Genomic DNA, 72,089 nt, shown 5'->3' on the forward strand with positions numbered 1-72,089 from the left:
GAAAGAGGTTGTGGGTTGCTGATAAGTGGAAGGGTTTTTTTTTTATTTTTTTGAAGGGTAAAATTGTTTAAAAAGTATTATTTATGAAAAAAAAGACGATTTTATAACATTTTGTAATATTAAGAATGATTTTAATAAGAAAAAAGGGGGGACGATTTTGATTTTGACCCAAAATTTTAAGGACGAAAAAAGTACTTAACCCTAATAAGAATTTTATATGATTTAGGTTAAATAATTAATATTTTATATTTTAATACTTATGTTTTAGAAAATAAAAAAATTAATTATATTATCTCTAATTTTTGGATTTCAACATTTTATTGATAATTTGTAAAATTGATGAATAAATAGTATTTTTTATATATAATTAGTGCCGAATTTAATTTAGATTTTAATTACTATATTATTCTTATTTTATTTAAAATTACTAAATTAACCTTAACCCTAATTTTCACACACTTCCTCACCAAATCCTAACCTAGCCGCCACCCCAAATCAGTTCACACACACGCAGCTTTCACACACACACATGCAGCTTCAGTGAAAGAAAAAAGAAAAGGTAAAAGAAAGGGAAAGTACAAAGAAGGGGAAAACGGGGAAGAAGGAGAGGGAAGAGAGGAGGAACGGCACTGGCGAGGAGCCCACTGTCGCTGCTGTCGCGTCGTCGAAGGGATCAAAGCCGCGAAGAGAGAGAGAGAGCTAAGGAGAAAGATGAGCGTCACCATCGTCGTCACGATCGCAGGCGTGAAGACTGTCGCTGTCGCCGCCGCCATTGAGGTCAGCATCGTCGCCCTAGCCGCGCCGAAAGTCCGTCGCCATCGTTGGGTTCAAAACGCGAAGGAGCCAGTTGTGGTTCGTGCTACCAGCTGCGCTGTCATCGTTGTGGGAGGATCGTTGTTTTGCGCTGCGAGGCCGCTGCTATAGCCACCGTTCATGCATGCTCTGTTGCCGTGGAGTGCATTGCCGTCAGGAGCCAGAATGCCAGAGAGAAGAGCTGTCCCGTTCTGCCGCCACTGAAGGACCCGTTGCCACCGGATCCGCCGCTGCTGGAGCCTCTGGCCTCCGGACATGCCCCTATTGCCGGTGAACGAAGTTGTCGTCGTCAATAGCCACTCCGGTAAGGGTTTTAAGTTGCTTTCCCTTTTTCGTTGAGTTTTCGGGAACTTCATTGTCGCTGCATGTTGTTCAAGTCGCGGCTGCCGCTTGGGGTGGCTGCCGGGGCTGCCGCCAGATCAGGTCAGAAACCGCCACTGCTGTTTTCTTTTACAGTAAGTATTTATGTTCCGATAACCATCGCGTTAGTGTCCTGTTATGTGTATTAAAGTCTTTGCGATATTAATGTGTTAGGAATTAATAATCAAGCTTATTTGTGGCGTTTGAGGCTATTTTTGTTATTGAGAAAGCAAGCGGAGCTGAGGTTTTGGTTGTCGTCAATTCGGGTTGAGGCGAAAGGAACTTTGAGGCATTTGGGTTGTGGTTTCAACGTGTCGAGGTAGGGGCCTTTTTCAGAAAACTAAACTTTATATTTCTGAGTTACTATATATAGATATTTATGTGAGAAATGTATTTCAGTGATTGTACAAGTCCTATGCGTGCATGCTTGTTTGATTGGATTATTGTTTGGTTTTGTAAAATGGAATGCTTTTGAAGTGTTTCTTTAAAGTTATTTATTCTAAAGTTTTGAAATCAAGTTTAATTCGTTGAAGGTTGATTTGAGCTTGAGTTGATTTCTTGAAATATGAAAATGGTATGTACTTTTGGATTCAACTTGATTTGGAAACTGATTTGGTTTTGAACCTGTTTGAAAGAGCTGTGGAATGTTTTGGTTGGGACCCAGAAAGGGTGACAAAGTCCAAGTTTTAGGAGAGGTGCGGCTGATGAGTCCATATTTTTCGATATATTTTGGCTTGATTTGAGTGGATTTCATCACATAAACCTACACTTAAGCACCAAAATTGCATACTTTTGTGTTTGATCCCTAAATTGAACTTAAATGTGAAAACATATATTTTTGCGCTTAAATTAAGCAAATTAATTCTACTTTTATTCCATTTTCATGATATGTTTGTTGAGTGATTTCAGGTCAAAGAGGCAAGAATGGATATGTAAAAGTGGAAGGAAACATGTACAAAGGGAGAAAACATGAAGAAAACAAGGAGAAAGCACTCATCCATGCGTGCGTGCGCACAAGGATGCATGCGTACGCACAAAAAGGAAATCAACATCTGTGTGTGCGCACAAGTGGAAATTCAGCGAAGTGTGTGTACGCACAGATCAGCGCATGCCTCCATTAAAAAGTCACGTGGACTCACGTTTTGGAGATCTTTTGGCCCATTTCGAAAGGTTTGGATGCTGAAATCAAGTGCTATATGAAGGGGGCAACATCTCATATGAAGGCATTAGGTTTTATTTGGTTAGAGAGCCATCTTAGAATAGGAAAAAAACACATAGTAGGAGTAGGAGTAGTGTAGATTAGGAAATTCTCTCTTAGGGTTTGTAGAATTTCATAGTTCAAGTTTTGCCTTTAGATTTTGCTATCTCATTGTAAGTATTTCTTTAATCTTTTTTAATTACACTATTTGTTCTACACTTTCATATATTTTACTCTCTTTTGTCCATATTTACATAGTCTTGTAATTTTGAATTCCTAGTTGTTTAATTTGATGTTTGATGCTTATTTTATGTTTGTTTGAGTTGTCTTTATTGATTTTGATCATTTATGGTTCATAGCTTTCATTAGTTTCCAATTTTGCCATGTTTTACGTTTATGCCCACTATGTGTTTGCCAATCTTGATTATGGGGGTAATTTCTACCCCTTAGCTTGGGAAAAATGAGTTTATGGGTTGTTAGAGCCATAATATCCAACATTTAGTGATAATTCTTGGGTTGTTAGTTGTTATTGTTTCCACTAACGCTAGCTTTTTACCAACTAGTTTGTTAAGTTAGTTAGGATTTGTGGATTAACAACAATTATGCTCACTTGACTTACTCTTCAATGTTAAGGGTTGACTTAGTGAGATTAATCCATCATAATTATCATAGTTGTGGTTATGGCAAGGAAAGAATTCCATAGCTCATCTCAAGCCAAGGTTCCATTTATGTTTTGAATCACCTTTTCCATCATTTTGAGTTTTACTTGTTTATATTATATACATAGTTCTTTTATTCCTTTATTAGTTTATTAATTGCAATTTTGGTTTATTCTTTCATTTCTTAATCGTTTGCATTCATCATTGAAAATCCCTTTGTTCTCACAACCAAAATTGTATACACTTGTGATCACTAGTTCCTAGGGAGAATGACCCGGGAGCCTAAATACTCTCGGTTAATTTTGCTTTGATTTGTGACATATTTAGAATTATAATTTGATCATTGGTCAATTGTTGGGTTGGGAGCTATACTAACAACAAAAATCAATTTTGTGAAAATTTCTAACCCGTTCTAGGTCACACATCAGCTGTCGAAATTTCTATAAAATCTGGGGCTTTATTTAAAATGTTATTTAAAAAATTATAAATTTAAGACTTATATTATTTTACTTAAATTATTTAGGAAAGTGACGAATTATGTTTTGAATTGAATCATTGAAAAGAGAATTGTGCTGGAGCTCTGTTTTTTTAAGAAAAGTATTACATTTTGGGTGCAAGTCATTTAGAAAAGAATTATGTTTTGAGGCCATTTTAATTGATCGAGTGACTCCATTCGCGATGTTTTGGGAAACTTAAAGAATTGGTTTTAAGGAATGATATTTGAAGAATGTTTTTGGTTCAAACAGGATGGTTTTTGTTCTAAATAATTTGGTTCTTATTTGGATTTCACTTGATTAATTCAAACCAAGAAAACATGATTTTCAAGAATTTTAATGAACTTAAGGAAAGTGATTTGGTTGTTCTCCCTTAAAGTTTTGAAACTTTGTCGAAATAGTTAATTGATAACTCCAATTTAGAGTAGTTAAACGAATGATTTTAAAGTGAAGGATTTTGAGTCTTTTCAAAGAGAATTCCCGTTTGATATGATATTTGAAAAGTTTTCGGAAGTTTTCGGAAATATTACATAATGTGGCTCCGTTTTAAAAGCGAATTGATTTTTAGGAAAAAGTGGATTATGAACTTGAAATAGCTTGATGGAATGAGGATTTTGAAATTGAGATAAAAATGAGTTTGATTTTGGTTTCAAAGTAAAATGATTTTGAAGAAAAGTGGTATATGGCAGAATGATGAAAATTGAATTTAATTGTGAGATTGGAGAATTATGAATGAATTACAATGATAAGAGATTGAAATTGATTGTGTTATGCCTCTGTGTAAGATGCAGTGGTATCCTCCACTTGCTTCGGGTAGGAGACAAGAAAGTCGGGTAAGATGCAGTGGTGTTATCCACTTGCTCCAGATAAGAGTTCGAGACTCTGGGTAAGATGCAAGAGATGAGTTGTGAAATCGCTTGCTCCGGGTTGAAAACTGTAACACCACCTGGGTAAGAGGCAAGGTGAAGTTGTCCCCTGCTCCGGGTACGCAGGTAAGATGCAAGGGTTGTGGCGTTGTCCCACTTGCTCCGTGTTTGGTGTTCTGTCCGGGGTTAGCTACCAGACATGTCGGGTTTGACTTTATACCCGATAGATGAGACTCATCAGTCATAGGACAGGCATTCATCATATGCATTTATGTGACATTGTTTGGGTGTGCATATTGTACTTGGTTTGCCTTTGTGATTAATTGTGTTTAACTGCTAATTGTTCTACTTGAAGTAACTGCTTGTTTGTGCTTGAACTTTCCTACTTGTGTTTGCGACTGAAACTCTGTTGGATTGGCTGTTGTTTGGATTGTTTGGGACTAGGGCCGTGGTTGATTATGAGATGGGCTGAAGGCCGTGCTTGGTTTGTGTTTTTAGTTAGAGAAGTATGAAAAACTAAACTACTCCAGCATAAACTTAATGAACCTATGCTTGGAACAAGTTGGTCATTCATACTGTTAGGAAAAACCTTTTGAAAGGCTTTTAAATTTTGAATAAATAAACAGTTTCCTCTTTTAGAAAAGAATTCAGATTTTTAATGGCAAATCTTTGGATTTTAAAAGGATGCATGAGACGGTTACTAATCACTATGCTTTAAAAAGAGTTTTATCTTCACGTATCCTATTATAGTAATTCTCAAAAACTCTCTACTGAGAAATCTTTCGAGGACGATGTTCTTACTCCCCTATGATGGTGTTTTTGTGGAAAACGAGATTCCAAACACACAAATTTAACCGGCAAGTGTATCGGATCGCATCAAGTAGTAATAACTCACTTAGAGTGAGGTCGATCCCACAGGGATTGATGGATCAAGAAACTTTAGTAGGTGATTAGTTTAGTCAAGCTAACATTGAAGTGAAATTGAATGAAATATAGCCAACAGAAAGTAAATTGATAAGAATTGTAAATGACAGAATGTAAATAGGCAGAAAACTTAAAGAGTAAGAAATGTAAATTGACAGAATCTTAAATGACAAGAAATATAAATTGCATCAAATGTAAAGGAGGCTGGGTGCTGAAAATTAAAGAAAGCAATGAAGCAAGCAATCAACGAGATCTTGAGAACAAGTGGCAGAAATTTAAAGTATAGGAAAATTAAATTCAGATCACAGTAGCTCAAATATAAAGTGCAGAGGAACAAAAGTGCAGGAAAGTAAATTTGGAGCAATAGGAACAGAAAGTAGAAATTGCAGAGAAGAAAATTGTAGCAGAAAAGTAAACCAGCAAGAAAACTCAATTCAATTGTGAAATCTATAAAGACAAGTGAAGATCTCAGGGGATCAAAGAGACTAGAAAACAAGTCTAGATCTCAATTCCTTCCTTGATCCAATCAGAAAATAATTTGCAGAAGAAAAAGAAGATGAAAGCAATCAAGGAAACTCAGATTCAATGCAGAAGAAGAACAAAGAGATTTCAGATCAAGTGAAACAGAATTCTTTCAATTCTTGATCCAAAATTCAAACTCAAAAAAGAAAAACTAAAGAGAGAGCTCTCTACTCCTACTCCTAATGCTCCTTAGTGGAGCCAGCCTTCCTAATGAAATGAAACTAATGCCTTTATATAGGCTTTTACAAAAATGAAAATGAAAAATGAAATTAAAAATAAATTCACAAAATAAAAATCTTAATCTAGCTTCTCTGTGTGCCTTTGAGTCATGTTGATTGGGCTTTTTAATTTTTTGAAGAATTGAATTAAAATGAATTTTTAGTGAAATTTCAGCCTATGGGTCATACTCCCAGGGCAAAGTTCGGGTGCTTGTGAGAGCTCAGCTTTCAACTTGTGTCCCTGGCCTTTTGATGCAGCACGACAAAGCTCTCTCGAAGAGCTCAAAGCTCTCGACAAGAGCTTCCTCTTTGTCTCTAGTGAAGCCTCCAAGTTCGAACCATGATGGAAGCATTTGGCGAGCGATTTTCCTTGCATTTTCTTGAGGAGACCCACGATAAAGCTCTCAAGGAGAGCTTAGAGCTCTCAAGGAGAGCGCTACTTCCTTGCTTCCCTTGGTCTCCCTCTTCGAATCCTGGTGGAAGCATTGGCTGATTTATTTTTGCTTGTTTTTGGCCCTTAAAGATGTCTTTTACTCGTGCCTCAATTTCATGCTAAATATGGATTGCCATATATCGTTAAAAAGCTCTGAATGTCAGCTTTTCAACGCAACTAAAAACACATCAATCGAACACCCATAGCTTAAGTTATAGTCCTTTGAAGGAGGCATGGTCATGCTGTGAGCGCCCAAGTTTAACTTAGCAAATATTTTTGCTTCCAAGCTAAATTTCTTGTACGGCAAAGCTAGGCTCTTGGTGTGAACCGAGCTTTGAGTGCTGGTTGCCAATCTTCTTTGATTTGGTCATGGGCCACGCTTTTAAAAGCGTGGCCTAAGGCTTCAAAGTGTCCTCCAACTTCAAAGTGTGCCCCAAAGCTCTTTTTTCCTCCTTTTTAGCTTATTTTGTGCTTCTTTGCTTCTTTTTCTTCTTATTTCCTACATGATTTATAAAATTAAAAGATCAAAGAAATATACCAATTAAGCACAAAAGCATTCAATATTTAAGCACAAATTATCAATTTTTTGTATGAAAAAGCATAGAAAAACATGACATGGTGACATATCATCACAACACCAAACTTAAATCTTGCTTGTCCTCAAGCAAGAAAAGAATCATGCAATTAAGATTGACAATCCAAGGTGAGAAGAATAGCAAGTTAATGTTCATGGCAAGCTAGTTTTCTATGCATGCTATAATCACAAAAGAAATATAAATGATTGATGCTTCTATCTAGCTCAATTTGTGAAATCTATTCCTTATACTCTTTCCTTGAAACAAGCTTTTGATTTTCTTATTAGATTCTCCTTTTGGGTGCTTTGCCCCATGAGTTAATAACAAAGTTACGATTTCTAAATGCTTTGTTTTCAAGTATTACCACTTGATACATAAGTACCACAAGCATTTAATTAGAGGACTTCATTAAGCTCATTTGTTTCTTTCCTTGACTCTCTAATCATTGATGCTCAGAACCTTGAGCTTTGAGGGAGTGCTTTTGCACTTGAACCTAGCCTTGACTTCTAAGTATTTTGTTTTCAAGCATTTGGCTTGATACATAAACACCACAAGTACTTAGCAAATATATTGCCATTGGTACTTAGAGCCTTCAGCTTTCTCATTCTTTTCCTTTTTCTTTTCTTGCCCTTTTTTTTGCATTTACTTTTTCAAAGTTTTCATGATTTCAAAAGATTTCACAAAATGTCCTAGATGAAAACTTCAATTAAATAAAATCTAATACAATTGAGCAATGATGAGCGGATAATTTATACGCTTTTTGGCATTGTTTTTAGGTAGTTTTTAGTAAGTTCAAGCTACTTTTAGGGATGCTTTCATTAGTTTTTATGTTAAATTCACATTTCTGGACTTTGCTATGAGTTTGTGTGTTTTTCTGTGATTTCAGGTAAATTCTGACTGAAATTGAGGGATTTGAGCAAAACTCTGAAAAAGGCTGACAAAAGGACTGCTGATGCTGTTGGAATCTGACCTCCCTGCACTCGAAATAGATTTTCTAGAGCTACAGAACTCCAATTGGCGCGCTCTCAACGGCGTTGGAAAGTAGACATCCAGAGCTTTCCAGAAATATATAATAGTCCATACTTTATTCGGAAATTGACGACGTAACTTGGCGTTCATGCTGCTGTCTGGAGTAAAACGCCAGAAAAACGTCATGACCCGGAGTTGAATGCCCAAAACACGTCATAACTCGGAGTTCAACTCCAAGAGAAGCCTCAGCTCGTGGATTGATCAAGCTCAGCCCAAACATACACCAAGTGGGCCCCGGAAGTGGATTTATGCATCAATTACTTACTCATGTAAACCATAGGAGCTAGTTTATTATAAATAGAACATTTAACTATTGTATTAGATGTCTTTTGACCACGTTACATCATTGGTCTCAGTTTTGTTTTATTCTTCATCCTAAGAGGCTATTGATCACGTTTTAGGGGGCTGGCCATTCGGCCATGCCTGAACCTTTTACTTATGTATTTTCAACGGTGGAGTTTCTGCACACCATAGATTAAGGGTGTGGAGCTCTGCTGCACCTCAAGTATTAATGCAATTCTATTTTATTCCATTCAATTTTATCTTATTCTTATTCCAAGATATTCATTCGCACCTAAGAACATGATGAATGTGATGATTAGATAACCCTTATTATCATTCTCACCTATGAACGCGCGTGATTGACAACCACTTCAGTTCTACATGCAACCGAGCTTGAATGTGTATCTCTTAGATTCCCCAACAGAATCTTTGTGGTATAAGCTAGATAGATGGCGGCATTTATGAGGATCCGGAAAGTCTAACCTTGTCTGTGGTATTCCGAGTAGGATTCCGGTAATGAATGACTGTGACGTGCTTCAGACTTGCAAGTGCTGGGCGTGATGACAAACGCAAAAGAATCAATGGATTCTATTCCAGTAGGCGCAGGAACCAACCAGTGATTAGCCGTGCTGTGACAGAGCGCGTGAGCGTAGTTTTCACTGCGAGGATGGGATGTAGCCTTCGGCCAGGTGATGCCTCCAGACGATTAGCCATGCGAGTGACAGCCGCAGAGGACCACTTTCCCGAGAGGATTGAAAGTAGCCATCGTCGAACGGTGAACCCCTATACAAAGCTTGCCATGGAAAGAAGTAAGAAGGATTGAGTAGAAGCAGTAGGAGAGCAGGTGTCCTTGAGCCATACAGTATCTCCATTCACTTGTCTGAAATTCCTACCAATGAGGCTGCATAAGTATCCCTTTTATTATCTCTTTTTATTATTTGATTCTCTAAATTTCATAATTTTATCTGCCTAACTGAGATTTACAAGGTGACCATAGCTTGCTTCATACCAACAATCTCTGTGGGATCGACCCTTACTCACGTAAGGTTTATTACTTGGACGACCCAGTACACTTGCTGGCTAGTTGAACGGAGTTGTGAATTCAACCAGTGCCATAAGAATGCCTTCATCTCAAAATAGTTAGAACATGGATCACAATTTCGTCCACCAAGTTTTTGGCGCCGTTGCCGGGGATTGTTCGAGTATGGACAACTGACGGTTCATCTTGTTGCTCAGATTAGGTAATTTTCTTTTCAAAAACTTTTTCAAAACTTTTTCTTTTTTTTTCGTTTTTCCAAAAATGTTTTTCGAAAAAAATTAATAAAAATCCAAAAAAAAATTAGAAAATCATAAAAATTAAAAATATTTTGTGTTCTTGATTGAGTCTTGAGTCAAATTTTAAGTTTGGTGTCAATTGCATGCTTTTAAAAATTTTTCTTGCATTTTTCGAAAATCCCATGCATTCATAGTGTTCTTCATGATCTTCAAGTTGTTCTTGATAAGTCCTCTTGTTTGATCTTGATGATTTCTTGTTTTGTGTTGTTTGTTGTTTTTCATATGCATTTTTTGTTTGTTAGAGTCCATGCATTAAAGATTTCTAAGTTTGGTGTCTTGCATATTTTCTTTGCATCAAAAATTTTTCAAAATTATGTTCTTGATGTTCATCATGATCTTCAAAGTGTTCTTGGTGTTCATCTTGACATTCATAGCATTCTTGCATGCATTCATTGTTTTGATCTAAAAATTTCATGCATAAAGTATTTTTGTTGTTTTTCTCTCTCATAATTAAAAATTCAAAAATCAAAAAAATATCTTTTCCTTATTTCCCTCCAAATTTTCGAAATTTTAGGTTGACTTGGTCAAAAATTTTCAAAATTAGTTGTTTCTTACAAGTCAAGTCAAAATTTCAATTTTAAAAATCTTATCTTTTTAAAATCTTTTTCAAAAACCATATCTTTTCATTTTTTTTATTATTTTCGAAAATTTCAAAAAAAAAAAAAATCTTTTTTCAAAATATTTTCAAAATCTTTTTCTTATCTTTATATCATATTTTTGAAAATTAGCTAACAATTAATGTGATTGGTTTAAAAATTTGAAGTTTGTTACTTTCTTGTTAAGAAAGGTTCAATCTTTAAAATTCTAGAATCTTATCTTGTAGTTTCTTGTTAGTTAAGTTTTTTTTTAAAAAAAAAAAAATTAAATCTTTTTCAAAATATCTTTTTCTTAAAACTTTTATCTTATCTTTTTATCTTATCCTTCTCAAAATTTTATCTTTTTCAAAATTTGATTTCAAAATATCTTATCTAACTTCTTATCTTCTTATTTTTTTTAAATTTTGATTTCAAATCTTTTTCAATCAACTAACTAACTTCTTGTTTGTTTCTTATCTTTTTCAAAACCACCTAACTACTTCTCCCTCTTCTATTTTCGAAAATATCTCTCTCTTTTTCAAAAATTCTTTTTAATTAATTAATTGTTTCATGTTTTAATTTTAATTACAATTTATCTCCAATTTTTCGAAAATTACTAACCCCTTTTTCAAAATTATTTTCGAAAATTCCCTTCTCTTTTCTTCTTCTATTTAATTATTTAATTACTAACACTTCTCTTCACCTCTCTTCATCCAAAAATCCGAACCTCCTTCTTCATTCTTCTACCCCTTTCTTTTTCTACTAACATAAAGGAATCTCTATACTGTGACATAGAGGATTCCTCTTCTTTTCTTGTTTTCTTCTCTTTCATATGAGCAGGAACAAGGATAAAGGCACTCTTGTTGAAATTGATCCAGAACCTGAAAGGACTCTGAAGAGAAAATTAAGAGAAGCTAAATTACAACAATCCAGAAACAACCTTTCAGAAATTTTCGAACAAGAGAAGGAGATGGCAGCCGAAAATAATAATAATGCAAGGAGAATGCTTGGTGACTTCATAAAGCCAACGTCCAAGTTTGATGGAAGAAGCATCTCCATTCCTGCCATTGGAGCCAATAACTTTGAGCTGAAACCTCAGCTAGTTGCATTAATGCAACAAAACTGCAAGTTTTATGGACTTCCATCTGAAGATCCTTATCAGTTTTTAACCGAGTTCTTGCAGATCTGTGAGACTGTAAAGACGAATGGGGTTGATCCTGAAGTCTACAGACTCATGCTTTTCCCTTTTGTTGTAAGAGACAGAGCTAGAGTATGGTTGGATTCACAACCTAAAGATAGCCTGGACTCCTGGGATAAGCTAGTCACTGCCTTCTTGGATAAATTCTTTCCTCCTCAAAAGCTGAGCAAGCTGAGAGTGGATTGATGGTGTTTTTGTGGAAAAATGAATTTCCAACACACATATCCAACCGGCAAGTGTACTGGGTCGCATCAAGTAGTAATAACTCACTTAGAGTGAGGTCGATCCCACAGGGATTGATGGATCAAGCAATTTTAGTGGGTGATTAGTTTAGTCAAGCTAACATTGAGTGAATTTGGATGAAGTGTAGCCAACAGAATTATAAATGACAGGGAATTTAAAGTTGCAGAAAGTAAAATTGCAGGAAACTTAAATAACAAGAAAGTAAAATAGCTGAAACTTAAATTGCAAGAAATATAAATTGCATCAAATGTAAAGGGGGCTGGGGTGCTAGCAATTAAATAAAAGCAGTAGATCCAAGCTTAGAACAATTGCAAGGAAATTAAATTGCAGGAAAAGTAAATTCAAGGTCACAGTAGCTTAAATGTAAATTGCAGAAGAACACAAGTGCAGGAAATTAAATTGGGAGTAATGAGATGCAACAAAGAGACATAGATCATTTTTCAAGTCTCAAAGTGAAACTAACAATTTCAATGAAACAGTAAAAACAGAAGGAAAGCCAAGAGCTCAATTGCTCACTTGACCAAAACAGAAACAAAATTCAACTCAATTGTGAAACTCAGAAAAGAAATTCAAGATCTCAGGGAATCAATGAGACTAGAGAACAAGTCTAGATCTCAAGCCCTTCCTTGATCAATTCAGAGAACAATTTGCAGAAGAAAGAAGAAAAATGAATTGCAGAATTAAAGAGAAGATGAAGCAGTATGTGAATTTCAATTATGCAGAAAAAGTAAACAAGAGATCTCAAGGTGAGATTGAAACAGAATTTCTTCAATTCTCTACCCAAGATTTAAAGCAAGAATGAAAACTAAGAGAGCTTTTTAATGGAGCCGGCCTCCTTTCAAAGATGGAAATGATGCCTTATATAGGCTTTACAAAATAAAATGAAAATGAAATTAAAACAAATTACAAAAATGAAAATCCTAAATTACTTGATCCATGTGCCTTTGAGTGATGATTTGGGCTTTGCTTGCTTTGGATTTGAGGAGAAATGGGTTTGGTTGGCCTTGATTCAATTTGGAGAGAAATTGAATTTAAATGAAAATTTGGTTGAATTTTGGCCCATGTTGCTCCTAGGAGGCTGCCCTGCCCTTGTGGAGGGCAGGGCAGAAAATTGATGCATGGTGCGGGAGCTTGGCGCGGCATGGTCCGAGTTTGGTGCGCCATTGGTGCAAGTCTGGCGTGGCGTGGTGCGTGAGAGGCTGCCCTGCCCGCGCCAAGGGCAGGGCAGGAAGAGTTTGATGCGCCAGGATTGAGGAGTGCGCGCGCTTGGTGCTGCCAGGGGAGGAAATTGGTGCGCCAAATTTGTTGCTTGGTGCGCCAAGTTCTTGTGCCATTCAAATGCTGCCCTGCCCGCGCCAAGGGCAGGGCAATGTTCCTTCCTTCACGTCCCAAGTTCGAATCACGGAGGAGGCAAACACGCTACATCATTTTCCTTGGCTTCTTTTTGCTTATTTTTGGCCCTTAAAGATGCCTCTCGTTCCTGCCCCAATTGTGCGCCAAATATGGATTTCTATATATCGTTGGAAAGCTCTGAATGTCAGCTTTCCAACGCAACTGGAAGCACATCAATCGGACGTCTGTATCTCAAGTTATAGCCCTTTGAAGTAGGCATGGTCATGCTGTTTGCGCCCAGATTTTACTTTAGCGAAATTCTTGCTTCCAATCCTCAATGTGCATCACGATTCTGCCCTTGGCAAGGGCAGGGCAGTGTGCGTGCTGGCTGCTTCCTTCCTTGATTTGGTCATGGGCCACGCTTTTAAAAGCGTGGCCTAAGGCTCCAAAGTGTACCCCAACTTCAAAGTGTACCCAAAGCTCTTTTTTTCTCCTTTTTTTGTGCTTCTTTGCTTCTTTTTCTTTTTATTTCCTACAAGATTTATAAAATTAAAAGATCAAGGAAATCTATCATTTAAGTACAAAAGCATTCAATATTTAAGCACAAATCATCAATTTATTGTATGAAAAGCATAGAAAAATAGGTATATGATGACTTGTCATCATGGATGTTCAAACCTTCAAACAAAAAGATGGTGAATCCCTCTATGAAGTTTGGGAAAGATACAAGCAGCTGACCAAAAGATGTCCATCTGACATGTTTTCAGAATGGACCATATTAGATATATTCTATTATGGTCTCTCTGAATTTTCGAAAATGTCATTGGACCATTCTGCAGGTGGATCTATTCACCTGAAGAAAACGCCTGAAGAGGCTCAAGAACTCATTGACATGGTTGCAAACAACCAATTCATGTACACTTCTGAGAGAAATTCCGTGAACAATGAGATACCTCAAAAGAAAGGAGTTCTTGAAATTGATACTCTGAATGCCATATTGGCTCAGAACAAAGTGTTGACTCAACAGGTCAACATGATCTCTCAAAATCTGAATGGATTGCAACATGCATCCAACAGTACTAGAGAGGCAGCTTCTGAAGAAGCTTATGATCCTGAGAACCCTGCCATGGCAGAGGTTAATTACATGGGTGAACCTTATGGAAATACCTATAACTCATCATGGAGAAATCATCCAAATTTCTCATGGAAGGATCAACAAAAACCTCAACAAGGTTTTAACAATGGTGGACGCAACAGGCTGGGCAATAGCAAGCCATATCCATCATCTTCTCAGCAACAGACAGAGAATTCTGAACAAAACACTTCTAATTTAGCCAATGTAGTCTCTGATCTGTCAAAGGCCACTTTCAGTTTCATGAATGAAACAAGATCCTCCATTAGAAATTTGGAGGCACAAGTGGGCCAGCTGAGTAAGAAAGTCATTGAAACTCCTCCCAGTATTCTCCCAAGCAATACAGAAGAAAATCCAAAAGGAGAATGCAAGGCCACTGACATAGTCAATATGGCCGAATGCACAAGGGTGGAGGAGGACGAAAATCCTAGTGAGAGAGACCTCCTGGGACGTCCCTCAAGCAAGAAGGAGTTTCCTATTAAGGATCCAAAGGAATCTGAGGCTCATACAGAGACCATAGAGATTCCATTAAATCTCCTTCTGCCATTCATGAGCTCTGAAGACTATTCTTCCTCTGAAGAGGATGAAGACGTGACTGGAGAGCAAGTTGCTCAATATTTAGGAGCTATCATGAAGCTGAATGCCAAGTTATTTGGTAATGAGACTTGGGAAAGTAAACCTCCCTTGCTCATTAATGAACTGGATACTTGGATTCAGAAAATTCTACCTCAAAAGAAACAAGATCCTGGCAAGTTCTTAATACCCTGTATCCTAGGCACCATGATCTTTGAAAAAGCTCTGTGTGATCTGGGGTCAGGGATAAATCTAATGCCACTCTCTGTAATGGAGAAGCTGGGGATCATTGAGGTACAACCTGCCTTGTTCTCATTACAACTGGCAGACAAGTCATTGAGACAAGCTTATGGAATAGTAGAGGACGTGTTAGTAAAGGTTGAAGGCCTTTACATCCCTGCTGATTTCATAATCTTAGACACTAGGAAGGAAGAGGATGATTGCATCATCCTTGGAAGACCTTTCCTAGCCACAGCAGGAGCTGTGATAGATGTCAACAGAGGTGAATTAGTCCTTCAATTGAATGGGGACTACCTTGTGTTTAAGGCACATGACCATCCCTCTGTGACAGAAGAGAGTAAGTGGTGCACGAAATTGCAATAACACTTTTGCAATCCCGCACAACTAACCAGCAAGTGCACTGGGTCGTCCAAGTAATACCTTGCGTGAGCAAGGGTCGATCCCACGGAGATTGTCGGCTTGAAGCAAGCTATGGTTATCTTGTAAATCTTAGTCAGGATATCAGAAATTATCAGGATTGATTGTAAGAAGTAAAAGAACGTGAAATGGTTACTTGTATTGCAGTAATGGAGAATAGGTTGAGGTTTGGAGATGCTCCATCTTCTGAATCTCTGCTTTCCTACTGTCTTCTTCATCAAACACGCAAGTCTCCTTCCATGGCAAGCTCATGTAGGGTTTCACCGTTGTCAATGGCTACCTCCCATCCTCGCAGTGAAAGCTAATGCACGCACTCTGTCACAGTACTGCCAATCACCGGTTTGGTTCCCTCCCCTACCGGAATAGAATCCCTCTTTTGCGTCTGTCACTAACGCCCAGTAGGTTACAGGTTTGAAGCACGTCACAATCATTCAATCATTGAATCCTACTCAGAATACCACAGACAAGGTTTAGACCTTCCGGATTCTCTTGAATGCTGCCATCAGGTCCTGCCTATACCCGAAGATTCCGATTAAAGAACCCCAAGAGATAACTACTCAATCTAAGATAGAACAGAGGTGGTTGTCAGGCACGTGTTCATAGTTGAGAATGATGATGATTGTCACGGATCATCACATTCATCCGGATTAAGAACAAGTGTTATCTTAGAATGGAAGCAAGCATGATTGAATAAGAAACAGTAGTAATTGCATTAATCCATCAAGACACAGCAGAGCTCCTCACCCCCAACCATGGGGTTTAGAGGCTCATACTGTGGAAAGAAACGTGTACAAAATGTTATGAGGTCATAAGGTACGGATACAATGTCAAAAGATCCTATAAGTAGTAAACTAGTGTCCTAAGGTTTACAGAAATGAGTAAATGACAGAAAAATCCACTTCCGGGCCCACTTGGTGTGTGCTTGGGCTGAGCAATGAAGAAATTTCGTGTAGAGACCTTTTCTGGAGTTAAACGCCAGCTTTCATGCCAGTTTGGGCGCTTAACTCCAAATTTTATGCCAGTTCCGGCGTTTAACGCTGGAATTTCTGTAGGTGACTTTGAGCGCCGGTTTGGGCCATCAAATCTTGGGCAAAGTATGGACTATTATATATTGCTGGAAAGCCCAGGATGTCTACTTTCCAATGCCGTTGAGAGCGCGCCAATTGGGCTTCTGTAGCTCCAGAAAATCCACTTCGAGTGCAGGAAGGTCAGAATCCAACAGCATCTGCAGTCCTTTTCAGTCTCTGGATCAGATTTTTGCTCAGGACCCTCAATTTCAGTCAGAAAATACCTGAAATCACAGAAAAGCACACAAACTCATAGTAAAGTCCAGAAAAAAGAATTTTAATTAAAAACTAATAGAAATATACTAAAAACTAACTAAAAGATACTGAAAACATACTAAAAACAATGCCAAAAAGCATACAAATTATCCGCTCATCACAACACCAAACTTAAATTGTTGCTTGTCCCCAAGCAACTGAAAATCAAAATAGGATAAAAAGAAGAGAATATACTATAGACTCCAAAATATCAAAGAAACATAGCTCCAATTAGATGAGCGGGACTAGTTGCTTTTTGCCTCCGAACAGTTTTGGCATCTCACCCTATGCTTTGAAGTTCAGAATGATTGGTATCTATAAGAATTCAGAACTCAGATAGTGTTGATTCTCCTAGTTAAGTAGTATATTGATTCTTGAACATAGCCAGTGTATGAGTCTTGGCTGTGGCCCAAAGCACTCTGTCTTCCAGTATTACCACGGATACATACATGCCACAGACACATAATTGGGTGAACCTTCTTAGATTGTGACTCAGCTTTGCTAAAGTCCCCAATTAGAGGTGTCCAGGGTTCTTAAGCACACTCTTGTTGCCTTGGATCACAACTTATTTCCTTCTCTTTTTTTTCTTTTTCTTTTTCTTTCTTTTTTTTTTCGAAATTTTTTTTTTCACTGCTTTTCTTGCTTCAAGAATCAATTTGGTGATTTTTCAGATCCTCAATAACAGTTCTCTTTCTCCTCATTCTTTCAAGAGCCAACAATTTTAACATTCTTAAAACAACAAATTCAAAAGACATATGCACTGTTCAAGCATTCATTCAGAAAACAAAAAGTATTGTCACCACATCAAACTAATTCAACTAGTTTCAGAGATAAATTTCGAAACCCTGTACTTCTTGTTCTTTTGTGATTAAAGCATTTTTCTTTTAAGAGAGGTGATGGATTCATAGGACATTCATAGCTTTAAGGCATAAACGTTATTAATTTTTATTAATTAAGAACAAGACTCAAATATAGATATAGATGAGACTAAAAAATAATAAATAAAAATAAAAAAAAACGAAAAATAATAGGCTCCTAATGATAGAGGTTTTCACAGAGTTAGAACTCAACAACCTTGATTTTGAGAAGTGGATGCTCCCTCAGCTTGAGAGGAGAGCTTTTGGCGTTTCATCTCTTGAATTTCACGCCCCTGCTTCTCTTGTTCCTTCAGCAATTTGCAGAGCAGCATGCAGTTCTGATTCTGCTGTTCTTCCTTCAGTTGCTCTATAGTCTCTTGCAACTTGTTAATAGATGCTTAGGTTGGACCAGTAGTCAATTCTTGGGAATTCAGGGAGGAATTCCTGCGCCTCCTCTTGATGGAGTTGTCTTGCACTTGTCCTTCCATTGACTTCTTGGTGATTGGGTGTTCAATGGGTATGAACTCATCTACCCCCATCTTCACCCCAGCCTCTTTACAGAGCAAGGAAATCAAGCTTGGATAAGCCAATTTGGCTTCAGTGGAATTCTTATTTGCAATTGTGTAGATCTCACAAGCAATCACATGATGCACCTCCACTTCTTTTCCAAGCATAATGCAATGGATCATCACTGCTCTCTTGATGGTGACCTCAGAACGGTTGCTAGTGGGCAATATGGAACGCCCAATAAAGTCTAGCCAACCTCTTGCAATTGGTTTGAGGTCTCCCCTCTTGAGTTGGTTTGGGACACCCTTAGAATTGGTTATCCACTTAGTTCCAGGGAGGCATATGTCCTCTAGAACTTGATCCACCCCTTATCTACTCTCACCATCCTCCTATTAAGGAATCAGGATCATCTTGCAGTTGAGGCAACTTGAAGATTTCTCTTATTTTGTTCAGATGGAAGTATAACTTTCCCTCTGACCATGGTTCTATAGGTATGGTAAGCAGTTCCAGTCATTCTCTGCTTATCTGTTAGCCACAGATTTGAGTAGAATTCCTGAACCCTGTTCCTTCCAACCTTTGTTTCAGGATTGGTTAGAACTTCCCATCCTCTGTTTCGAATTTGCTCTTGGATCCCCGGATATTCATCTTCTTTCAGATCAAATTTAACTTCCGGGATCACTGACCTCAGACCCATTATTTTAAGATAATGGTCTTCATGTTCTTTGGTTAAGAACTTCTCTTCATTCCAAAGATTCTTTGGATTATTCTCTTTCTTGCCTCTTAAATTGTTTGTTTTCCCTTAGGAGCCATGATATTGATGAATCTTGGCTTAGTGATCACGGAAAAGTACACCAAACTTAGAGGTTTGCTTGTCCTCAGCAAAAGAGAAGAGAGAAGAGAGGGGGAGGAAGAGAAAATTCGAATGGTGTGGTTGGAAGAGTGGAACAACGTGTATTTATAAGGTGGGAGGGGAGTTTTTCGAAAACAAAGAGGAATTTGAAAGGAGATTTGAGAAGATTTGAGAAGAAATTGAGAAAAGGGTGAAATTTTTGAACAATGTTTGTATTGATTTGAAATAATTTGAAAAAAAAGTTTTGATTTTGAAGATTTGAAGTGAATGATGAATGATTGAAGTGTGATTTTGTAGAAAGTATGGGTGAAAAGGAAAGTTTGAAAAAATCTGATTTGAAACAAAATTGTGGTCCCCCCACCAAGCTGGCGTTAAACGCCCAGAATGGCACCCATTCTGGCGTTTAACGCCCATCTGTTGCCCCACTTGGGCGTTTAACGCCCAGGCAGGTACCCTGGCTGGCGTTAAACGCCAGAAATTCTTTCTCACTGGGCGTTTTTCCAAAACGCCCAGGATGCAGCACACCTGGCGTTAAACGCCCAGAATGGTGCCCATTCTGGCGTTTAACGCCCAAAATGGTACCATTACTGGCGTTAAACGCCCAGAATGGTGCCCATTCTGGCGTTTAACGCCCAAAATGCCCCTTACTGGCGTTTTTTCGCCAGTAGCTCATTTTCTCTGCTTTTTGAGCTGAATCCTTCTGTAACTCTGTGAATTCCTCATTTTGATGCTTGCCTGTAAGAACTAATCATACACCTTCCTAATGACTGGGTTGCCTCCCAGCAAGCGCTTCTTTACTGTCTTTAGCTGGACTTTCACTGAGATCACTCAAGTCTCAGTTTTGAGCATTCCTGCTCAAAATTTCCTTCAAGATAGTGCTTGATCCTCTGTCCATTAACAATGAACTTCTTGTCAGAATCAATATCCTGAAGCTCAACATATCCATACGGTGATACTCCTGTAATCACATACGGACCCCTCCACCGGGATTTGAGTTTTCCTGGAAACAATTTGAGCCTGGAGTTGAAGAGCAGAACTTTTTGTCCTGGCTCAAAGACTCTGGTTGACAATCTCTTGTCATGCCACTTCTTTGCCTTTTCCTTATAAATTTTTGCATTTTCAAAGGCATTGAGTCTGAACTCCTCTAGCTCATTTAGCTGGAGCAGTCTTTTCTCACCAGCTAACTGTGCATCCATGTTTAGGAATCTGGTTGCCCAGTAGGCTTTATGTTCCAGTTCCACAGGCAAATGACAGGCCTTCCCATACACTAGTTGGTATGGAGAGGTGCCTATAGGGGTCTTGAATGCTGTTCTGTATGCCCACAGAGCATCATCCAAGCTCTTTGCCCAATCCTTTCTTCGGGCCATCACAGTCCGTTCCAGGATTCTTTTTAGCTCTCTGTTAGAGACTTCAGCTTGCCCATTTGTCTGTGGATGATACGGAGTTGCCACTTTATGGCTGATTCCATATCTAACCATAGCAGAGTATAGCTGTTTATTGCAGAAATGAGTGCCCCCATCACTGATTAGCACTCTGGGGATGCCAAACCTGCTGAAAATGTTTTTCTGGAGGAATTTCAGCACGGTTTTGGTATCATTAGTGGTGTAGCAATTGCTTCTACCCACTTAGATACGTAGTCCACTGCCACCAGAATGTAGGTGTTTGAGTATGATGGTGGGAATGGCCCCATGAAGTCAATTCCCCAACATCAAAAATTCTATCTCTAATATTCCTTGTTGAGGCATGGCATATCCGTGAGGCAGGTTACCAGCTCTTTGGCAACTGTCACAGTTACGCACAAACTCTCGGGAATCTTTATAGAGAGTAGGCCAGTAGAAGCCGCACTGGAGAACTTTAGTGGCTGTTCGCTCACTTCCAAAATGTCCTCCATACTGTGATCCATGGCAGTGCCATAGGATCCTTCGTGCTTCTTCTCTGGGTATACACCTGCGGATCACTCCGTCAGCACATCTCTTAAGAGATATGGTTCATCCCAAAGGTAGTACTTGGCATCTGAAATTAGTTTCTTTCTCTGCACATAACTGTACTCTTTGGGTATGAACCTCACAGCTTTATAGTTTGCAATATCTGCAAACCATGGAGCTTCCTGAATGGCAAAGAGTTGCTCATCTGGGAAAGTCTCAGAGATCTCAGTAGAAGGGAGGGACGCCCCAGCTACTGGTTCTATTCTGGACAGATGATCAGCTACTTGGTTCTCTGTCCCTTTTCTGTCTCTTATTTCTATATCAAACTCTTACAGAAGCAACACCCATCTTATAAGCCTGGGTTTTGAATCCTGCTTTGTGAGTAAGTATTTAAGAGCAGCATGGTCAGTGTACACAATCACCTTTGATCCCACTAAGTAGGATCTAAACTTGTCAATGGCATAGACCACTGCAAGCAACTCTTTTTCTGTGGTTGTGTAATTTTTCTGTGCATCATTTAGAACACGGCTAGCATAATAAATGACATGCAGAAGTTTGTTATGCCTCTGTCCCAACACTGCACCAATGGCATGATCACTGGCATCACACATTAATTCAAATGGTAATGCCCAATCTGGTGCAGAGATGACTGGTGCTGTGACCAGCTTAGCTTTCAGGGTCTCAAATGCCTGCAGACACTGTGTGTCAAACACAAATGGCGTGTCAGCAGCTAGCAGGTTACTTAAAGGTTTTGCAATTTTCGAAAAATCCTTGATAAACCTTCTATAGAATCCTGCATGCCCCAGAAAGCTTCTGATTGCCTTAACATTGGCAGGTGGTGGTAATTTTTCAATTACCTCTACCTTTGCCTTATCCACCTCTATCCCCCTGCTTGAAATTTTGTGCCCAAGGACAATTCCTTCAGTCACCATAAGTGACATTTCTCCCAGTTTAAAACCAGGTTAGTCTCTTGGCATCTCTTCAGGACAAGTGATAGGTGGTTAAGACAGGAGCTGAATGAGTCTCCATACACTGAGAAGTCATCCATGAAGACTTCCAGAAATTTCTCTACCATATCTGAGAAGATAGAGAGCATGCACCTTTGAAAGGTTGCAGGTGCATTGCACAGACCAAAAGGCATCCTCCTGTAGGCAAACACGCCAGAAGGGCATGTGAATGCTGTTTTCTCTTGGTCTTGAGGATCTACTGCAATTTGGTTGTAGCCTGAGTAGCCATCCAAAAAGCAGTAGTAATCATGACCAGCTAGTCTTTCTAGCATTTGGTCTATGAATGGTAAAGGAAAATGATCCTTTCTGGTGGCTGTATTGAGTCTTCTGTAGTCAATACACATGCGCCACCCTGTGACTGTCCTTGTAGGAACCAGTTCATTTTTTTCATTATGAACCACTGTCATGCCTCCCTTTTTGGGAACAACTTGGACAGGGCTCACCCAGGGGCTATCAGAAATAGGATAATAATCCCAGCCTCCAGTAATTTAGTGACCTCCTTCTGCACCACCTCCTTCATGGCAGGATTTAGCCTCCTCTGTGGTTGGACCACTGGTTTGGCATTATCCTCCAATAGGATCTTGTGCATGCATCTAGCTGGGCTAATGCCCTTAAGATCACTTATGGACCACCCAAGAGCTGTCTTGTGTGTCCTCAGCACTTTAATCAGTGCTTCCTCTTCCTGTGGATTTAAAGCAGAGCTTATAATCACTGGAAAAGTGTCACCCTCTCCCAGAAATGCATATTTCAGGGATGGTGGTAGTGGTTTGAGTTCAGGCTTAGGAAGCTTATCCTCCTCCTGAGGAATTTTCGAAAATTCCTTTGCCTCCTCTGGCTCTTCCTGATCAGTTTGAGCATCTTTGAAGATGTCCTCAAGCTCTGATTCTAGGCTTTCAGCCATATTGATCTCTTCTACCAGAGAGTCAATAATGTCAGCGTCCATACAGTCCTCTGGTGTGTCTGGATGCTGCATAGCTTTTACAGCATTCAACTTGAACTCATCCTCATTGACTCTCAAGGTTACTTCCCCCTTTTGTACATCAATGAGAGTTCGTCCAGTTGCTAGGAAAGGTCTTCCTAGAATGAGAGTTGCACTTTTGTGCTCCTCCATTTCAGCACCACAAAGTCAGTTGGAAAGGCAAATGGCCCAACCTTGACAATCATGTCCTCTATTATGCCTGATGGGTGTTTAATGGAGCCATCAGCAAGTTGGAGGCATATCCTGGTTGGTTGACTTCTCCAATCAACCCAAGTTTTCTGATAGTGGATGCAGGTATTAAATTGATACTTGCTCCAGATCACATAAGGCTATCTTGGTGTAAGTGCCTTCCAATGTGCATGGTATCAGAAAGCTTCCAAGATCTTGAAGCTTTTCTGGTAAGCTTTTTAGAATGACTGCACTGCATTCTTCAGTGAGAAACACTTTTCAGTTTCTCTCCAGTCCTTCTTATGACTTAAGATCTCTTTCATGAACTTAGCATAAGAAGGTATTTGCTCAAGTGCCTCTGCAAAAGGAATCTTTATTTCAAGAGTCCTTAAATAGTCTGCAAAGCGGGCAAATTGCTTATCCTGTTCCGCTTTGCGGAGTTTCTGAGGATAAGGCATCTTGGCTTGATATTCTTCAACCTTAGATGCTGCAGGTTTATTCCGTACAGAAGTGGTTGAAGAAGCCTTGTTAGGGGGATTACTGTCAGCACTCTCAGGTGTCTGATCCTCCCTTGGCGTTTGGACGCCAGAATTGGGTGGAAAATGGGCGTTTAACGCCAACTTTTCCCCCTTTTCTGGCGTTTGAACGCCAGAACTGGGCAAGGAATGGGCGTTTAACGCCAACTTTCCTTCCCTTTCTGGCGTTTGAACGCCAATATTCCTCTCTGGGCTCTTACTGTCCTCAGAGGGATTTTGAACAGTGGTTTGGTTGTCCTCTGTCATTTGTTCCTTATTTGGCTTTTTGCTCTTTTGAACAGTGTTATTCAAGGTCTTTCCACTCCTCAATTGAACTGCTTGGCACTCCTCAGTTATCTGTTTAGATATTTGCTGTTTTGCTTGATTCAACTGTAGTTCTATGCTTTTATTAGCAACTTTAGTTTCATGGAGCATCTCTTTAAATTCTGCTAGCTGTTCAGTCATCAGGAGTAGTTGTTGATTAAGCTCCATTATCTGTTCTTGAGGATTAGAGTCAGTGACTATTGTCATGACTTCCTCTTCTGAAGAGAACTCATTGCTAGAGTACAAATATTGGTTTCTAGCAACAGTGTCTATAAGCTCTTGAGCTTCTTCAATTGTCTTCCTCATGTGTATAGATCCACCAGCTGAGTGGTCTAAAGACATCTAAGCTTTTTCTGTAAGCCCATAGTAGAAAATGTCTAGCTGTACCCACTCTGAAAACATTTCAGAGGGACATTTTCTTAGCATACCTCTATACCTCTCCCAGGCATTATAAAGGGATTCATTATCCTCTTGTTTAAAGCCTTGGATGTCCAGCCTTAGCTGTGTCATCCTTTTTGGAGGGTAAAAATGATTCAGGAATTTGTCTGATAACTGTTTCCATGTCTTTATGCTTGCTGTAGGTTGGTTATTTAACCACCTTTTAGCTTGATCTTTTACAGCAAATGGAAACAGCAATAGTCTATAGACATCCTGATCTACCTCTTTATCATGTACTGTGTCAGCAATTTGTAAAAACTGTGCCAGAAACTCAGTAGGTTCTTCCTGTGGAAGACCGGAATACTGGCAATTTTGCTGCACTATGATAATGAGTTGAGGATTTAGCTCAAAGCTGCTTGCTTTGATGGGAGGTATACAGATGCTACTCCCATATGCAGCTGTAATGGGGTTAGCATAAGACCCCAGAGTCCTTTTGGACTGATTAATTCCACTTAAGTCCATGATGGACAAAAGGGAAATGATAATATTGCAAAGAGATAAATTTTGTTTATTTTTTTTGAAACAACCGAAAAAATAAAATAAAAAGAAATTTAAATAAAAAAAATTCGAAAATCAAAAGGGAAAATGAGATCAAAGCAATTTGAGAACTGAATCATTAGTAAAAAAAAAAGATTTAGAAAACAGCAATTAAGAAGATATGATTGAAAATTTTTATGAAAAAAAGATTTGATTTTTAAAAAGAGGAAAGAGAAAAACACAAAAAGACACCAACTTAAAATTTTTAGAAATCAAACACTAAACTTTCGAAAATTTTAAGAGAAAAACACAAAGAGGACACCAAACTTAGAATTTTTATGAATCAAAAAGGGACTAAGACTATGCAAAAACGAAAAATTTTTTTTTTAAAAGAAAAATAAAAGCATGCAATTGACACCAAACTTAGAATATGAAACTAGACTCAACTAAAAGACTCTAAACCAACAAAAATAAAACAGTCCTAATCTAAGCAACAAGATAAGCCGTCAGTTGTCCAAACTCGAACAATCCCCGGCAACGGCGCCAAAAACTTGGTGCACGAAATTGCAATAACACTTTTGCAATCCCGCACAACTAACCAGCAAGTGCACTGGGTCGTCCAAGTAATACCTTGCGTGAGCAGGGTCGATCCCACGGAGATTGTCGGCTTGAAGCAAGCTATGGTTATCTTGTAAATCTTAGTCAGGATATCAGAAATTATCAGGATTGATTGTAAAAAGCAAAAGAGCATGTAATGGTTACTTGTATTGCAGTAATGGAGAATGGGTTGAGGTTTGGAGATGCTCCATCTTCTGAATCTCTGCTTTCCTACCGTCTTCTTCATCAAACACGCAAGTCTCCTTCCATGGCAAGCTCGTGTAGGGTCTCACCGTTGTCAATGGCTACCTCCCATCCTCGCAGTGAAAGCTAATGCACGCACTCTGTCACAGTACTGCCAATCACCGGTTTGGTTCCCTCCCCTACCGGAATAGAATCCCTCTTTTGCGTCTGTCACTAACGCCCAGTAGGTTACAGGTTTGAAGCACGTCACAGTCATTCAATCATTGAATCCTACTCAGAATACCACAGACAAGGTTTAGACCTTCCGGATTCTCTTGAATGCTGCCATCAGGTCCTGCCTATACCACGAAGATTCCGATTAAAGAACCCAAGAGATAACTACTCAATCTAAGATAGAACAGAGGTGGTTGTCAGGCACATGTTCATAGTTGAGAATGATGATGATTGTCACTGATCATCACATTCATCCGGATTAAGAACAAGTATTATCTTAGAATGGAAGCAAGCATGATTGAATGAGAAACAGTAGTAATTGCATTAATCCATCAAGACACAGCAGAGCTCCTCACCCCCAACCATGGGGTTTAGAGACTCATACTGTGGAAAGAAACGTGTAGAAATGTTATGAGGTCATAAGGTACGGATACAATGTCAAAAGATCCTATAAGTAGTAAAAGCTAGTATCCTAAGGTTTACAGAAATGAGTAATGACAGAAAAATCCACTTCCGGGCCCACTTGGTGTGTGCTTGGGCTGAGCAATGAAGAAATTTCGTGTAGAGACCTTTTCTGGAGTTAAACGCCAGCTTTCATGCCAGTTTGGGCGTTTAACTCCAAATTTTATGCCAGTTCCGGCGTTTAACGCTGGAATTTCTGTAGGTGACTTTGAGCGCCGGTTTGGGCCATCAAATCTTGGGCAAAGTATGGACTATTATATATTGCTGGAAAGCCCAGGATGTCTACTTTCCAATGCCGTTAAGAGCGCGCCAATTGGGATTCTGTAGCTCCAGAAAATCCACTTCGAGTGCAGGGAGGTCAGAATCCAACAGCATCTGCAGTCCTTTTCAGTCTCTGGATCAGATTTTTGCTCAGGACCCTCAATTTCAGTCAGAAAATACCTGAAATCACAGAAAAACACACAAACTCATAGTAAAGTCCAGAAAAGTGAATTTTAATTAAAAACTAATAGAAATATACTAAAAACTAACTAAAAGATACTAAAAACATACTAAAAACAATGCCAAAAAGCATACAAATTATCCGCTCATCAGTCGACACTTTAAGAGAAGGCACTGGGAAGGGTCAACATCATCATCATCCTGGTCATGAGGGACAATCTTACCATCCCTCACAACATTGTCCAGGCTGATGAGAGTCAGTCGGCATCAGGAGCAACAATCCGGAACTGCTCCATCAGGTTCTCGGAGGCGGCAGTTACGCTGCCCACAAGTTGACCCTGAAGCTCACCATAATTAACCCGAGCAGTTTCCAAATCATCCCGGAGATGCATCAATTTCCTATAAGCCGAGACATAGCTATCCTTATGCTTCAGTGCCATATCCTCAGCCAACTTCAAAGAAGCAGCCAAGGCAATAGAGTTGGCCTTCTCACCCTCCAGCTCCTTCTCCACCTTCGCCAACTTCACCTCTAACTCATCCTTTAGACCCTTGATCCGATCAAATTCTGACTTGGCCTCCTCCATGAAGGATTTTGTGGCATGAATCGGGATCCCCTAAACTGTTCGGAAAATAGCCGCACCCATATAAGCCATCTTCACACTACTTTTGGTGATAAAATCCAGATGCTGAAGAAGAGACACGTCGTCCATGGAAAGCCCACCATAGAGGGCAATTTGTTGCTCAACAAACTCGATAGCATCAAAGTCCGGGGCATCCAGGTTAAAGGGCTCGGATGTTTTTTGCTTTTTTAAGGGAAGGACACCAGAAGCAACGGCAGAAGTCTGAGGAGGATCGACCTGATGAAACCGAGGAGTAGGAATTACTTTCTTCGGCCCGAGAGAACTCGGCACAGGAGGCTTCACTGGGACCTGAGAAGATCCCTCGCCGGTCACTTTGGCCGAGATGTTCAGAGCAGCAGTTGCCTTCTTTACCCTTTTAAAGGCCTTCATGGAGTCGTTGTTCTTTGACATCTTTGCAAATACAGAATTAGCCACAGCAAAGAGTTACGGTCACAACAAAAGGAAGAAAAAAGTAAGAAACAAGTATAAGAGACAAGTCAGACAAGTACCCAAAACAGTCCGAACCAAGGACGGGTCATTCAAAAACCTTTTTGTATCAAGATGGGGTGGTTTCCCCCACAGATCCTCAAGAACAACAACAAAAGCACGCTCAACATCATCAAGCATCTCCCAGGTATAGCGAGACACTCTCACATCCCTCTGCCACTCTAGAGGGAAAGAAGGCTCATCATTTTCATCAAGAAAAAAGGGGTGGGCCCCCTCGACAGCATGAACCTTAAAGAAGTAATTCTTGAAGTCCTTAAAGGACTCACCATACATAGCAAAAACTTTGTGGCCCTGGGCGGACCTGAAGGAAACCCAGGAAGCTTTATTTTTTGAAGAACCGCCAGGCTTGGCGGAAACAAACAAATAAAGGAAAAGAGTCTGGGAAGGTGTTACATCTAATTCACGGCAGAGAAGTTGAAAAATTTTAATAAAACCCCAGGAATTGGGGTGAAGCTGGGATGGGACAATATTACACGACCACAACAGGTCGATCTCAAAAGCAGTAAAAGGAAAGGTAACATTCAACTGGCTGAAGAAGTATTCATAGGCATAGAAGAAGGGACGCTCCCTCTCAATGGAAGACGGAAAACAAACTCTCTCATCAGAATCAGGAGCAATAAGCTCGTAATCCTCTTCACGGGCATTGTTACCACAAATCCTGTGGCGCTTCCTCAGCTCTATGCAAAACTCAGCGTCCATAACAGAAACACACAACAAAACAAGGGAGTCCAGCCAATCGGACATCCCCTCGGGAACTCTGGAAGACATCTCTACAATGTTATTGCGAGAAGACATGAGGCCAACTAACCCTACAAGTAAGAAAAGAAGATGGGGTTACCACAAACATCTCGGACGAAGGGAGAAAACAACTCGGTCAACACTTCTCAGGTGATGGAACAAAGAAAAGGAAAACCCCAAGACTCAAACCAAAAGTCTTGGGGCATCCCTTGAAGGCAGTAAACAAAGCAAGGTTTCCAGAAATCAATCTACAAGTTTACATCCCAGCATGTCTTAAAAAGAAATTCAAAAAATAGCAAAACACCTTTCTGCAAGGAGAAATAAAAAAAATCGTTGCACTCTATCAAACACGCCAAGCAGAGACCATTAAAGGTGTAACCTTTTTTCAAAGATCAGACAAAAAGCAAATCTTCAAACAAAGCGAGGAACAGACGCAGATTTTTATCAAGTATCAGGCAGGAAAAAACCACAAGCGACAATAAAACCCTAGAAAGCTCAACAGAAAAGCCAAGACAATGTATAAAAGAAAGACAGGAAGAACATGTTACAGCGACAAGCAAATACAAGACTTCGAAAGATTCAAACTTTTAAACATGCAAAATCAAAGCTTCACCAAAAATTGAAAACGAAGCTACAAGAAAGCCAGTACTTACCAGGAAAAGAGCAGCAAGCTTCGAGGAAATCGAAGATGGAGACAAATCTGGGACGCCCTCTCACAAGCAAAAATGCGAACAAAGAGCAATGTCACAGAAGAGAAAACACGAAAACTACAAACTCCAAGAGAAAGCAGAAGCGCAAACGAAAGAACAGAAAGCAAAGAAAGCAGAGAAAAGAAGTTACGAAAAGGCTAAAGGAGAAAAACCGTCTCTGGGTTTTCAAAATCAAAGTAAAGAACCAAAGGGAAACGGGGCAATTAATGAGGGCATTAACCCTCGCACGTTCCTAAAAAAAGCGCCGATATAAAAGCGCGCGTCTTTTAGAAGAAACATTCCACATTCAAAGCTGCTATAAAGGAGTCGACAAAATGCTTGAGTTCGGCTTCACCAAAGAAAGACCGAAGTCAAGGACTTGATCTCAAAAAGAAGACCGAGCTCAAGCAGGGGCACTGTTCATATCCTGGGTCGAGGTGTCCGACCCGAGATGTTCTACAGACAAAGCGACCGACCTCTTCAGGTCAGGACTATCCGACCTCTTCTCAAAAGAGCGCGGCCAAGTCACGAGAAAGCCCAAACAAAGGGCCCAAATAGAGGAACACGCCCCAAATCCTAAGGCAGCCCAAGCCTACCGAGGGAAGGGTGGTTCCCATGAAAGATAAGCTGACCTCACCTAGAAGATAAGATAAGATAAGATAACTAACTTATCTTATCTAAAAAGGGTCACTCTACACTATTATAAATACACTGGAGCACCCAGGTATACACACATTCTGATCCTACTCAATACCTGCTTAATACCCTTGCTAACTTAAGCATCGGAGTCCCTTGCAGGTACCCCCCACCCTCCGGGGACAAAGGATCAGCAGCACTTTCAGTTCCACAAATCGGACACACCAGCTCCGGCCGCAATACACCCGCCGGACACGTCGGCTCCGACCAATACAAAAGATCTTGACCGAGATCGACCTACAGTTTCAGGTAACCCTCGGAACAGATACAAAAGAAGCAACGAGGTTAAAACAGGAGTCACAATACTATATGATGAGCGGATAATTTGTACGCTTTTTGGCATTGTTTTTAGTATGTTTCTAGTAAGATTTAGTTAGTTTTTAGTATATTTTTATTAGTTTTTAGTTAAAATTCACTTTTCTGGACTTTACTATGAGTTTGTGTGTTTTTCTGTGATTTCAGGTATTTTCTGGCTGAAATTGAGGGACCTGAGCAAAAATCTGATTCAGAGACTGAAAAGGACTGCAGATGCTGTTGGATTCTGACCTCCCTGCACTCGAAGTGGATTTTCTGGAGCTACAGAAGCCCAATTGGCGCGCTCTCAACGGCGTTGGAAAGTAGACATCCTGGACTTTCCAGCAATATATGATAGTTCATACTTTGCCCAAGATTTGATGGCCCAAACCGGCGTTCAAAGTCACCCTCAGAATTCCCAGCGTTAAACGCCGGAACTGGCACAAGAATGGGAGTTAAACGCCCAAACTGGCACCAAAGCTGGCGTTTAACTCCAAGAAGAGTCTCTACACGAAAAATGCTTCATTGCTCAGCCCAAGCACACACCAAGTGGGCCCGGAAGTGGATTTTTATGTCATTTACTCATCTTTGTAATCCTTAGGCTACTAGTTCCCTATAAGTAGGACCTTTTACTATTGTATTTTCATCTTCTGATCTTTGGAATCTTTTGATCTTTAGATCTTTTGATCACTTTAGGAGGCTGGCCTCACGGCCATGCCTAGACCTTGTTCTTATGTATTTTCAACGGTGGAGTTTCTACACACCATAGATTAAGGTGTGGAGCTCTGCTGTACCTCGAGTATTAATGCAATTACTATTGTTCTTCTATTCAATTCCGCTTGTTCTTGTTCCAAGATATCACTTGTTCTTCAACTTGATGAATGTGATGATCCGTGACACTCATCATTCTCACCTATGAACGTGTGACTGACAACCACCTCCGTTCTACCTTAGATTGGGTGAATATCTCTTGGATTCCTGATACACGATGCATGGTTGATCGCCTGACAACCGAGCACTCGCCTGACAAACGAGCCAGCCATTCTGTGAGATCAGAGTCTTCGTGGTATAGGCAAGAACTGATGGCGGCATTCAAGAGAATCCGGAAGGTCTAACCTTGTCTGTGGTATTCTGAGTAGGATTCAATGATTGAATGACTGTGACGTGCTTCAAACTCCTGAGGGCGGGGCGTTAGTGATAGACGCAAAAGAATCACTGAATTCTATTCCGGCCTGATCGAGAACCGACAGATGGATAGCCTTGCCGTGACAGGGTGCGTTGAACATTTCCACTGAGAGGATGGGAGGTAGCCACTGACAACGGTGAAACCCTTGCATAAGCTTGCCATGGAAAGGAGTAAGAAGGATTGGATGAAGACAGTAGGAAAGCAGAGAGACGAAAGGGACCAAGCATCTTCATACGCTTATCTGAAGCTCTCACCAATGATATACATAAGTATCTCTATCTTTATCTTTATGTTTTATTCATCATCTATACCCATTTGAGTCTGCCTGACTAAGATTTACAAGGTGACCATAGCTTGCTTCATACCAACAATCTCCGTGGGATCGACCCTTACTCGCGTAAGGTTTATTACTTGGACGACCCAGTGCACTTGCTGGTTAGTTGTGCGAAGTTGTAGTGATCACAATTTCGTGCACCACTATACCATCATAAATAATACTCTATACAAGAGAGGAATTTCAACACCACTGTTAAAATGTGTGCCGACTTCTAACACAAAAGAAGTTTTAGAAGAAGTACATGGTGGCATATGTGGCAACTATCTCAGAGCACAGGCTCTTGTCAAAAAAGTACTCTGGGCCAGATTCTATTGGCCAACTCTACAAAAAGAAGCAAAAGAATTTGTAAAGACATGTCCACCATCTCAGAAGCATGCCAACTTTCATATCGCCCCACCAGAAGAGCTTATCAGCGTAACCTCACCCTGGCCATTCGCAAATGGGGACTTGACCTTCTCGATCCTTTCCCTCAAGGATCTGGACAAGTCAAATTTCTCATCGTGGGGGTAGACTATTTCACAAAATGGATTGAGGCGGAACCCCTAGCTAACGCCACTGCTCAAAAAAGTCGAAAATTTCTATATAGAAACATTGTCACAAGGTTTGGGGTTCCATACTCCATCACCACAGACAATGGCACTCAATTTACAGATGCAGGCTTAAGAAAATTGGTGACCGATCTGAACATCAAACACCAATTCACATCCATAGAACACCCCCAGGCCAACAGACAAGCAGAAGCTGCTAACAAAGTCATATTAGCCGGGTTAAAACAGAGATTACAGGGCGCAAAAGGAGCCTGGGCGGAAGAGCTCCCGCAAGTCCTATGGGCATATCGGACCACTCCACACTTTACCACAAAGGAATCACCTTTCTGATTAGCTTACAGGATGGAGGCAATGATCCCAGTAGAGGTCGAAGAAGGACCACTCAGAGTGATCTACTACAGTGAAGAGGCCAACTCCCAACTTCAAAGGAAAGAACTCGACCTACTCCCAGAAATTCGAGAAAGAGCTTAGATCAGGGAAGAGGTGTTGAAACATCGAATGGGTTCAAGATACAATTAAAAGGTAGTGCAGTGAGATTTTACCAAGAACGACCTCGTCCTAATCCGAAATGATATCGGAACAACTCGACCTGGAGAAGGAAAATTGGCAGCAAACTGGAAGGGACCCTACCGAGTCATAGAAGTACTCGGAAGAGGCTACTATAAGCTATCCGAACTCGAAGGGCGAGAACTCCCAAGGTCATGGCATGCCTGCAACCTAAGAAGGTACTACAGTTAGGAGGTAGTAAAGGATCTTAGGACGAGGTGCACTCTTTTTCCTCAAAACGGTTTTTTAACAAGGTGCCAAACCAAGATCCGCGAAATACCTAACTTAGAGGGGTCAAACTCCCACATGTATATATTTGCATATTTTCTTTTTCGAATAAAATTTTTTCAGATTTTCTACAAATCCTTTATCAAGACGCATTAATCTAAAAACGCAAAATTTTATCGCCCAATTATAAAGCTACAAATCGGCGAAAGTGAAATTAAATTCACTGCCAGATCATTATAAAGACCAGCAAAGATGAAAACCAAATTCATCAGAGGTCGACCAGGCGGGGATCAAACCCAATTTCTACAAAAATCGGCAAAGATGAAAAGTGACAAAATAGATTAAATGCAAGAAGTTATCGAAATTAACCCATAGGAAAGGACCTGACGAGGTCTTAATAAAAATGGGTTGCTAAAATATAACTTAAAAGACGGACCGACATGAAGAAGTTGGACCAGTCAACTATAAATAAACCAAAGTTATAAAAAGTAAATCCCTGGAAAGAGGCCTGGCCCGCCCTAAAAAAGAGGATTACTAGAAATAACTTAGAAGGGACTGACGTAAAGAAGTTGTCCCAAAACCAAAAAGTTATAAAAAGTAATCCCTGAAAGAGACCTGACAAATGTCTAAGAAAGAGGATTATTAGAAATAACTTAGAAGGGACCGACGTAAAGAAGTCGTCCCAAAAACAAAAAGTTATAAAAAGTAATCCCTGAAAGAGACCTGACAAAGGTCCAAGAAAGAGGATTACTAGAAATAACTTAGAAGGGACCGACGTAAAGAAGTCGTCCCAAACCCAAAAAGTTATAAAAAGTAATCCTTGAAAAAGACCTAACAAAGGTCCAAGAAAGAGGATTACTAGAAATAACTAAGAAGGGATCGACGTAAAGAAGTGGTCCCAAAACCAAAAAGTTATAAAAAGTAATCCCTAAAAGAGACCTAACAAAGGTCCAAGAAAGAGGATTACTAGAAATGACTTAGAAGGGACCGATGTAAAGAAGTCATCCCAAAACCAAAATGTTATAAAAAGTAATCCCTGAAAGAGACCTGACAAAGGTCCAAGAAAGAGGATTACTAGAAATAACTTAGAAGGAACCAACATAAAGAAGTCGGCCCAAAACCAAAAAGACATAAAAGGTAATACCTAAAAGAGACCTGACAACGGTCCGAAAAAGAGGATTCCCAGAAAATAATTGACATGATAAAGTCGGCCGACACAAGTTGGACCCAAAAATCCACGACCTCAAGAGAAACAAGCAGAAAATACGAAAGCAATCAAAGGAGGTCGGACGACAAGGCTCCAACCTAAAAGGTGTCAGACAGGTGTAGACAAACATATCATTCAAAAAGGTTATAATAATAGCAGGACTCAAGAGGCCACCTGAAGTCAACCTCAAAGAGCCTAAAAAGCTACCTTTGTTTTTTCAAAAATAAAGTTGCTAACAGAGAAGCAACTAAAAAGTATCCAACATTTACCACAAAAAATAAAGTTTAAAGCCCACAAGCCAGGCTATATACAAAAACACTAAAGAAATAATCAAAGATCCAAAGATTTTTCAGCAGCATCAGCACGGGGTGAAGGAAGGCGAGTCTGAAGAGGCACCGCATCTACCGTCCCATCATCCCGGTTCAAGATCTGACAATCAGGGTCTGGCTCGAGATGAATAACTGCAGGGGTTGAAGAAGTCGGCGCAACACAGACCTTGGCGGAAGGCACAGGAGAAGGATCGACAGGGTCATCAGGGACAATCTTACCATCCTTCACAATGTTGTCCAAGCTGAAGAGAGAGGTCAAGATCGGGCGCAAGAACTCGAACTTGATCCTTCAAATTCTTGTAAGCAGCATTGACACTGTCCACAAGATGACCCTGGAGCTCGGCGTAATTAGCTCGGGCAGACTCTAAATCCTCCCTGAGGCGCATCATCTCCCTATAGGTCATGACATAGCTATCCTTATGCTTCAACGCCGTATCTTCAGCCAACTTGGCAGAAGCCGCCAAAGAAATAGCAGTAGTTTTTTCACCTTCTAGCTCTTTCTCCAACTTAGTCACCTTCGCCTCGAGCTCCTCCTTTAAACCCTTCATCCGGTCGAATTCTAACTTAGCATCCTCCATAAAAGCCTTCGTAGCATGAATGGGAAGATCCTGGGCAGTCCGATATAAAGCCGCCCCTATGTGTGCCATCTTGATACTGCTCCGAGTAATAAAATCTAGATTGCAAAGAAGAGAAACATCGTCAGTGGGTATGGTACCATAAGGACCAATTTGCTGGTCCACAAACTCGATAGCATCAAAATTAGGGGCATCAAGGTTAAAGGGCTCAGCTATTTTCTGTTTTTCAGAGGAAGAGTGCCAGTAAGAGAAGAGGTAATTGCAGAAGGCTATGGGGGATCGACCAAATGAACTCGAGGGCTAGGAATCATCCTCCTCCGTCCGGGAGAGCTCGGTACCAATGGCTTGGACAAAGCATGAGAAGATCCTTCCCCAGCCACCTTGGTCGAGATGTTTTGGGCCACCGTAGCCTTCCTTGCCTTTTTAAAAGCCTTCATAGAGTCATTATTCTTGGCCATCTCTGAAAAACAAAATCAACCATAGAAGCGGATCACAAAATGGGAAAAAGAAGGAAGCAAAATAAAAACAGAGCAAAATATATCGATCAATACCCAACATAGTTCGGACGAAGGACCGATCCCTCAAAAATTTCTTAGTATCAAGATGGGGAGGTTCCCCCAAATATCCTCCAAGACATTCACAAAAGACTGCTCAACCTCATCAAGCATCTCCCACGTATACCAAGACACTACCACATTCTTTTGCCAACACAAGGATAAGGCAGGCTCATTATTTGCTTCTAAGAAAAAAGCCCAGCTCCCTCAACAGCTCGGACCTTAAAAAAGTAATTCTTAAAGTCCCTAAAGGACTCATCATACATAGCAAAAACTTTATGTCCCTGGACAGACATAAAAGACCCAAAAAGCTTTCTTTTTGGTAGTCCCAGGCTTAGTCAAAACAAAGATACAGAAAGAGAGTCTGAGAAGGGGTGACGCTCAACTCTTGACAAAGCAACTGAAAATAAAACCCCAGGAGTTCGGATGGGGTTGGGATGGAGCTACATTACACGACCACAACAAGTCGGTTTCAAAGGAAGTGAAAGGAAAAGTAATATTCAACTGGCTGAAAAAATAATCATAAGCATAAAAGAAAGGGCGTTCCTCCCGGGTCAGTGCAGGAAAGCAAACCCTCTCCTCAGAATCAGGCGTTATCAATTCATAATTCTTCTCCTGCTCTCGACCTCCACAAATCCTGTGATGTTTTCTCAGCTCCACACAGTACTCAGAATTTACCACAGAAACACACATCAACACGAGGGAATCCAGCCAGTCTGACATGCCCTCAGGGACTCTGGAAGAGGTCTCGACAATATTTTTGCGAGACGACATGGGTCAATTAAAATCCTACAGTAAGAAAAAAGGAAAAGGGGTTACTAATCACACAACTCGGGCATAAATGGATACAACTCGAACTAAAATATATAGGTGTCAAGAAGCCATACAAAGCAACAAAAGGAGACCCCAGGACCCACACTAAATATCCAGGGGCATCTTTTGGAGGCAAGTATGGAACAAAGACTCAGGAAAATCTACAAGTTTACATCTCTACACTTCCTAACAGGAAGACAATGACTCTATTTCAACAAAAGCGACACTCTGAAAGGCCACGAGCCATAAACCAACTAAAGTCATCAAAATAGCCACCTCTCAAACTACAGTTTCAGTCTATCAACAAAGGAACTACCAAACAGCAAGAGCATGCCAAGTGGAAAATTGTCAAAGGCACAATCTTTCTTCAGAATCAAGGAAGCCATTATCAAAAGCCCCAAAATAAAAAATACAGAAATAGGCAACAACATGCAAAGCCCTAAAAGCCTCAAAGGGAAACATCAAAAAAAGAGAACCAGAAATCACAGTGACAAAAAGTATAAAAATGCGAAAAGGTTCAAGCTTTCCAACATACACTCAAGTAAAGTCCCAAAAAATAGAACAAGGCAAGCACAAAGAAAAAACAGACGGAAGAACCAACCTGAAAAAGGAGGAGAGCGCGGAAGAAGTTGAAGACGAAGAGATCATGAATTGCTTTCGAGCAAAGAACCACCAAAGGCATCACAGAGAGAAACACGAGAAATGAGCCAAAACAGAATAATAGAAAGAAAAGAAGGAAGTTCCAGCAAAATAGAGAAGAGAAAACCATTTTTTGGTGTAAATTCAAAAATTGGGAGGCAAAAGAAATGAAGCATTAAAAAGGAATTAATGGGTCATTAAACCCTCGCACATTCCCAAAGCAAAGGGACGCACATTTTCAAAAGATGAAGGAAAAAGAAAAACGTTCCGCATTCAGAGGAGTCTCTACAAAAGTAAATCGACAAAATGCTCGAGCACGATTTCTCCCGAAAAGGATCGAAATCCTAAAACAAAGGACTCGACCTCAAGAGGAAGACCGCACTCGAGCAGGGGCACTGTTCATACCCTGGGTCGAGCTGTTCAACCCTGGCTGCTTGGCGACAGGACAACCGACCTCTTCAGGTCAGGAATATCCGACCTATTCCTAAAGAGATCGGCCAAAACCGCTACAGAGGCCCAATAAGTCCCAAACAGAGGAATACGACCCAAATCTAAAGGTAGCCCAAGCCTAGAAAGATAAGGGCGGTTCCCTTGAAGATAAGATGACTTCACTCAAAGATAAGATAAGATAACTATCTTATCTCAAGAGAAGATCACTCCACACCATTATAAATACACTAGAGTACCCAGGTATAACTCATACTCTAATTCTACTAAAAACTTCTTAATACCCTTGCTAACTTAAGCATCGAAGTCCCTTGCAGGTACCACTACCCTCCTGTGACGAAGGATCAGCAGCTCCGCCAAGTCCAACAAGTCGGACACGTCAGCTCTGGCCACCAGCTCTGAACAGGTCGGACACAGCATCTCTGACCACAACAGCAGATCTCATCCGAGATCGACCTACAGTTTCAGGTAACCCTTGGAACACCTCCCATCCACATTCTCACTACCATCTAAATCGAATCCCTATTGCTCTTCTTCTACCTATAGAGCCTTTTATGTGGATGCCATCGACGCCGCTCAGCTTTTCAACTACGAGTCAAAGCTTGACATAGTGTTAACTTTTTCTCACTGCCTCAAGATCGTAATTGTCAGCTTTGGCAACTTCGGTCAGTTCCTTGCCACAACATTAGTCTGTCAGGGCTACACCGTCCTCGCCCACTCCCGCTTCGACCACTTCGCTGTAGCCAAAAATCTTGGCCTATCATTCTTCTGAAAGTCTGACAACCTATGCAAGAAGCATCCCGAAATGATCCTCATCTATCCCTCCATAAACTCAACCGAGCACGTGCTCCTCACGCTCCCTCTCTAGTGCCTGAAGCGCAACATTCTCTTTGTTGACGTCCTCTTCATTAAAGAATTCCCCAAAGAGCTCCTTCTTGAGCTCCACCCCTCCAATTTCGACATCCTTTGCTCTTACCCGGTGTTTGGACCTGAGTCTGCACCTGATGGATGGACCAGTCTCCCCTTCGTCTTTGAGAAGGTTGGTATCCTCAATGAGGAGCACCATGTTTCTCGCTGTGAGAAGTTCCTCAATGAGTTTGCCATAGAAGGTTGCAGGATGGTGAAGATGAGTTACGAGGATCACGACCGTTACACCGTCGGTTTGCTGTTCATTACTCATGCCAAAGAAAGGATTCTTGAGGGTTGATGCTGGAGTTGATGCCAATTAATACAAACTTCCTTCCCCTCCATCACGTAGCCACTGTTCGAACTTCAAAGCCACTGTGCTGAACTCTATCGCAACCTCCTACCTCTGTTGCATAGACACTGTTTCACCGGCGCGAGCTCCCTAAACACTATCATAACCTACTGAGCTTAAACACAAACCAAACGACATCGTCTAGACCAATTTTAAAAAAAATCGGCCACAGCTAACCGCTCAAAACCGCCGCTGAAACAACCATGCTCTCCATTGCATCCCTTAACCCTTCAACCCCATTCAATCACTTCCCAGATTACGCTGTTCACCATATCTTCAACCATCACTCTCTCCTCCCATCCACATTCTCACTACCCTTTAAGTCGAATCCCTGTTGCTCTTCCTCCACCGACAGACCACTCCACATGCGCGCCATTGATGCCGCTCAACTCTTCGACTATGAATCAAAGTTCGCCAAGGAGTTCACTATCTCCCAATGCCTTAATATCGGAATTGTCGACTTCGCAACTTTGACCAGTTCCTTGCTACCAAATTAGTCACCCAGGGTCACATCATCCTCACCCATTCCCGTTCCGAACACTACACCGCAACCAGAAATCTTGGCATATCATTCTTCCAAAACCCCGACAACCTATGCTAGGAACATCCCAAAGTGATCCTCCTCTGCTCCTCCATAATCTCAAACAGAACGCATGCCCCTCATGCTCCCTCTCTAGTGCCTCAAGCGTAGTACTCTCTTAATTGACGTCTTCTTCGTCAAAGTATTCCCCTAGAAGATACTCCTTGAGCTTCTCCCCTCTGATTTCGATGTCATCTGCACTCACCCGATGTTTGGACCTGAGTCCGCACCTGACGGATGAACCGGCCTCCCCTTCGTCTTTGAGAAAGTTTGTATCCTCGACAAGGAGCACCATGTTTCTTGCTGTGAGAAGTTCCTCAATGTCTTAGCCAGAGAAGGCCACAGGATGGTGGAGATGAGTTGCGAGGATCACGATCGTTTTGCCACCGGTTTGTAGTTCATTACTAGTTCCGTTGGAAGGATTCTCGAAGGGTTGATGTTGGAGTCGATGCTGATTAATTCGAACTTCCTTACCTTCCATCGCACAACCACAGTTCAAACTTCGAAGCCACTGTCCTGAACTCTGTTGCGTAGCCACTGTCCTACCAGCGCCCGCTCTCTGAACTCTGTTGCAACCTCCTGAGCCTAAACACAAACCAAACGATGTTGTCCAGATCAATTTTCAGAAAACTGGCCACGGTTAACCACTCAGAATTGCTGCTGAAACAACCATGCTCTCCATTGCAACCCTCAACACTTCAACCCTACTCAATCACTCGACAGATTAACTGTCCGCCGTATCCTCAATCGTCACTCTCTCCTCCCATCCATGTTCTCAATATCGTCCAAATCGAATCCTTATTTCTCTTTCTCCACCTACAGAACCCTCTGTGTGCGCGCCATCGACGCCATTCAGCTCTTCGACTATGAGTCAAAGCTCTCCAAGGAGTTCACTATCTCCCAGCACCTCAAGATCATAATTGTCGGCTTCGGTAACTTTAGCCAATTCCTTACCTCAATATTAGTCTGCCAGAGCCACACCGTCGTCGCCCACTCCAGCTCCGACCACTCCACCGCAGCCAGAAAGCTTGACGTATTGATGAGCGGATAATTTGTACACTTTTTGGCATTGTTTTTAGTATGTTTTTGGTAGTTTTAGTTGAGTTCTTAGTATATTTTTATTAGTTTTTAGTTAAAATTCACTTTTCTGGACTTTACTATGAGTTTGTGTGTTTTTCTGTGATTTCAGGTATTTTCTGGCTGAAATTGAGGGACCTGAGCAAAAATCTGATCCAGAGACTGAAAAGGACTGCAGATGCTGTTGGATTCTGACCTCCCTGCACTCAAAGTGGATTTTCTGGAGCTACAGAAGCCCAATTGGCGCGCTCTCAACGGCGTTGGAAAGTAGACATCCTGGGCTTTCCAGCAATATATGATAGTCCATACTTTACCCAAGATTTGATGGCCCAAACTGGCGTTCAAAGTCACCTCAAGAAATTCCAGCGTTAAACGCCGGAACTGGCACCTAAATGGGAGTTAAACGCCCAAACTGGCATAAAAGCTGGCGTTTAACTCCAAGAAGAGTCTCTACATGAAAATGCTTCATTGCTCAGCCCAAGCACACACCAAGTGGGCCCGGAAGTGGATTTTTATGTCATTTACTCATCTTTGTAATTCTTAAGCTACTAGTTTTCTATAAGTAGGACCTTTTACTATTGTATTTTCATCTTGGTTCTTCTGGCTCCCTCTCTGGGGTCGAAACCAATGATCACTTTTGTTCTTATGTATTTTCAACGGTGGAGTTTCTACACACCATAGATTAAGGTGTGGAGCTCTGCTGTACCTCGAGTATTAATGCAATTACTATTGTTCTTCTATTCAATTCCGCTTGTTCTTGTTCCAAGATATCACTTGTTCTTCAACTTGATGAATGTGATGATCCGTGACACTCATCATCATTCTCACTCATGAACAAGGTGACTGACAACCACTCTTGTTCTACAAGCATACGAGGCTTAGTGAATATCTCTTGGATTTCTGATAACACGATGCATGGTTGATCGCCTGACAACTGAGTGCTCGCCTGACAAACGAGCCAGCCATTCCGTGAGATCAGAGTCTTCGTGGTATAGGCGAGAACTGATGGCGGCATTCAAGAGAATCCGGAAGGTCTAACCTTGTCTGTGGTATTCTGAGTAGGATTCAATGATTGAATGACTGTGACGTGCTTCAAACTCCTAGCAGGCGGGGCGTTAGTGACAGACGCAAAAGGATCGATGGATTTTATTCCGGCCTGACCGAGAACCGACAGCTGATTAGCCATATGCTGTGACAGAGCATGGGAACATTTTCACTGAGAGGATGGGAGGTAGCCACTGACAACGGTGAAACCCTACATGAGCTTGCCATGGAAAGGAGTAAGAAGGATTGGATGAAGACTGTAGGAAAGCAGAGAGACGGAAGGGAAGGCATCTTCATTTGCTTATCTGAAGCTCTCACCAATGATATACATAAGTATCTCTATCTTTATCTTTATGCTTTATTCGTTTATCACTATACCCATTTGAGTCTGCCTGACTGAGATTTACAAGGTGACCATAGCTTGCTTCATACCAACAATCTCCGTGGGATCGACCCTTACTCACATAAGGTATTACTTGGACGACCCAGTGCACTTGCTGGTTAGTTGTGCGAAGTTGTATTGATCACAATTTCGTGCACCAAGTTTTTGGCGCCGTTGCCGGGGATTGTTCGTGTATGGACAACTGACGGTTCATCTTGTTGCTTAGATTAGGTATTATTTTTCTTCAGAGTTCTTAAGAATGAATTCTAGTGCTTCAAGGTGATGTTCTTATCATCACCAAAGCTGATTGATCATCATCAATTTAGCTCTTGAATGCAATGTCCTGCTGAAGCTTAGCTAGCTATGTCTAATTCCTTTAGACTAAAGCTTTAGACTAACATTGCATGATTCCTGGAATTCTCATTAAGAATTTTGATACCTTTATTTTCCTTTTCACCGAATTTTCGAAAAAAAAAAACCAAAAAAATTACAAAATCATAAAAACCAAATATATTTCTTGTTTAAGTCTAGTGTCTCATTTTAAGTTTGGTGTCAATTGCATGTTTCTGTTCTTCTTGCATTCATTCATGTGTCTTCATTAATCTTCAAGTTGTTCTTGATGATTTCCTTGTTTTGATCTTTGAATTCTATTGACTTGAGTATTTCTGTTGTTTGTCATATGCATTCTCATTTTGTTAAGTGTCAATAGTATACAAACTGCTAAGTTTGGTGTCTTGCATGCATTGTTATTTGATTTTAGTTGCATTTTGATTATTCCTCATTATTAAAAATCCAAAAATATTTTTAATTTGTGTCTTTTCAAGTCAATAATACAGAGAATTGAAGATTCAGAACACACTGCAGAGGAATTATACAAAAAAAGCTGGGCATTCAAAAATACCCAGTGAAGAAGACAGATTGGCGTTTAAACGCCAGCCAGGGTACCTGGCTGGGCGTTTAACGCCCAAAAGGGTAGTAGTTTGGGCGTTAAACGCCAGAATGTGCACCATTCTGGGCGTTTAACGCCAGGATGGCACATGGGGGAAGATTTTGTTTTTCAAATCAATTTTTTTCAAGTTTTCAAAGTTTTTCAAAATCAAATCTTTTTCAAATCAATTCTTTTCAATCAAATCTTTTTCAAAATTAATTTCTTTCCTTTTTCAAAGATACTTACTAACAATTAATGATTTGATTGAACATTTCAAGTATGTTGCCTTTTCTGTTGAGGAAGGTTTAATGTTTGAACCATATCTTTTCTTGTTAGGCAAGTCATTAATTTTTAAAATCAAATCTTTTTAAAATGTTTTTCAAATCATATCTTTTTTTAAAATTGTTTTCAAATCATATCTTCTCAATCACATCTTTTTAAAACCAATCATATCTTCTTAACCACATCTTTTTCAAAATAGTTTTCAATCAAATCTTTTTGATTTCTAATTTCAAAATCTTTTTCAAAAATCACTTGATCTCTTTCCCATTCTTGGTTTTCGAAAATTAATTAGTGTTTTTCAAAATATTTTTAAAATCTTTTACTTAATTTTCGAAAATTACTTCCCTTCTTCTCACATCCTTCTATTTTTGGACTAACACTATTCCTTAATGCAAAATTCGAACTCCATCTTCTTTGATAAGTTCGAATTTTCTACTTCTGCCTTCTATTTTTCTTTTCTTCTGACACCTCAAGGGATCTCTATACTGTGACATAGAGGATTCCACATTTTCTTGTTCTCTTCTCTTTCATATGAGCAGGAACAAAGACAAAGGCATTCTTGTTGAAGCTGACCCTGAACCTGAAAGGACCTTGAAGCGAAAGCTAAGAGAAGCTAAGGCACAACTCTCTGTTGAGGACCTGACCGAATTCTTCAAAGAAGAAGAAGACATGGCAGCCGAAAACAACAATAATGCAAGGAAGGTGCTGGGTGACTTTACTGCACCTACTCCTGACTTCTATGGGAGAAGCATCTCTATCCCTGCCATTGGAGCAAACAACTTTGAGCTTAAGCCTCAGTTAGTTTCTCTAATACAACAGAATTGCAAGTTCCATGGACTTCCAATGGAAGATCCTCATCAGTTTTTAGCTGAGTTCTTGCAAATCTGTGACACAGTCAAGACTAATGGGGTTGACCCTGAGGTCTACAGACTGATGCTATTCCCTTTTGCTGTAAGAGACAGAGCTAGAATATGGTTGGACTCTCAACCTAAAGAAAACCTGGACTCTTGGGAAAAGCTAGTCAATGCCTTCTTGGCAAAGTTCTTTCCACCTCAAAAATTGAGTAAGCTTAGAGTGGAAGTCCAAACCTTCAGACAGAAGGATGGTGAATCCCTCTATGAAGCTTGGGAAAGATACAAACAATTAATCAGAAAATGTCCCTCTGACATGCTTTCTGAATGGAGCATCATAGGTATTTTCTATGATGGTCTCTCTGAACTGTCCAAGATGTCTTTGGATAGCTCTGCTGGAGGATCTCTTCATCTGAAGAAGACGCCTACAGAAGCTCAAGAGCTCATTGAAATGGTTGCAAATAACCAATTCATGTACACTTCTGAAAGGAATCCTGTGAACAATGGGACAAGTCAGAAGAAAGGAGTTCTTGAGATTGACACTCTGAATGCCATATTGGCTCAGAACAAGATATTGACTCAACAAGTCAATTTGATTTCTCAAAGTCTGTCTGGAATGCAAAATGCACCAAGCAGTACTAAGGATGCTTCATCTGAGGAAGAAGCTTATGATCCTGAGAATCCTTCAATGGAAGAGGTGAATTACCTAGGAGAACCCTATGGAAACACCTATAATTCTTCATGGAGAAATCACCCAAATTTCTCATGGAAGAATCAAGAGAGACCTCAACAAGGTTTCAACAACAATAATGGTGGAAGAAACGGGTTTAGCAATGGCAAGCCTTTTCCATCATCTTCTCAGCAACAGACAGAGAATTCTAAGCAGAACCCCTCTGACTTAGCAACCATGGTCTCTGATCTAATCAAAACCACTCAAAGTTTCATGACTGAAACAAGGTCCTCCATTAGGGATTTGGAGGCACAAGTGGGACAGCTGAGTAAGAAAATTACTGAACTCCCTCCAAGTACTCTTCCAAGCAATACAGAAGAAAATCCAAAAGGAGAGTGCAAGGCCATAAGCATGGCCGAATTTGGAGAGGAAGAAGAGGAAGTGAACGCCACTGAGGAAGACCTCAATGGGCGTGCACTAGCCTCCACTGAGTTCCCCAATGAGGAACCATGGGAATCTGAGGCTCAAACTGAGACCATAGAGATTCCATTGGACTTACTTCTGCCTTTCATGAGCTTTGATAAGTATTCCTCCTCTGAAGAGGATGAGTATGTCACTGAAGAGCAAGTTGCTAAATACCTTGGAGCAATCATGAAGCTAAATGACAAGTTATGTGGAAATGAGACTTGGGAGACTGAACCTCCTTTGCTCACCAAAGAACTGGATGACTTGTCTAGGCAGAAATTACCTCAAAAGAGACAAGATCCTGGGAAGTTTTCCATACCTTGTACCATAGGCACCATGACCTTCAAGAAGGCCCTGTGTGACTTAGGATCAAGTGTGAACCTCATGCCTCTCTCTGTAATGGAGAAGCTAGGGATCTTTGAGGTACAAGCTGCAAGAATCTCACTAGAGATGGCAGACAACTCAAGAAAACAAGCTCATGGACTTGTAGATAATGTTTTGGTAAAAGTTGAAGACCATTACATCCCTACTGATTTCATAGTCCTAGAGACTGGGAAGTGCATGGATGAATCTATCATCCTTGGCAGACCCTTCCTAGCCACAGCAAAGGCTGTGATTGATGTTGATGGAGGTGAACTGATCATTCAAGTGAAAGACGAATCCTTTGTGTTTAAGGCTCAAGGATACCCCTCTGTCATCATGGAGAGGAAGCATGAAGAGCTTCTCTCAAATCAGAGACAAACAGAGCCCCCACAGTCAAACTCTAAGTTTGGTGTTGGGAGGCCACAACCAAACTCTAAGTTTGGTGTTGAACCCCCACATTCAAACTCTAAGTTTGGTGTTGGGAGGTTCCAACATTGCTCTGAGTATCTGTGAGGCTCCATGAGAGCCCTCTGTCAAGCTACTGACATTAAAGAAGCGCTTGTTGGGAGGCAACCCAATGTTATATTTTATCTATTTTCTTTTGTTATTTTATTTTTTTTGTAGGTTGATGATCATAAGAAGTCACAAAATCAATTGAAAAAGCAAAAACAGAATGAAAAACAGGAAGAAAAATAGCACACCCTGGAGGAAGAACCCACTGGCGTTTAAACGCCAGTGAGGCTAGCAACTGGGCGTTTAACGCCCAGTCTGGCACCATTCTGGGCGTTTAACGCCAGAAAGGGGCACCAGACTGGCGTTAAACGCCAGAAAAGGGCAAGAACCTGGCATTAAACGCCAGGAATGGGCACCAGCCCGGCGTTTAACGCCAGAAATGGCTCAAAACGTGATTTTTGATGCCATTTGGTGCAGGGATGACTTTTCCTTGACACCACAGGATCTGTGGACCCCACAGGATCCCCACCAACCCCACCACTCTCTCTCTCTTCTTCACCCATTCACCAATCACCTCATTACCTCTTCCCCAAAACCCCTTCACCTATCAAATCCCATCTTTCTCTTCACCACTCACATCCATCCTTCATAAAACCCCACCAACCTCACCCTTCTTCACTCCTTCATTTTCACAAAACTTAAACACCACTTCCCCCTCCTTGGCCGAATACATAAGCCATCTCCTTCTCCCTCATTTCTTCTTCTTCTACTCTCTTCTTTCTTCTTTTGCTCGAGGACGAGCAAACCTTTTAAGTTTGGTGTGGTAAAAGCATTGCTTTTTGTTTTTCCATAACCATTTATGGCATCCAAGGCCGGAGAAACCTCTAGAAAGAGGAAAGGGAAGGCAAAAGCTTCTACCTCCGAGTCATGAGAGATGGAGAGATTCATCTCAAGGGTGCATCAAGACCACTTCTATGAAGTTGTGGCCATGAAGAAGGGTCAACTTTGATCAAAAGGTTGGACCAAGTCCTCATAGATATCTGTGAAGAGGACGCTCAATGGAAGAGAAACTCAAGAGGGAAGCCGGTTCAACTGAGAAGGCATGACCTCAAGAAAAGGATGGAGCAAACAAGAGACCCCTCTCATCATGAGAGAGGAGCAACAAAGACAAGGAAGAGACATTGAGGAGCTCAAGAACTCCATAAGACCTTCAAGAGGAAGAACAAGCTGCCATCACTAAGGTGGACCCGTTCTTTAATCTCCTTGTTCTTTGCTTTTCTGTTTTTCGAAAATTTTCATGCTTATGTTTGTCTATGTTTGTGTCTTATGATCATTAGTGTCTTAGTATCTATGCCTTAAAGTTATGAATGTCCTATGAATCCATCACCTTTCTTAAAAGAAAACTGTTTTTATCACAAAAGAACAAGAAGTACAGGATTTCAAATTCATCTTTAAAACTAGCTTAATTAGTTTGATGTGGTGACAATACTTTTTGTTTTCTGAATGTATGCTTGAACAGTGCATATGTCTTTTGAATTTGTTGTTCATGAATGTTAAAATTGTTGGCTCTTGAAAGAATGATGGAAAAGGAGACATGTTACTGAGGATCTGAAAAATCATAAAAATGATTCTTGAAGCAAGAAAAAGCAGTGAATACAAAAAAAAAACGAAAAAAAAGGGAGAAAAAGAAAGAAAAAGAAAGAAATAAAGTTGTGATCCAAGGCAAAAAGAGTGTGCTTAAGAACCCTGGACACCTCTAATTGGGGACTCTAGCAAAGCTGAGTCACAATCTGAAAAGGTTCACCCAATTATGTGTCTGTGGCATGTATGTATCCGGTGGTAATACTGGAAGACAGAGTGCTTTGGGCCACGGCCAAGACTCAATAAGTAGCTGTGTTCTAGAATCATCATACTTAACTAGGAGAATCAATAACACTATCTGGATTCTGAGTTCCTAAAGAAGCCAATCATTCTGAATTTCAAAGGATAGAGTGAGATGCCAAAACTGTTCGGAGGCAAAAAGCTACTAGTCCCGCTCATCTAATTTGGAGCTAAGTTTCATTGATAATTTGGAGTCTATAGTATATTCTCTTCTTTTTATCTTATTTGATTTTCAGTTGCTTGAGGACAAGCAACAATTTAAGTTTGGTGTTGTGATGAGCGGATAATTTGTACACTTTTTGGCATTGTTTTTAGTATGTTTTTGGTAGTTTTAGTTGAGTTCTTAGTATATTTTTATTAGTTTTTAGTTAAAATTCACTTTTCTGGACTTTACTATGAGTTTGTGTGTTTTTCTGTGGTTTCAGGTATTTTCTGGCTGAAATTGAGGGACCTGAGCAAAAATCTGATCCAGAGACTGAAAAGGACTGCAGATGCTGTTGGATTCTGACCTCCCTGCACTCGAAGTGGATTTTCTGGAGCTACAGAAGCCCAATTGGCGCGCTCTCAACGGAGTTGGAAAGTAGACATCCTGGGCTTTCCAGCAATATATGATAGTCCATACTTTACCCAAGATTTGATGGCCCAAACCGGCGTTTAAAGTCACCTCAAGAAATTCCAGCGTTAAACGCCGGAACTGGCACCTAAATGGGAGTTAAACGCCCAAACTGGCATAAAAGCTGGCGTTTAACTCCAAGAAGAGTCTCTACACGAAAATGCTTCATTGCTCAGCCCAAGCACACACCAAGTGGGCCCGGAAGTGGATTTTTATGTCATTTACTCATCTCTGTACACCTTAGGCTACTAGTTTTCTATAAGTAGGACCTTTTACTATTGTATTTTCATCTTGGTTCTTCTGGCTCCCTCTCTGGGGTCGAAACCAATGATCACTTTTGTTCTTATGTATTTTCAACGGTGGAGTTTCTACACACCATAGATTAAGGTGTGGAGCTCTGCTGTACCTCGAGTATTAATGCAATTACTATTGTTCTTCTATTCAATTCCGCTTGTTCTTGTTCCAAGATATCACTTGTTCTTCAACTTGATGAATGTGATGATCCGTGACACTCATCATCATTCTCACTCATGAACAAGGTGACTGACAACCACTCTTGTTCTACAAGCATACGAGGCTTAGTGAATATCTCTTGGATTTCTGATAACACGATGCATGGTTGATCGCCTGACAACCGAGTGCTCGCCTGACAAACGAGCCAGCCATTCCGTGAGATCAGAGTCTTCGTGGTATAGGCGAGAACTGATGGCGGCATTCAAGAGAATCCGGAAGGTCTAACCTTGTCTGTGGTATTCTGAGTAGGATTCAATGATTGAATGACTGTGACGTGCTTCAAACTCCTAGCAGGTGGGGCGTTAGTGACAGACGCAAAATGATCGATGGATTTTATTCCGGCCTGACCGAAAACTGACAGCTGATTAGCCATATGCTGTGACAGAGCATGGGAACATTTTCACTGAGAGGATGGGAGGTAGCCACTGACAACGGTGAAACCCTACATGAGCTTGCCATGGAAAGGAGTAAGAAGGATTGGATGAAGACTGTAGGAAAGCAGAGAGACGGAAGGGAAGGCATCTTCATTCGCTTATCTGAAGCTCTCACCAATGATATACATAAGTATCTCTATCTTTATCTTTATGCTTTATTCGTTTATCACTATACCCATTTGAGTCTGCCTGACTGAGATTTACAAGGTGACCATAGCTTGCTTCATACCAACAATCTCCGTGGGATCGACCCTTACTCACGTAAGGTATTACTTGGATGACCCAGTGCACTTGCTGGTTAGTTGTGCAAAGTTGTATTGATCACAATTTCGTGCACCACGTATCATTCTTGCAAAACTCCGATGCCCTAAGCGAGGAGCATCCTGAAGTGATCCTCCTTTGCTCCTCCATAATCTCAACCGAGCGCGTGCTCCTCATGCTCCCTCTCCAGTGCCTCAAGCACAACACTCTCTTCGTTGGCTTCCACTCTGTCAAAGAATTCCACAAGAAGCTCCTCTTTGAGCTCTTCCCCTCCGATTTTGACATCTTCTACACTCACCCGATGTTCGGACCTGACTCCACACCTGACGGATGGACCGGCCTCCCTTTCGTCTTCAAAAAGGTTCGTATCCTTGAAGAGGAGCACCGTGTTTCTCCCCGTGAGAAGTTCCTCAATGCATTTTCCAGGGAAGGTTACAAGATGGTAGAGATGAGTTGCAAGGATCACAACCTTTATGCCACCAGTTCGCGGTTCATTACTCATGCCGTTGGAAGAATTCTTCAAGGGTTGATGCTGCAGTCGACGTCGATTAATACAAACTTCCTTTTGCTCCATCACGCAACCATCATTCGAACTTCGAAGTCACTGTCCTGAACTCTGTCGCAACCCCCTGCCTTCGTCACCCAGCCATTGTCCCGCCGGTGCTAACTCCCTGAACTCTGTCGCAACTGCCTAAGCCTAAGCACAAACTAAACGACATTGTCTAAATAATTTTTTAGAAAATTGGCCACGACAAACTCGTCAAAACCGCTGAAACAACCATGCTCTGCATTGTAACCCTTAACCCTTCAACCCTATTCAATCACTCCTCATATTACACTGTTCATCGTATCCTCAACCATCACTCTCTCCTCCCATCCACATTCTCACTACTGTACAAATCGAATCCCTATTGCTCTTCTTTAACCTACAGACCACTCCTGTTGTGCGCCATCGATGCCGCTTAGCACTTCGACTACGAGTCAAAGCTCGCTAAGGAGTTCACTATTTCCCAGCGCTTCAAGATATCAGTTGTCCCCATTGGCAACTTCAGCCAGTTTCTTGCCACTACATTAGTCCACCAGGGCCACACAATCCTCGCCCATTCCCACTCTGACCACTCTATCGCAGCCAGAAAATTTGGTGTATCATTCTTCTAAATCCCAGACGACTTATGGGAGGAGCATCCCGAAGTGATCCTCTTTTACTACTCCATAATCTCAACGAAGCGCGTGCTGCTGACGCTCCCTCTTTAGCGCCTTAAGCACAGCATTTTCTTCGTTGGCGTCTTCTTCGTCAAAGAATTTCCCAAGAAGCTCCTCCTTGAGCTCTTCCTCTCCAATTTTGACGTCCTCTGCACTCACTGAATATTTGGATCTGAGTTCGCACCTGACGGATGGATTGGCCTCCCTTTTGTCTTTGAGAAGGTTCGTATCCTCAACGAGGAGAATCATGTTTCTCACTGTGAGAAATTCCTCAATGCGTTTTCTAGAGAAAGTTATAGGATAGTGGAGATGAGTTGCGAAGATCACGACCGTTACGCTGCCGCTTCGCAGTTCATTACTCGTACTATTGGAAAGATTCTTGAAGAGTTGATGCTGGAGTCGACGCTGATTATTACGAACTTCCTTTCCCTTCATCACGCAACCACCGCTCGAACTTTGAAGCCACTGTCCTAAATTCCGTCGCGCAGCGACTATCCCTCGGTCGCAGAATTTCACAAACCACAACTTACCGATAAGTAGACTGGGTCATACCAAGTAATAGCTCATGGTGAGTGAGTGTCAATACCACGAGGATTAATGGACTAAGCATGCAATGGTTGATTAGCTATTCTAGTTAGACAAATTGAAATGGGGGTTTGATTATCAATTACCATAAAAGACAATAAAATAAGAAAGCAAACAATGAACGCTTGAGAAAACGATATGAGAATGGAGTTAAGGTTTTGGAGATGCTTAAATGACCGAATTAATATTCAATGTCAACTACTTTGATCATGCAATGATTATGTTAACGGCAAACCCCAAGTGATTACATTCCTATTCTTAGGAAATCCAACCTCCTTTAATCTAACTAACCATCAATTCCTTGATTACTCAATTATATTAGAGGATTAAGATTAATTTCCGATTTTTAAGCCACACAACTGATGAGCGGATAATTTATACGCTTTTTGGCATTATTTTTAGGTAGTTTTTAGTAGGATCTAGCTACTTTTAGGGATGTTTTTATTAGTTTTCATGCAAAATTCACATTTCTGGACTTTACTATGAGTTTGTGTATTTTTCTGTAATTTTAGGTATTTTCTGGCTGAAATTGAGGGACCTGAGCAAAAATCTGATTTAGGCTGAAAAAGGACTGCTGATGCTGTTGGATTCTGACCTCCCTGCACTCGAAACGAATTATTTGGAGCTACAGAACTCTAAATGGTGCGCTCTCAATTGCGTTAAAAAGTAGACATCCAGGGCTTTTCAGCAATATATAATAGTACATACTTTGTTCGGGTTTAGACAACGCAAACTGGCATTCAATGCCAGTTCCATGCTGCATTCTGGAGTAAAACACCAGAAACACGTCACAAACCAGAGTTAAACGCCAAAAACACGTTACAACTTGGCGTTTAACTCCAAGAGAAGCCTCTACATGTGTAAAGCTCAAGCTCAGCCCAAGCACACACCAAAGTGGGCCCCGAAAGTGGATTCTGCATTTAGACTTATTTCTGTAAACCCTAGTAACTAGTCTAGTATAAATATGACATTTTACTATTGTATTAGACGTCTTTTGATTGATCTTTAATCAGTGTATGCGATTTTAGACCTTCAAATGGGGCTGGCCATTCGGCCATGCCTGGACCATCACTTATGTATTTTCAACGGTGGAATTTCTACACACCATAGATTAAGGTGTGGAGCTCTGCTATACCTCGAGTATTAATGTAATTACTACTATTTTCTATTCAATTCTTGCTTATTCTTATTCTAAGATATTCGCTGCACTTCAACATGATGAATGTGATGATCCGTGACACTCATCATCATTCTCACCTATGAACGCGTGACTGACAACCAATTCCGTTCTATCTTAGAACGAGCGTGTATCTCTTGGATTCCTTAATCAAGATCTTCGTGGTATAAGCTAGAACCCTTTGGCGGCCTTTCTTGAGAATCCAAAAAGTCTAAACCTTGTTTGTGGTATTCCGAGTAGGATTCAGGGATTGAATGACTGTGATGAGCTTCAAACTCGCGATTGTTGGGCGTAGTGACAGACGGAAAAGAATCAATGGATTCTATTCCGACATGATCGAGAACCGACAGATGATTAGCCGTACTGTGAGAAGAGCATTTGGACCATTTTCACTGAGAGGTTGGGAATTAGCCATTGACAACGGTGATGCCCTACATACAACTTGCCATGGAAAGGAGTATGAAGGATTGGATGAAAGCAGTAGGAAAGTAGAGATTCAGAAGGGACAAGCATCTCCATACTCTTATCTAAAAGTCTCATCAATGAATTACATAAGTATCTCTATCTTTATTTTATGCTTTATTTATTATTATTTTCGAAACCTTTATAACCATTTGAATCCGCCTAACTGAGATTTACAAGATGATCGTAGCTTGCTTCATACCAACAATCTCCGTGGGATCGACCCTTACTCACGTAAGGTTTATTACTTGGATGACCTAGTGCACCTGCTGGTTAGTTGTGTGAAGTTGTGACAAAGTGTGATTCACGTTTGAGAGGGCTACCAAGTTTTTGGTGCCATTGTTGATGATCACAATTTCGTGCACCAACAACCCTAAGAATCCAAAGCATAATACAATTATATGTCACATACCACACTAAGTCCAGATAATTAGAAGTTGTGAGAAATTAGTTTCAAGCTGTAATTTTAATAATATAACTTTTTCAGGACTCAAATAGAATTCAAGTTGAATTAGAGTTATTTTCCAATACTCACTAATCCCTAGGATGAAGAATGAAACCAATCCTTAAACAATAATCAAGGCATTAACTAAGGGTAGAAGAACAATTATTTATTAATATATTCAAGTAAATCGGGCTTCCATCCTTAACAATGGAGGTTTAGTTACTCATGGTGTAGAAAATCCTAGCGGAGCAAAAGTTGTAAAAGTGCATAATGAAAATTAGGAGAAGAGAAGTTCCCGCGAAGGCAGATCTAAATCCTATTTATAGTCCAAATTAAAAATAGATTTAAAACTTAAATAAAACCCTAAGAGATCTTTTTTAATAGATTTTTTATTATAAAAAAAGCAAATCTTCAAAAGCCACATTGATTTGTTATAACCTGTGGTCCCATTATTGTATACGCATTCGGCGCTAAACGCCAGGTATTGGGCATTTAGTGCCACCTAGACAGCAAGCTTTGTACTCAGAGAAGTGGTCTCAGCGCTAAACATTGGTGGTTGGGCATTTAGCACCAGGCGTTTTGATGTGTGGCACGCATTATGAAGCCTTAGGCGCTAAACGCCGAGTCGTGGCATTTAGCGCCACCCATCTAGAGGAGAATTGTCGCTTTTAAGCCCTTGTAGTTGTGCGTACACACAGCACATGTGTACGCATGGCTCCTCCTTCTACTCCAATGATGCATACACATGAACCTTGTTTTCTTCTTTATGTCTTTTTTCACCAATTCTTCATTCGAATGCTACGTGAAATCAATCAAAAGTCAAAAAACTCAAAGTAGCATCCAATGGAGCCTAATCTACTAGAAAACTCTAATAAATCAGTATAATACCATGTAAATCACATAAAAAAGATACTAATGATGCTCACGCATAATCCCGCTGGTGTCAGCTCCCTGAACTCCGTCGCAACCTCCTGAGCCTAAACACAAACCAAACGATGTCGTCCAGATCAATTTTTAGAAAATTGGCCAAGGCTAACCACTTAAACCTGCCACCGAAACAACCATGCTCTCCATTGAAAGCCTCAACCTTTTAACCCCATTCAATCACTTCCCAAATTACACTGTCTATCGTATCCTCAATCGTCACTCTCTCCTACCATCAACATTCTTACTACCATCCAAGTTGAATCCATATTGCTCATCCTCCACCTACAGACCACTTCAGGTGCTCGCAATCGACGCCGCTCAGCTCTTCGACTATGAGTCAAAGCTCTCCAACGTGTTCACTATCTTCCAATGCCTCAAAATTGCAATTGTCAGCTCCAGCAACTTCGGCCAGTTCCTTGCCACCACATTAGTCTGCCAGGGCCACACCGTCCATGCCCACCCTCGCTCCGACCACTCCGTCGTAGCCAAAAATCTTGGCGTATCGTTCTTCCAAAACCACTCCTCTTATAGGATGGACCAACCTCCCATTCGTCTTCAAGAAGGTTCGTATCCTCGATGAGGAGCATCATATTTGTCACTGTTAGAAGTTCCTCAATGTGTTTGATAGGGAAGGTTGCAGGATGGTAGGGATGAGTTGCGAGGATCACAACTGTTATGCCACCGATTCACAGTTCATTACTCATACCATTGGAAGGATTCTTGAAGGGTTGATGCTAGAGTCGACACTGATTAATACGAAAGGGTACGAGAGTTTCTCGGGGTTGGTGGAGAACACTGCTTGGGATAGCTTTGATTTGTATTATGGTTTGTTAATATTTAATAAGAATTCTTTGGAGGTGCTGGAGAAGCTTGATTTGACATTTGAAGATATCAGGAAGCAGTCATTGCGTGCTTGCATCACGTGGTTAAGAATTAGTTGATGGAGAACGGTGAAAGGTTGCAGCAGCTGGATAGAAGTAACAACCATGCACTGCTCTGGCAAGAGCGTAATGGATCTGTATTGCTACATTCCAAGTATTTGATATTTGGAACTTGAAAAAAATTTAGGGGTTTTCGCTACCTTGTGTGAATATTTGTGATTGATGTTTTAGAGAGCGTTTGTGTTTGTTTAGATTGAGAGCATGCAACTTAATCATTTTGAATTTGAAAGATGTTGTTCTTGTGATGGAAAAAGGGTTAATACATAATAATGATTAATGAGTAATGATGCTCATAATGCAGATCCAATGATGTTGCTCTGCTAAGTAGTTTCATTTCAAACTATTCTAGCCCGTCTGATGAGAAAAACAAAGATCAAGATTCCAATAGTTGGTTTTGGAAAGTCAATTCCTTGCAAAAACTACAGTTAGTCAAGATCATGAGGAGTTGGAGGTTTCGTATTTCAACGACGCAGATAATCTTTGTGAGCAGCATCCAGAAGTGATCTTACTTTACACTTCCATCTTTTTTACGGTTAAAGTTATTAAATAATTACCTTTCCAAAGGTTGAAGAGAAGTACATTGTTTGTTGATGTACTATCTGTCAAAGAGTTCCCTAGAAACCTCTTTCTTTAACACTTGCCTCCTGATTTTGATGTTCTTTGCACACATCCCATGTTTGGACCGAAGAGTGGAAACAATGGCTGGAAAAACTTCCTATTGTTTATGACAAAGTTAGAATTAGGAACGAAGAATCAAGAATATTGCGATGTTATTGGTTTCTCAATATTTTTGCTAGTGAAGGATGCCGAATGGTTGAAATGTCTTGTGCTGAATATGATTGGCATGCAACTGGATCCTAGTTTGTTACACACACAACAGGAAGATTTTTTAAAAAATTGGGGGTTAGAAACAACACTAATAAACACAAAGGGTTATGAAACTTTGTTGAGTTTGGTGGAAAATACCATGGGAGATAGTTATAATCTGTAACATGGTTTATTCTTGTATAATTTAAATGCCATAGAGCAACTAGAAAGATTCGATTTGGTTTTTAAATCATTGAAGAAGCAGCTTTTCAGCCGATTGCATAGTATATACCAAAAGTAGCTATTTGAAAATGAAGAACAGATCCTTACTTTGTCAAAGAGTCTATGTTGCCAGAAAAATCTTAAGACAGTGATGTATCATCACCTCTTTCAAAAATTATAGACACCAAATGAATTTATGCCAAAGATTTCTATCTCATTAGTAAGCATTGCAGGCCCTAATTATTCTAATAGTAGGTTTAAATAAATCTGTTAATTCTAAAATGTCACATTCAATAATTCTCAGAGTTTGACTACTCTATCCCATTGAAATTAAAAGAAAAATGTTGTAATTTTTAATATATTTTAATTCTCCTATATTTCTTAATTTTCTTTCCATGTCTAGCTTGTTGCATCGATAACAGTGAAGCTAAATGATCATGTATTTAGGTGCCAACATAGTTATTGGCATTAAATATAGACTTAAGAGTTTTGAATCTTAAGTGAGATAAAGCGCAGTCCAGTTGACAAGCATCCGTGTTAACACAGGGTCTGAGAAAGAGCTGCACCTAAAGGATATGATGTATATAGCCTAACCTAATAATTAAATTAGTGGTTGTTTTCACAGCTTTAACCCGGGATCTTGGGTTCACACAAAGACAACTCAACTGTTGTTCTAAAACTTTCCTTCTAAATCTGAAGTGAAATATTCATTGAATTGAAAAATATAGATACTTCAAATAAAAGTTAGATGTTTGTAGGAATTGAGTGACTTAAAATACAAATATTCACTTGGTATAACGTGAAAGCAGGAAATGATAATGAAAACTGCTGTGAAGTGTGGTCATGGACAATGCTAAAGGATGTAGAAAAATTTGCACCCACGAATATCTGCTGGGATTACCTGTGACGAGAAAGTTAACGGATTTATACGGGGACGGAAATCCACCCCACAAATAAATGGAGACGGGGCCGGAATTGAGGTTTCCACCCCACAGGAACTTACGAAATGCCCACAAAAAATAATTTACTTAAATGTCCTTATGTATATAAGTTTTGTAAGTAACTCTAATTCATTTTATTTTAATTTATATGTTAAAAATTTTATGTGTTTGAATTATGTGTAATTTGATGTATTTGGTTGAATTATATAAGATTTTATTATGGTTATGTTAATTATCTTTTAAAAAAATTTAAAACTTAATAATATCCAATTATTCATAGATACATGTGGGTATCTGCCTCTCTCACGGAGAGAAATAAACAGAGATCCGTGGTGGGAACGGAGTGCGGAGGGATCCCACCCCATGAAGATCATTGCCATTAGTGCGGAGGAGGGGTCCCACCCCCATGAAGATCATTGCCATCCCTAATGTTGATACAATGATACTAAATTTCCTTCATATCCTAGTCTATAATCTACTGTCTATAGTCTATTTCAGTTGAACTTATTCTACCAATGGTTGTATTACATCTATGTTGTGTTCATTTGATCCCGTATAATTCTATGTAATTTTCTTGATTTTTTTTTATTTCATAACGTTGATTAAGCAATTGATGCCCCTAAAAGATTTTGCCCCAAGAAAAATTAAACTTGTCTTTATCAAGCTATTGATATAGCTGGTGTATGTATAATTAGTTTGTACTCTAAAAAAACCTGGTGGCCACACCTTGACTTAAATGGAAGGTAAAAGAGCCAACGTAAGGAGTCATTATCATTGTGCCTTTTTTATGGTGTCTCTGAAGATGCCCCATTGAAATGATTAGCAACAGTTTTTTCAATGTGTATCAGAAGATGATAAATGTTCAAGATCATAGTCTTGGTACGTAAACTAAGTATTGATTTTCAATTTATAATAAGTAAATTAATAATAAGATGGGGATCTCTTCCAACTTGTACATGTTTTTTTGTCATCTTTGAAATAAATCTGAATGGTGATTATGTCTTGGGTCGCATATATTCTTTCTGAATTCAGAAGTTTGTAATTTAGGTAGTTGTGGGTGAGTAGTCCCTCTCAGTTTTTTCTTTTCATTATTATGCTTCCTGTAATACTAGTACCTTCCACATATTTATAGAGAGAAAGTTGTATAATTAATCAAATAGTTGTCTCCATTAAGAGTAGTATTATAGTATATGATTCATTAATTCTTTCCTTTAATTATTTCACCTTGTTTAGTTCATGATTGTACCACCTCTTAATAATCACTCTACTACTATTAGGGTGAAACAAATTTTAGTAGTACAAGTTATGTTTACTTGTCTTCTTAAATTGGGAATAAATGCTTTTCTCTCTCTTTTTGGGTTGAAAAATATGTTAAAATAATCAATAATTATATAAACCTAAAAAGGTTTATTATAAAAGAGAAATTTGACAGCCTGCATCAAAATTATAAATTAGAATAAACCAAAGAATGACTTGCACGCAAGGAAAAACTAATAGTATGCTATTCTGTCAGAAAATTATAGATATAAAATGAGTTGTGGCAGCAAGGGAATTCACAATTTTTTTTTTTTGTAATTTGACTTAGTAAAAGTATCATTTAGCTTGTTCCAAGTTCCAACTGGTTTTTATTGTCATAGGGATTTCAAGTAGGAACAATAGCCTTAATGCTGATGAAAATTGTTATGTATATTTGACCATTTCAAGTGGTATCTTCTCCTCTTAATAACACCTGTAGTTGATTTCACCATAGTTTTTTACATTCTTATACAACCTTGGACATGTGTCAGTTATTAAGCTTTCCACAGGTCCAATTTCATTCTCTGCTTTTGGTTCATAGGACATGGCCACTAACTTCCTCATCTTTTCTTTGTTTGTCATAACACTATGCATTGGACTCTTGAATATTCTATTACTCATAATCTGCATAACAACTTACTATTAAGCATTCTAGTGACATGAATTTAGCAAGCAAGGATTAAGCTTCTACCTGCATTTGATCACCAAGATTGGCAACAAGGTCATTGACCAATTTCTCATCTATAAGAACTTAAAGACCTTCCCCTTCATTGTCTTGCAATAGAACTGTAATCACTGATCTATATGTATGAGGTTTGAGTCCAAGAACCAAAGCGGATCTTGAACAATGTTATAAATTGAACGTCATTGCAAATAATAATTGCCCTCCAAACTGATCCAAGAACCTACCTTCTTCCATATTCAATGACCTTGCCATGCATCTCAATAGATAATCTATCATTGATTTTACTTTAATAGAAAAGGCCTCTAATATCTCACTGCATAGTAGCAAGAAAACCAAACTTAACTTTATTTTCCTATAACATGTTAATGAACTATTAAGGGTACAAAGGAATACCTAAAATCAATAGGATTTTGTGGCCAAAGAGAACACCTTCTATTCTTTTCGGAAAAATCTCAAAGAATTAAGCGATAGGACCAGTCAAGGAGTTGCTTCTTTGAAACTATTTTGTCATTTCCATACCCTTCTGAGTCATTAGCAGATCGTGCATATTTTTGTTTTTTCTCAACTGGAAGTTGGAAAAATTTCTTTGAAACTTGGCATATTTTGTGAAGATATGATGTTGATATTCCATAACCAATTGTCTGTGGTCAAATTAGAAACATTTATGTATCACTTGTTTGTAAAGTGAATAGCACACAAGCCTAATAAAATAAGGTCAAGATTTGTGATTTAATTAAATAAATTCGCACCTGAAAGTATCCAGCTAATGTGAGAGCATATCTAAGCTTCTTAATCTCAGGTTCTGATGATGACAGCAGACTCACATCAATTATGGGTATTGGAATCATATATGATGATGATGAATCTTTTAATCCAATGCTATTATTAGTATTTCCTTTAACTACATATTACGGTGGTTCTTTATCACCATCCGTTGACATTTTATAGATGCTCTTTGCCATTTATTATACCTCTACCCTCTTGAGCTATATGTGAATTTGGCACGAGAAGGAAGCTTTTTATTCTCTCCTACACCCTTTTATTTTTATTCTATGAAAATTTTCCTAATATTAATGTGTAAAACCAAATTAAACATGCGCATTCAAAATATATTATTATTATTATTATTATTATTATTATTATTATTATTATTTGTTCATTGATCCAATTCAAGGTGATTTATGGTCATCTTCACCTTTTCTGCTTTTTTCTCTTAACTCTTTGCTAGAGTTTAGTTAACATTAAAGTAGAAGAAGACAATTCTTGTTGATATGTTTAATTATGGATTTAAGGATTTAAGGTTGCTGAAAACCTCAAGTTGTACCAAAGAAAGGAAAAGGGTTGTGACAAGTTAGTTCATAGATAATAAATAATATTATTAAAGCTCCTTTTCAATTTAAGATGAATATGCTCATCTCTGTCGTTTCAATATGGTTCCAAGAGAATAAAATAGCTTATAAAACTGCAATCCATAAAATTCTGACATATGAAATTTAAATTTTCATATATTATATTATATTTAATCAAAGTATAATATTTTTCAGTAATATACTCTATAATTTTATCTTGTTGTAGTATTTTTTTCTATTTTTGGTAAACCATGCAGAGTGGACTATCGATATGGTTTGTAATTTGTAATTTTTTTTCTTTTTTTGATAAGGGTAAGGGCTAGGAATACCCAGCCCAAATACATAAAGAAGAAGAGAGGGGATCTCTTTGTTTTTTAAGTTCAAAAAGTGGTAATATGAGCTACAAAATGGAGACTTAATGAACCTAACAATAATGAGGCCCAATTGCAAAATTGGGCTACAACAAGGATACGAAAGCGCAGATGGTTTTTCTAATTGTTGGGCCTAGGGTTGGGAGCTGTCTAGCCAAATAAAAAAATATTTTCAAAAAAAACAAAAAAAAGTGCAGATGTTTCCGAGCCCTAAACCTCATAAATCCAGAATTCCATGTCATACCAGCCTACTAATCGAGGTTAGCTAGAATACAATAATAATCTAAATATTATGCTGCTGCTATCACGAGTGTTTTCAAATTGATTTTGAGTAAAAAAATTATTTGATTTAAAATATTAATTTGATTTGTAGTGCAGCTTAAATTTGATGATTTTTTTAGAGAATCTGATCTAATTTTAAATTTTTAAATTGAATTGAATTCATAATTTTATAAATTAAAAAATTAAATATACATAATAATTTTTAATATTAAATTTTAAATAATCAATCATGTCATAATAAATTTTAACAATATTTTAAAAAATAAAAAATAATATAACAATAGAAATAAAATTATAAATAAATTAATTAAAATAAATAAATAAATTTTATTTAAAATTGATAAAATATTCACCTAAATAATAATAATAATAATAATAATAATAATAATAATAATAATAATAATAATAATAATAATAATAATAATAGTAACAATGATGTACTATATCCATGTAATTTTTCTAACTAAGTTAATCAAGTGGTAATTCACTAGTTATTCCAGATGCTCGCCAAATCTGGAAAAAACCGGAGGTTATTTGTATTCCTCGGAAACCCCCGCCAACATCACCATTTAATATTTCTTGGCCCACTGTTTTTGCTTCACGCGCCTGTCACCTTTTAACGTAAAGTTTCTTTCTCAACGTGGAGCTTCTCTTTCTCAACGTAAGGCTTCTCTTTGTTCTTCTTCCTCAATGTAGAGCTTCTCTTCCTTAATGTAAAGCTTCTCGTCGTTCTTCTCTGTTCTGATTTCTCTTTTTTTTCATTTTCTTCAAAGTAAAACTTTGTTTTTAGATTTTGATTTGCATTGCATTTATGTTCTTCGTTTTCAGATTTTAGATTTCAAATTTCAGATTTCTTCTTCATTTTTAAATTTCAATAACATATCAAAACAATGAATGATTCAAGTTCAAATCAGTTGAATAAGAGCGATTTGGATTATTCTTCTAAATCGAATCAAGTGGATGAGGTTTAGAATATTCAATTTTGAATTGAATGGAATCGAATGCAATCATTAAATCCAGTTGTTTATTAACACTATTTTGGGTTCATTTGATATTATACAATGGTATCATTTTGATAATATTTTCAGTTCATTCGAGATGCAGGTGTTTCTGAATTTGGATTTATATAATGGATAATTTTTTGTTCATTTGCTACTATACAATAGTTTCGTTTTGATAATATTTTTCTGTTCATTCTCCAACGATTTTGAATTGAATGCAATGAAATGCAATTAAATAAAGTGATAATGAATAGAGTTTGGATAGAATGCTAAAGTTTCTGAATTTACAGAATGCACAAGTTTCGATTCATTGGTTATTACACGATGGTCTTTTTATGATAATATTTTGGTTCATTTTATAGTCCAGGTGTGTTGTGGATGAACAATTTATTCCAAAGGTTGGGATGACTTTCAAGACACTGGAAGAAGCTAGAAAATTTTACAAAGATTATTCCAATTTGTTGATTTTTCTACGAAGATAAAGAACACCACTCGGAAGGGAGATGAGATTAAGAATCAACTAATTATATGTAGTAGGGAGGGAAAGTGAAAATTTAAGATATCTCCAACTCTGAAGACAAACCGCTCAGCTGAAATAAATTGTCCAGCAAGGATTTATGTACATATATTGAAGGACGTTGGTCTTTGGATAATTTCGAAAGTTATTCTGAATCATTCACACTCTTGCTATCAGATCAAGCAGAGATGCTTAAACAACACAAGGAACTAAGCATGTTTATGCGTTGTAGCATTGAAAACAATGAGGAAGATGGAATCAGACCGAGTAAAACATATAAGTCATTTGTAGTAGTAGCAGACAGTCATCGGAAGCTAAGTTTTATTGAAAAAGATGTGAGAAATTACATTACAAGGGAAGTATGGAATGTTTCCGAATAAGACGATGTGAAAGAATTTGGCAAGTAGTTATTAAAAATGAAAGAGAAGAATAAAAAATTCTCTTTTGAGCTTAACCTTGAAGCTGATCACTCCATCAAAAATGCATTTTAGTCCAATACAAGAAGCAAGGCTGCATACGAGTATTTTGGAGATATTGTTTCATTTGATACCACTTATAACACAACAGGTATTCGGTTCACTGTGATATAGTTTTCGGTTCATAGAGCCAACAAATTTTGGTTCATAACTTTTGTGAGTGTTCATCTAGTTTTTAGTTCTTTTGTGGGTGTGAATCACCACTATCAATCGACACTTCTCAGATGTTCTTTGATGAAAAATGAGGACATCCAATCATTCAAATGGTTATTCGAATATTAGCTTCGTTACATAGGAGGGAAGGCACCAAAAGGGATTCTTACCGATCAATGTGCATAGATGCAAAGGGCTATTGAGACCTATATGCCAACAATAATTCACCGGTGATACATTTGGCATATCATGAAAAAGATCCCAAGAAAATTAAATGGCTACAAGCGACACGAAGAAATCAAACAAGAGATGAGCCATGTTGTTTGGAACTCGTTTACAAAAGAGGCATTTGACAGAAATTGGAATAATTTTCCGATGAAGGATGGTGTTAGAGGCAACAAGTGACTTTCAGGTAACCGAGGTTTCATTCGAATTAATTGATGTTGTTACTTTTTCGGTGAAAACGAGTATAACTTTTGGTTCATTTGTGTCTAATTTTTGGTTTATTTGCAAAGCTATTTGAAGATATTCATTTATGGATTCCAATTTATCTCGATCACCACTTTTTGGTCGGGATGAGAAGCACATGAAGGAGCGAGAGCATGCATACTTTTTTTTAACAAGTTTATCACATGCAATAGCTCCTTGATTCAATTTGTGAAGGAATATGATAATTGCCTAGGAAGCAGAGAGCAAAGAGAGAGAATTTGATGCTGCAAATTTTCACACCGTGATACCATGTGCAACAAAATCACCAATAAAGGCTCAATTTCACCACATGTATACTCATGAGAAGTTCAAGGAAGTTCAAGCATAATTCAAAGGAATGGTGAATTGCATCACAAGATCAACACATTTCACTCTAGATTTTACGTCATATGAAGTTGTAGAGTAGGTTTCTTACTCAACATTCAACAAATTTATTGTTACTTACGACGCAATATCATGCGAAGTAAAGTGTTAGTGCTTGTTGTTTGAGTCAATGGATATACTGTACTGTCATTCTCTGAGTGTCTTAAGCTTTGAGCGAGTAGATAAAGTGGCACCAAAATATATATTAGAACGTTGGAGTAAGAACATAAAGAGGAGGCACACACATATCAAAATCAGCCAAGACGAGCCTCTATTGGAGCCAAGAACCAAGAGGTTCGATGATTTGGTATTTCGATCGCACAATTTTTGTAAATTTGCATCAAAATCTGAGGAGCTGACTAGAATTCTACACCGAGCTTTTGATAATGTCATGGATGAGATGCAAGAATATCAAGCAAAAAGTAAAGGTAAATGTCGTTATCTCACGAAGACGCTACGTTGAGTGATGTTAACGACCTTCAAAGTCCCCCACGTGTTAGAATAAGAGGACATACCAAGAACAAATTGGGATCAAATATGGAGAAAAAGATCACAAATGCAATAAAGAAAAAGCTAGCTCTAAGCAAGGTAACATTGATTTGCCTTTGATTAGGGAAAAATTCGTTTGTGAATTTTGCTAATATATGATTTATTTTCTTTTTTGCAGTTGAACTTTTTAGATGGTGAATCAATGATTCAGTCAAGCTCCAGCCTTTATAATGCATAGGAAATGAATGCACCCAGAGAGGATTTTTAGAAGTTTCAGCTTTTATTAATATAAATTTTGATTCATGTATGACTAAATTTTAGTTCATTTTGGTTTTAGTCATGAAATGAGGGTTAATTTCTTATTTATGTTATCTTTTATTGAATAGTCACCTTTTTGTTTTTTGGTGGTTGAAATTGTGATTTCTAATAATGGCATTCAACTTGGTATGCGCGTTTATAACTCAGCACTTTCTTCACAACCTCGCACAACTAACCAGCAAGTGCACTGGGTCGTCCAAGTAATAAACCTTACGTGAGTAAGGGTCGATCCCATGGAGATTGTTGGTATGAAGCAAGCTATGGTCATCTTGTAGATCTCAGTTAGGCGGATAATAATTGGTTATGGAGTTTTCAAATAATAATAATAAATAAACAGAAAATAAAGATAGAAACACTTATGTAGATCATTGGTGAGAATTTTAGATAGGCGTATGAAGATGCTGTGCTCCTTCTGAATCTCTGCTTTCCTACTGCTTTCATTCAATCCTTCTTACTCCTTTCCATGGCAAGCTGTATGTAGGGCATCACCGTTGTCAATGGCTACATCACATCCTCCCAGTGAAGATGGTCCAAATGCTCTGTCACAGCACGGCTAATCATCTGTCGGTTCTCGTTCATGTCGGAATAGAATCCATTGATTCTTTTGCGTTTGTCATCACGCCCAACAATCGCGAGTTTGAAGCTCGTCATAGTCATTCAATCTCTGAATCCTACTCGGAATACCATAGACAAGGTTTAGACTTTCCAGATTCTCATGAATGCCGCCATCAATTCTAGCTTATACCATGAAAATTCTGATTAAGGAATCCAAGAGATATGCGCCCGGTCTAAGGTAAAACGGAAGTGGTTGTCAGTCACGCGTTCATAGGTGAGAATGATAATGAGTGTCACGGATCATCACCTTCATCATGTTGAAGTGCAACGAATATCTTAGAATAAGAATAAGTCGAATTAAATAGAAAATAGTAGTAATTGCATTGAAACTCGAGGTACAGCAGAGCTCCACACCCTTAATCTATGGTGTGTAGAAACTCCACCGTTGAAAATACATAAGTGATGAAGGTCCAGGCATGGCCGAATGGCTAGTCCCCAAAACATGATCATAGGATCAAAAATACAATCCAGGATCTAGGATGTCTAATACAATAGTAAAATGTCCTATTTGTACTAGACTAGCTACTAGAGTTTACAGAAGTAAGTAATTGATGCAGAAATCTACTTCCCGGGCCCACTTGGTGTGTGCTTGGGCTGAGCTTGAGCTTTACACGTGCAGAGGCTTCTTTTGGAGTTGAACGCCAAGTTGTAACGTGTTTTTGACGTTCAACTTTGGTTTGTGACGTGTTTCTGGCGTTTGACTCCAGAATGCAACATGGAACTGGCGTTGAGCGCCAGTTTACGTCATCTAATCTCGAATAAAGTATGGACTATTATATATTGCTGGAAAGCTCTGGATGTCTACTTTCGAACGCCGTTGAGAGCGCACCATTTGGAGTTCTGTAGCTCCAAAAAATCCATTTTGAGTTTTGCTTAGGCCCCTCAATTTCAGCCAGAAAATACCTGAAATCACAGAAAAACACACAAACTCATAATAAAGTCCAGAAATGTGAATTTAGCATAAAAACTAATGAAAACATCCCTAAAAGTAGCTAGATCCTACTAGAAACTACCTAAAAACAATGCCAAAAAGCGTATAAATTATTTGCTCATCACAACACCAAACTTAAATTGTTGCTTGTCCCCAAGCAACTGAAAATCAAATAGGATAAAAGAATAGAATATACTATAAATCTCAGAATATCAATGAATATTAATTCTAATTAGATGAGCGGGACTTGTAGCTTTTTGCTTCTGAACAGTTTTGGCATCTCATTTTATCCTTTGAAGTTTAGAATGATTGGCATCTCTAGGAACTTAGAATTTCAGATAGTATTATTGATTCTCCTAGTTAAGTTTGTTGATTCTTGAACACAGCTACTTTTATGAGTCTTGGCCGTGGCCCTAAACACTTTGTTTTCCAGTATTACCACCGGATACATAAATGCCACAGACACATAACTGAGTGAACCTTTTCAGATTGTGACTCAACTTTGCTAAAGTCCCCAATTAAAGGTGTCCAGGGTTCTTAAGCATATTCTTTTTGCTTTGGATCACGACTTTAACCACTCAGTCTCAAGCTTTTCACTTGGACCTGCATGCCACAAGCACATGGTTAGGGACAGCTTGATTTAGCCGCTTAGGCCTGGATTTTAGTTCCTTGGGCCCTCCTATCCATTGATGCTCAAAGCCTTGGATCCTTTTTACCCTTGCTTTTTGGTTTTAAGGGCTATTGGCTTTTTCTGCTTGCTTTTTCTTTTTCTTTCTATTTATTATTTTTTTCGCCAAAATTTTTTTTTCGCAAGCTTTTGCTTTTTCATTGCTTTTTCTTGCTTCAAGAATCAATTTCATGATTTTTCAGATTATCAATAGCATTTCTCTTTGTTCATCATTCTTTCAAGAGCCAACAATTTTAACATTCATAAACAACAAGATAAAAAATATGCACTGTTCAAGCATTCATTAAGAAAACAAAAAGTATTGTCACCACAACAATATAATTAAACTAAATTCAAGAATAAATTCGAAACTCATGTACTTCTTGTTCTTTTTGTATTAAAACATTTTTCATTTAAGAGAGATGAAGGATTTATGGATTTATTCATAGCCTTAAGACATAGTTACTAAATACTAATGATCATGTAGGAAAGACACAAACATAAATAAACATTAAGCATAAAAAAAAAACAGAGAAATAAGAACAAGAAATGAGTCCACCTCAGTGATGGTGGCACTTTCTTCTTGAAGAACCAATGATGTCCTTGAGCTTTTCTATGTCTCTTCTTTGCCTTTGTTGCTCCTCCCTCATTGCTCTTTGATCTTCTCTAATTTCATGGAGAATGATGGAGTGTTCTTGATGTTCCACCCTTAATTGATCCATATTGTAACTCAAGTCTTCTAGAGAAGTATTGAGTTGTTCCCAATAGTTGTTGGGAAGAAAGTGCATCCCTTGAGGCATGTCCGGAATTTCTTGGTGATGAGCTTCCTCATGCATCTCTTGGGATCCATGAGTGGGCTATCTTGTTTGCTCCATCCTCTTCTTAGTGATGGGTTTATCCTCCTCAATGGGGATGTCTCCTTCTATGATAACTCCAGCTGAGTAACATAGATGGCAAATAAGATGAGGAAAAGCTAGCCTTGCCATGGTAGAGGACTTTTCGGCTATTTTGTAGAATTCAAGGGATATGACTTCATGAACTTCTACTTCCTCTCCAATCATAATGCTATGGATCATGATGGCCCGATCCACAGTAACTTCGGATCGGTTGCTAGTGGGGATGATGAAGCATTGGATGAACTCCAACCATCCTCTAGCCACAGGCTTGAGGTCCAGTCTTCTTAATTGAACCGGTTTGCCTTTGGAGTCTCTTTTCCATTGAGCTCCTTCCACACATATGTCCGTAAGGACTTGGTCCAACCTTTGATTAAAGTTGACCCTTCTAGTGTAGGGGCGTGCATCTCCTTCCATCATGGGTAAGTTGAATGCCAACCTCAATTTTTCCGGACTAAAATCTAGGTATTTCCCCCGAACCATTGTAAGATAATTCTTTGGGTTCGGGTTCATACTTTGATCATGGTTCCTAGTGATCCATGCATTGGCATAGAACTCTTGAACCATTAGGATTCTGACTTGTTGAATGGGGTTGGTTAGAACTTCCCAACCTCTTCTTTGGATCTCATGTCGGATCTCCGGATACTCATTTTTCTTGAGCTTGAAAGGGACCTCAGGGATCACCTTCTTCTTGGCCACAACATCATCGAAGTGGTCTTGATGGGCTTTAGAGATGAATCTCTCCATCTCTCATGACTCGGAGGTGGAAGCTTTTATCTTCCATTTTCCTTTTCTAGAGGTTTCTCCGGCCTTAGGTGCCATAGGTGGTTATGGAAAAACAAAAAGCTATGCTTTTACCACACCAAACTTAGAATATTGCTCGCCCTCGAGCAAGAGAAGAAAGAATAGATGAAGAAGAAGAAAATATGGAGGAGAGGGAGAGAGGGTTGTGTTTCGGCCAAGGAGGAGAAGAGAGGGTTGTGTTGTGTGAAAATGTAGAAGAATGAAGGTGTTTATATAGTGGAGGGAGAGGGGTTAAGGTTCGGCCATATTGGGTGGGTTGGGTGGGAAAGTGATTTTGAATTTTGAAGGTAGGTGGGGTTTATGGGGAAGAGTGGAAGGATATTAGTGGTGAAGAGGTGATGGGAAAGAGAGATTGAGGTGATTGGTGAAGGGTTTTTGGGGAAGAGTGTTTATGGGATTGTGTGAAGAGGAGAGAAGGTGAGTTGAGGTAGGTAGGGATCCTGTGGGGTCCACAGATCCTGTGGTGTCAAAGATTTAACAACCCTGCACCAATTAGCCGTGTGAAATGCCTTGCATGCAATTCTGGCATTTGAACGCCAGATTGATGCTTGTTTTGGGCGTTCAGCGCCCATCTGTAGCATGTTTCTAGCGTTCAGCGCCAGCTCTCCTCAGGGTGTACTCCTGGCGTTTAAACGCCAGGATGTTGCTTGTTTCTGGCATTCAACGCCAGATCCATGTTCTGTTCTGGCATTGAACGCCAGCCAGATGCTTCTTACTGGCGTTTAAACGCCAGTAAGTCCTTCCTCCAGTGTGTAATTTTTCTTCTACTATTTTTGATTTTATTTTTAATTTTAGTATTTTTTTCGTGACTCCACATGATCATGAACCTAATAAAACATAAAAGAACAATAAAAAAAAATAGAATTAGATAAATAAAAATTAGGTTGCCTCCCAATAAGCGCTTCTTTAATGTCAATAGCTTGATCGTGGGCTTTCATGGAGCCACACAGGTGATCAGGTCAATATTGTAGACTCCCAACACCAAACTTAGAGTTTGGATGTGGGGATTCAACACCAAACTTAGTGTTTGGCTGTGGCCTCCCAACACCAAACTTAGAGTTTGATGGTGGGGGCTTTGTTTGACTCTGTACTGAGAGAAGTTTTTCATGCTTCCTCTCCATGTTTACAAAAGAACACCCTTGGGTCTTAAACACAAGGTAGTCCCCATTCAATTGAAGGACTAATTCTCCTCTATTAACATCTATCACAGCTCCTGCTGTGGCTAGGAAGGGTCTTCCAAGGATGATGCATTCATCCTCCTCCTTCCTAGTGTCTAAGATTATGAAATCAGCAGGGATGTAAAGGCCTTCAACCTTTACCAACACGTCCTCTACCAATCCATAAGCTTGTGTTACTGACTTGTTTGCCATTTGCAATGAAAATATGGCAGGCTGTACCTCAATGATCCCCAGCTTCTCCATTACAGATAGTGGCATAAGATTTATGCCTGACCCTAGGTCACACAGAGCCTTTTCAAAGGTCATGGTGCCTATGGTACAGGGTATTAAGAATTTACCAGGATCTTGTTTCTTTTGAGGTAAAGTTTACTGAACCCATGTATCTAGTTCATCAATGAGCAAGGGAGGTTCACCTTCCCAAGTCTCATTACCAAACAACTTGGCATTCAGCTTCATGATAGCTCTTAGATATTGAGCAACTTGCTCTCCAGTTACATCTTCATCCTCTTCAGAGGAAGAATAGTCTTCAGAGCTCATGAATGGCAGAAGGAGGTTTAATGGAATCTCTATGGTCTCTATATGAGCCTCAGATTCCTTTGGGTCCTCTCCTTGGTTGGGAGACGTCCCATGAGGTCTTCCTCATTGGGATTCACGTCCTTTCCTTCCTCCTTGCATTCGATCATATTGACTATATCAATGGCCTTGCACTCTCTCTTTGGATTCTCTTCTGTATTGCTTGGGAGAGTACTAGGAGGAGTTTCATGGAGTTTCTTACTCAGCTGGCTCACTTGTGCCTCCAAATTTCTAATGGAGGACCTTGTTTCACTCATGAAGCTTAAAGTGGCCTTAGACAGATCAGAGACTATATTTGCTAAGTTAGAGGTGCTCTACTCAGAATTCTCTGTCTGTTGCTGAGAAGATGATGGAAAAGGCTTGCCATTGTTAAACCAGTTTCTTCCACCATTATTAAAGCCTTGTTGAGGCTTTTGTTGATCATTCCATGAGAAATTTGGATGATTTTTCCATGAAGAATTATAGGTGTTTCCATAAAGTTCACCCATGTAATTTATCTCTGCCATTACAGGGTTTTCAGGATCATAAGCTTCTTCTTCAGAAGATGCCTCTTTAGTACTGTTGGATGCATTTTGCCATCCATTCAGACTTTGAGAAATCATGTTGACTTGCTGTGTCAACATTTTGTTCTGAGCTAATATGGCATTCAGAGTATCAATTTCAAGAACTCCCTTCCTCTAAGGCATCCCATTATTCACGGAATTCCTCTCAGAAGTGTACATGAATTGGTTATTTGTAACCATTTCAATAAGTTCCTGAGCTTCTGCAGGCATTTTCTTTAGGTGAATGGATCCACCTGCAGAATGATCCAGTGACATCTTAGAGAACTCAGACAGACCATAATAGAATATATCTATCATGGTCCATTCTGAAAACATGTCAGAAGGACACTTTTTGGTCATCTGCTTGTATCTTTTCCAATCTTCATAGAGGAATTCACCATCTTTTTGCTTGAAGGTATGAACATCCACTCTAAGCTTGCTCAGTTTTTAAGGCGGAAAGAATTTAACCAAGAAGGCCATGACCAGCTTATCCCAAGAGTCCAGGCTATCCTTAGGTTGTGAGTCTAACCATGTTCTAGCTCTGTCTCTTACAGCAAAGGGAAAAGCATGAGCCTGTAGACTTCAACATCTACTCCATTAGTCTTAACAGTCTCATAGATCTGCAAGAACTCAGTTAAAAACTGGTAGGGATCTTCTGATAGAAGTCCATAAAAC

The 72,089-nt window shown here is 39.4% G+C and overlaps 1 non-coding gene and 3 pseudogenes across 1 annotated transcript; 2 read left to right on the top strand and 2 right to left on the bottom strand.

Moving 5' to 3' along the window:
* Positions 1–40,264: 40,264 nt before the first annotated feature.
* On the top strand, positions 40,265–51,389 carry LOC130965785 (arogenate dehydrogenase 1, chloroplastic-like; annotated as a pseudogene).
* Positions 44,274–44,381, bottom strand: LOC130972556 (small nucleolar RNA R71). The gene has a single exon (XR_009083718.1). It is a non-coding gene; the product is annotated as a small nucleolar RNA R71 (small nucleolar RNA).
* Positions 51,390–54,647: 3,258 nt separating the features above from the next.
* LOC130965786 (arogenate dehydrogenase 1, chloroplastic-like) lies at positions 54,648–56,662 on the top strand (annotated as a pseudogene).
* Positions 56,663–58,969: 2,307 nt separating this feature from the next.
* On the bottom strand, positions 58,970–60,365 carry LOC130965787 (jasmonate-induced oxygenase 4-like; annotated as a pseudogene).
* Positions 60,366–72,089: the final 11,724 nt, after the last annotated feature.

The sequence above is a fragment of the Arachis stenosperma genome, chromosome 3 (genome assembly GCF_014773155.1).
Source record: "Arachis stenosperma cultivar V10309 chromosome 3, arast.V10309.gnm1.PFL2, whole genome shotgun sequence".
Lineage (NCBI taxonomy): Eukaryota > Viridiplantae > Streptophyta > Magnoliopsida > Fabales > Fabaceae > Arachis > Arachis stenosperma.